The 72,089-nt window shown below is 43.4% G+C and overlaps 1 protein-coding gene across 1 annotated transcript; it reads right to left on the reverse strand.

The window, feature by feature from the left end:
* Nucleotides 1–27,320: 27,320 nt before the first annotated feature.
* OLFM4 (olfactomedin 4) lies at nt 27,321–41,812 on the reverse strand. Its single transcript, XM_057707772.1, has 4 exons — nt 41,683–41,812; nt 35,733–35,945; nt 34,591–34,750; nt 27,321–28,134 (listed from the first exon to the last, which is right to left on the reverse strand). The coding sequence occupies exons 2-4, from the start codon at nt 35,871–35,873 to the stop codon at nt 27,332–27,334; spliced, it is 1,104 nt and encodes a 367-aa protein (XP_057563755.1). The 5' UTR covers nt 35,874–35,945; nt 41,683–41,812; the 3' UTR covers nt 27,321–27,331.
* Nucleotides 41,813–72,089: the final 30,277 nt, after the last annotated feature.

Genomic DNA, 72,089 nt, shown 5'->3' on the forward strand with positions numbered 1-72,089 from the left:
CACCGCATATTTATTGAGCATATCTTAAAAATAATAGCCAACTCCATATAAACACTCCCTGTACGCATGCTGTACTAAGTTCTTTCCATCCATTCCCAACAATGCTGGAAGGGAGGTACTGATATTCTTTCCATTTTGCACTGAGGCGCAGAGAGGTAAGGTAACTTGCCACAGGTCACACGGTACATGGCAGAGCTAAAATTCCAGCAGCCTGTGCTTTCTCTCTCCTCTGCCCCTTTCATCTGTGAAATGGGGAGTCTACAAATCTCAGTTCCTTTTCTACTGGCTAATAGAAAAATCCCCAAGATTCCATCTACACAGCACACTGAAACCAGAAGGGAACAACGCTGGAATAAGCATCCCTCTTTAGCTACACAAAATCCAAGCTTCAGTTTAAACTTTGCACACAAACCCGCTCTTTCTCTGCTGTTACATTCAGACAAAACGTGTGAAGAAAGGCTTCCTTGTTTTCAAGCAATACAGATGTAATTGTGATAAAAATTCTTGGGTGTGCTTGACTTAGCCATTTATTTTTAAAAATCCGAGTAGGTATTTTGGGCTGCTTCAAGCAGACAGAAGCTTCAGAATCCTTTTTTCAGAAAAACAAAATCTTTTGTTTATTGTAATTAGCAAAGAGTATTTTGTCAACGGAACAATAACACTAGGCCCAAAGCACCGACAGTGTAATTACAGAGGATTCAAAAGGTCTTTAAAAATATTCATCCTGACATCAAGTCAAATCATGCTGCCCCACCCCCACCCCTAACACACTCACAAAGACGCCTGGCTCGGGAATTTAGCTACACAATTCCCATTCAAACTCAGTGAAAGTCACATAGCTGACACCCCATGCAGTGCTTTGAAATTTTTATTAATAAAAATCCATAGAGCAAATCTTGTGGTTAAAACCATTCTTAGTACAGAGGCTGGGGCTTGGGGCCTGTTCCTGGACCTCTGTGAACCTCGGTTTTATCATGGTTTAGATGGTACCAATTGTACTTACCTCATATGGTAATTATGAGATAAAAATATTCTTATCATAAATGATGCTGATGATGATGGAAGTGAAAGGAAACTTTGGGAGGTGATGGATATGTTTATGGCCCTGATGGCTGTGATGGTTTCACAGAAGTATATTCATCCCCAAATTCATCAAGTTTGTATACATTAAATATATCCAGCTTTTTATGTCAGTCATACCTCAATAAAGTGTTTTTTTAAAGGAAAGAAAAGTAAAATATATAAAAATACTTGATAAATGTTCACTCTATTTAAGTCTTCTTGGTTGCCTTCCCCTTCTGTGTAATTTTCCCTTCTTTTCCTAATGGAATTAAGAATTGAAATGGTTGATTAAGTAGCTTGGCAATAGTCTTTGGCAAAATTCTGAAAACGGTGAAGCTAAAAGAAGAATGGTGTACTGGCTGCAGAGAATTAAGAATTCAGCTCACCTATGGCTGTCAAAGGAGGAAAATCCACACAGGAGGAGAGAAGGCTGGGCTCTGAGGTTGGCCTTCTCCTTGGGGTTTGAGGGCTCTGTCCACTGCCTGCCCCACTGTTCTCAGGGGCCAATATTTCCCCTTTGCACTCCAGCCCAAACAAGGATCCTCCCCCAGCCCCTTGAATCAAACCAGAGACCTGGCCACAACATTTTTAGGAGATTACACTAATGGCTTAGGGATCAAAAAAGATAAATCAACAAAAAAATAACAAGCAGCCAGATCATCTGATTCACACCATGTAGTTTATCCCCCTCTGGGGACACCTCTCTCCCTGGCTGTCCTGCTCCATGTTGTGGAGGCCATGTTTAGCCCCTGCCATCCTACAGGGATCTCGTGAATTTCTACACCAGGGATGGTCAATTTGTAGCCTGCATGTGTCATGTCCTCCATATACTTTTCATGGCCGACGTCACCAATCAACCACAGCACTCTTCCTCACTGACAGCAGAGTAGACTCAATATCCTAGGTATCAACTACCAATCAGTCAAGGTTAAACCAACTTGTCATCCCTGTTTTACACTCCTCAAAGTCCTTACCTAAAAGGCCAGAGATAGGGGAAAAGCTAGAACATTCCTTTCCCTGCCTGCCTGAAGCCCACCTTCCAAGTTCTGGTTTCCTCTGAAGACCACCTTGTGTCCAAGTGAATGATCTTCAGGAAGAACTTACACCAGAGATGCTCACACCAGCCACAGAGATGCCCTTCTAACTCACCAACTCAAAACACACATTCCTCTGATAGTCAGTAAGATAAGGCTCTTCACAGGAGTCTCCTCTTGTACTTTCCACCTAACTCCCAGGTTCAGAATCAGAAACACCAGATGCCACAGATGGGCATCTTTATCATGCTATCATTATTCCTCTGTGGTTATCCTTACTGGGGACAGAGGAAAGTGCAAGCCACTAGCTGGTGAAAAGAATTACTTTGTGCCCCATACTATACCTTTTCAGGTTTCCACAAGCCAGGAGGGAAAAATTTCTTCCCTAAAACTAGGTGAGCACTTATTTAAAAATGGAGATGCTGGTTCTAGGGGTGCAGTTCCATCAGGGCCCCAGCTATTGCAGAGAACTAAGCACCTTACTTATGTCATTAAATTTTCACATTGACTCTGAGGCATGTATTCTTTAGACTTTCTCTAGTTGTAGCGAGCAGGGACTACTCTTCATTGCAATGTGCGGGCTTCTCATTGCTGTGGCTTCTCTTGCTGTGGAGCATGGGCTCTAGGTGCCTGGGATTCAGTAGCTGCAAAACTCGGGCTCAGTAGTTGTGGCGCATGGGCTTCGTTTCTCCTTGGCATGTGGGATCTTCCCGGACCAGGGATCGAACCCTCATCCCCTGCATTGACAGATGGATTCTTAACCACTGCTCCATCAGGGAAGTCCTTGAGGTATGTATTCTTAATGTCTATTTTACAGATCAGACAGATGAGGTTTGGAGAGGTTAAAAATCTTTCCCAAGGACTTCCCTGGTGGTGCAGTGGTTAAGAATCCACCTGCCAATGCAGGGGACACAGGTTCGATCCCCGGTCTGGGAAGATCCCACATACCGAGGAGCAACTAAGCCCTTGCACCACAACTACTGTGTCTGCACTCTAGCGTCTGAGAGCCACAACTACTGAGCCTGCATGCTTCAACTACTGAAGTCCTCATGCCTAGAGCCCGTGCTCTGCAACAAGAGAAGCCACCACACTGAGAAGCCAGCACACCGTAACAAAGAGTGGCTCCCACTCGCTACAACTAGAGAAAGCCCACACGCAGCAATGAAGACCCAACACAGCTGAAAAAAAGAAAAAAAAATCGGACGTGTTTAAAAATTAAAAAAATCTTTCCCACGGTTATGCTTTGAAACAGGCACTGTACATCTTCCAAACCCATGCTCGTCCTACACCATGCTGGACATCATGTCAAACCCCAAAAGGCATGGTCAGAGGCTACATACAAAGCCAGACTGGTCCGTGGCCAAGGTCCTATTGCTATTGTTACCAAGGCAAAGCTCATTCTGCTTGCCACATGACAGGCCAATAAATTGGGAGATGAGTTGTTGGAACAAGGAGTAACGATTTTAATAAGAAAGCTAGCAGACAGAGAAGACGGCAGACTAGCATCTCAAAATACCATCTTCCCTCAGTCCCAATTTGGGCCCTTTTTATACACGAGGGGAAGGGGGAGGGGCCTCCTGTGGCACTGACCAATGGCTGAGCAGGACCACTAAGGGTCGTTGGTTGACAGTGACTCACTAAGAGCCGCTTACTTGGGGGAGGGGCCACTGTGCACCACCAATGCCTGAGCGGGGCTGCTGTAGCTGGCACCTGCCTCATTATTACACCTGAGCAGAAAGGTGTGACACCAGCAAGTGGCCAGGTTTGAAGAAGTACCAGGCGACTCCAGCAACATCGTCCTCCAGCTCTAGGCAGAGCTGGGCGTGCAAGCGAGGGAGACGCGATGGCCACTTGGAGGCAGTTGACACGCCCACCACTGGGATCCTATCCAAGGTGGCAGGCGCCATGGGCTCAGCCTGCCCCTGGCTTCACCGGTCAGCTCATGAAGGATGAGGCGGCCTGGGAGCTGGTGTCCCCGGAGAGGAGCTCTCGTCCTGCCCACTTGCTCAGTGAGCGGGCGGCAGACGCGGGGCCAGTCTGGTGGGCTAGGCCCAGCCCACTGCAGAGAGGAGGGAGGGAGTGGCCCCTGCTGCAACTGTGCAGGGGCCGGTGCCAGGGAGGGAGGAGGGATGATGGCCAAGGAGTCCATCATCCTTGCCCTTAGGAGGTACAAGAAAAAGTCTGATCCTGAAAGAGGACTTTGCTAATACTGTTCACATAATAAAGTATACTGGGGTGGTCCACCGAAACAGCTGGTAAGGACCAAATTCTGAAATCTCTCGAGGACTTCAGAATCCTAACTTACGGCCTCTGTAGTCATCAACTTGATGCTGGCCAGTGAGAGCAATGGCTTATGATCATTCTTCCAGATCAGAGATTCTAACCACAACCAACCCTTTTTCTTGCCTCCACTCCCCACCACCCTGGTCCAAGCCCTATCCTGCCTCTTCAGGAAGAGGGCAGTAACTCATCTCCCTGCATCCACTTTACTGCAAACTCTTGTCCCCACAGCCATCAAACTCCCTGCTTGAAGAAGCCAATGGTTGCTCTTAGAATAAAATCTAAGCTCCCTGTGACGACCTCCAAGCCTCTGCCGGCTCTGGCCCCTGTCTGCTCACCTCATATCCTATTTATTTACTTTGTGATCTATTTTTGTGTCAGTGTAACAGTGGCCTCCCTAGATGGGACCTAATCTGAAACATGGTGGGCCCTTCCTTCCTCCCTCCCTTTTTCACAGGCCTGCATGGCAGGGGCCACTCCACTGCCCCTCTCCTAAGCGGTCTGGGCCCCGCTCTCGCCTCCCGCTCACTGCACAGCAGGCCGGTGGGAGCTCCCCTCTGGAGATACCAGCTCCCAGGCCGCCTCATCGGTCATGAGCTGCCCCGGTGAAGCCAGCAGCAGGCTAAGCCCACCGCTCCAGCCACCTTGGATAGCGATCCCAGTGGCGGGCGGTTAACCGCCTCCACGTGGACACCGTCGTCTGCATGCCTTGTGTGCCTGGCTCTGCCCAGAGCTGGAGGACAGCGTTGTTGGAGCAGCCCCACACTTCTTCCGACCTGTACGCTTTCTGCTGTCACACCTTCCTGCTTGGGGTGTGGTGGCGGTGAGGCAGGCTGCAGTCATAGCAGCCGCGCCCAGCCATTGGTCGGTGCCGCAGTGGCCCCTCCCCCAAGCAAGCGACTGTTACTGAGCAACTGTCAACCAGCGACCGTTAGAGGTCCTGCTCAGCCATTGGTCGGTGCCACAGGGGGCCCCTCCCCCTTTCCCTCTTATGCATAAAAGGAGCCCAAATTGGGACTGAGGGAAGATGGTATTTTGAGATGCTAGTCTGCCGTCTTCTCTGTCTGCTAGCTTTCTTATTAAAATCGTTATTCCTTGTTCCAACAACTCATCTCCCAATTTTTTGGCCTGTCATGCAGCAAGCAGAACGAGCTTGGGCTCAGTAACATCTGTTTCCAGTAGAAAGTTTCTGGTGGAAAAGGATATCTTTCAGTCTTGTGCTCTTCTGTAATCCCAACACCTACCACAGCACCTGCTTTAAGCTAAACACTCAAAAATACTGGTTGAATATCTGAATGAATGTTATCTGTAACATGTAGAGGAATATGAAATCTCCCCTAAAGCAGCTTGCTAGATTTGTTAGTTTCAAGGGCTGGAAAGCTGTAATAACCGAGAAACCAGAAGACTTGGGTGTTAGTCATTGCATTGCTACTTAAATTAACATGAGTCTAAGGAAACCTTTTAACTGTCATTGGCCTCAGGTTCCTCATCTGTTAGTTTTGCCTTTCCCATGAACTGATGTGATGATCCTTCTCATTCAGCAAACTTCATTGAATGACTATTTGCAAGGTCCTGTACCAATTACTGGCAAGGCCAAGGTGAGCAAGAACACAGCACTAGCTGAGAAGGAATGCACAGATGATTGGGGGGCAGAGGTGGAAGTACGTAAATAATAAGCAGCATATCTTACTATGTGCTCTAACAGAAAACCGGTGGAAATACAACGCGACACAAGGAAGCAAGTGGTCAGTTCCATTTGGTGTTCAGGGTGAAGACCACTCTTGAGCCAGGCTTCAATGGTGGGTAGAATTCCACCTGATAGGAGGGTCAGAAAGTGCACGGAGCATCCTCAAAGGCTTGATGCGGTTGTCCAGGGAACAAGAATGGTTCTAAGTGGCCGGTTAGGAAGCCTAGAGAGGGTCACAGGTGCAAAATGAGGTTGGACCAGCAGGCTCGAGCATGGAGTTTTTAATGCCAGGCTAAGGAGTTTAAAATCTTACCCTGTAGGAGAGAGGTTTTCAGCAGAGGCATGACCTAACTGTTTATTTTAGAAAGATTACTCCGAGAGCAGCCTGGAGGGTGGATTAGGAGGAAAATACAGTAAGAGGAGGGACTGCGGAGAGCAAGCTGTAATCCAGGCAAGCAAGGTGCCCTAATGCGTTGGAGAGAGCAAGAGAAGAGGTAGAACAGGCATGAGCACTGGGAGATCCGCTGAATCCCCAAAGCCCAGGAGAGTTGAAATTTCCAGTCTTGAGGAATTGATTGATGTCATTTTCCCAAACAGAGCACAGAGGAGGAGGAGCCTGTTTAGGAAGAAAGATACCAAATTCCTTTCTGGACCTGTGAGTCCGGAGCACACGAAGGCAAGGCAGCGAGGCGTTGTGGCTGCACTCCTGTTGTTTTAGGATGTCTGGGGGAGCACCTTGACCAAGTGTCTTTATTTTCACATCTTCTCTCCTCTCCGGCAGGAGAAAAGTTATGATCGCCTCTTTCCTCATGGGGGTGTAGTGAGGCTTTGTTTAGCTATTTCGAGAGCTGTGCCACATCCAGATGAAAGGAGGTCTGTTAGTGAGGAGCAGAAGGAGAGGCAGCACAAAGAAATATTTAAAAGGCTGCCTGAAGGGTAAGAGACAGGCTTGCAGGGGGTTCCTTCTGGCTTTATAATGAAATTTAAAGATCCAAAGATGAAAAACAAAAGGTACAGGCAGCAGAAGATACGGATTCGTTCTCTCTCCAGATGGATTAACATTTGGATTGTTTTTCGCAGATGTGACTGGTCAGGATTAAAAACCTACCGTGCTTCTCCCACAAGGGGACAGGCACATGGAGGCATTGGGGACCCAGGGGGCTCCGAAACAGACAGCTGTCAGCTCATCAGCCCACCCCAGGGGAGTGCTCTCTGCAGAGGTGTGGGGGCTGGGACCAGTCAGCCTCCAGGCAGGAGATGCAGCCCTTCACCAGCTCAGGGGACCATCACAGAGCCCCAGGGGGCAGCTCACCAGACATCACAGCCCAGAAGCCTGGACAAAACAGAAAGAAGTTTGCTTGGTACTAAACACCAGATACAACTTTCCAAGTGTCCACAGCCTCCTTTCTTCTCTGCTCACCCCCGAGGCAGCCCCTCCCGACTACACCTGCCTCCTACAAGCTGCTCCTCCCCAGGGGCTCTGGAAAAATGGGTCAGACCTTGCGAGTTCTGGAAAAACAACTTCTCCTCCAGCTTACCAGTTTCTTCTTCTGCCTGCCTTATTTAGCTCCTTCAAACTAACTCTTTCCCTCCGTGCCCTTCCCTGCCCCGTGTCTAGCACTTGAATCTTACACATCCTTCAAGACCCTGACACATCACACTTCCCCCACAGCCTTCCTAGATTCCCCAGTAGGACTGTGTGCGTCTCTCTCTTCTTGTCCTGTTGGGCTTTAGTTGAAATAACCCTGAGTTAAATCTACCTGCATTATAGTTGCTGTGGTTCAAAGTTTCTCTCACACTCCTGATTTTGAGCCCTTGGAGAGCAGGGCTATGAGGGACTCACCCTGTTCGCCTCTGAATCCTGCCACTTTGAAGCTGTTCAGTCTGTTCGTTGTATCCATTCGAATAGGTGAGTAGAAGCTGCATGTTGTACTGCCGCCGTGAGGAGAGGACAGTACTCTCCAAATGAGTGTTTCTGCTGGAGATGCCTGAATTTCATCACCCAGCATTATTGCAGGGGGACTTAGGGATGTCTGGCAGGAGCAGTTACAGGTCCAGGCACATCTACTGACCAGGCCCGCTGGTGGTTAGAAGAGGCTGCTTCATGCCGCTGGGAGGATTTCTGGCTCAGGCATGATGGGCTGAATCCAGACTCCCTCTACCAATCTGAAGCCCTGGAATAACAGACAAGTCTCTTCTCTTCCCATCCTCAGTTTCTTCATCTGTAAAGTGATGAGAATCATTCCTAACCTTGCAAATAATTGTAGGAAGATAATTGTAGGTGCACAGTGCCTGGCACCTAATAGGTATGGACTAAGTTCTCTGAATAATTAAGTCATCACTGTTGGAGAATATTAACTAAGAGAAAGCACAGCCTGAAGACAGGGGATCCACAGCCCATGAAAAAGTTCTTGTGATGGAGGTTAGTGAAGATGTCTAGGTGTCAATGCATCTATTATCTGGGCTCCTGAGACCTGAATTCTGTCCTGGCAACTCTGGTACCCCCAGAATTATTTTTCTGAGCCTTGACTACACCAGATCAAAGCTGTGGTTCCCACAAAGAGTTATCACAAGTAATACACCACCACAAGGCTATTGAGTCTTTTATGAAGTTCTAACATATTGCACAGCCATGTGCCCAGCCCCTAGTAAGCAAGCCATGAATAAGGGTTAGCTTTTACTATGTTCTTTTTTTTCCCGCTAGACTCTAAGCTCCATGGAGTCAGGAACTGTGTCTGTTTTCTTCCTCACTCTGTACTCAGATCCTTAATACAGAACCTAACAGATAGGAGGGTCTCAATGACTGTTTACTGAAGAAATGAATTAAGACCTGTCTGGCATATTTTAACACTAAAGCATGGAGGTTCGATGATCCCTAATGTTTATTTCATTCTATGATATTTCATGATTTCTAGTCAGATTGGAGGACCAATTCAAGTCAGGAAGTACTTCAGCTGTTGAATCTGTGATTGCATTGTATCATGAATAAAAAATAAATCAACATTTTTCTTCTCATTCTCATTCTGGTTATTATCTCTGTGCAATAATTGGGGATTGGGAGAAATCCTACGTTCCTTCTTTTTTAATGTGGACCAACAAACTTGTGGACTTGAATGCATGTTAATGATTAGTACTAATTAACTTGATTTACAAGACTGGGCAGATAACTTTATGCTGGGAATTCTGCAAATTTTCTTGACCACAGCCAAAGATAGCCAGAGAACAATCTGAATGCATGACCACTGTGAGTTTCCCCTGAACCAAAGGCCCACATGTCTGGCCCTGCCCAATCTCATGGCTCCAAGAGTGGAAAGAAAGATGGACACTACAATTTTTAATATGCCAGGCCTGTACAAGGATACAAACTAACACATATGAAATAACCAACAAGTTCCTAGTGTATAGCATTTGTGTCACAGTATTTCCTGCAGCCCACCAAATAAATATTTCATGTTCTTCTTCTGAGCACACTTCCCATCCCCGCTCAAAGTTGGGTTTAGCCATGTGAATTGCTTTGGACAGATATCACTTCTGGGATGAAGTTTTAAGCGCCAGCCTGCTATTTTGCACACTCACTTTCCCTCTGCCAGGGCAACATGTCTCCTTCATGAAGCCTTCTTCAGCCTGGGACCCAGAGTGAGGATGACCTGGAACAGAGTTCCCAGCTGATTCCCCCTAAGTGGGTGACAGTAGCAAGAAATACATCCTTGAATGAAATAATGCCATTTGCAGTAACATAGATGGACCTAGAGATTATCATACTAAGTGAAGAAAGTCAGGAAGAGAAAGACAAATACCATATAATACCCCTTATATGTGAAATCTAAAATATGACAAAAATGAAATTATTTACAAAACAGAAACAGACAGACATAGAAAACAAACTTATGGCTACCAAAGGGAAAAGGGGCTAGGGGAGGAATAAAATAGGAGTTTGGGATTAACAGATACAAACTAATATATATAAAATAACCAACAAGTTCCTACTGAATAGCACAGAAATCTATATTCAGTGTCCTGTAATAAATCATAATGGAAAAGAATATGAAGAAGAATATATATATATATAACTGAATCATTTTACTATACACCAGAAACTAACGCAACATTGTAAATTAACTATACTTCAAAAAATAAAAAAAAGAAATACATCTTTGGAGGCTTAAGGCACTGAAACTTGGGAAGTCATTTGCTACTTCAGCATGATCTGGACTTTCCTGACTGATGCAATATGATAGTTCATTTAATCCTCATTAAGAAAAAAATCTAAGAGGTTGTGTTGAGAGGTGACTCTTCTTGAGTCTCATACGTTTCTGCATGTCTTACAAGCAAAGCAATAGATCCCTTTGTTCCAGAATATGTTCTTGAAGATATTTGTATAGCAAGCAGCTCCAGAGGAAAGGGCAGGCATGCTTCCTGCCCATTTGTCCATTATAAATTCAGGATCCCTAAGCCTGGGGTTTCTTTCCTATAATACAGTTCTCTGTGTGTGCAGGCATCCATCTGAGCCTATGCTGTGGAAACTTATACAAACACAGTGGTGTTCACGGTTTGCTGTGCCACAAGTAACAAAGTCAGTATATCTGACACAGAAGTCCATGTCTTCTGCCAGCATTTTTGGAACAGTGGCAGGCTAACATGTTAGCTGAAAGTAGGATAAAATTTTAGACTTTTCACAGTTCTTGAGAGCCAGTATTAGCATCACCATTTTACACATGACTGAATTGAGCCTCAGAGGGAATAAGTTACCCGAAGTCACAGTAGTAATAACTGCAGTATAGCCTTTTCCCCATTGTTCTCCATTGCTTGCCATGAAAAAACAAAACTGTAAATATTATTCATTCATCCCTAGATTCCTGAATTCATTCACTCACTTATCCAACTGATGTTTATGTTAAAACTACTTTATTTCAAGCACTATGTTAGGATGCTATTTTCTAGAGTTCTTTAAAAACTAGCATTGGATTATCCCAACATACCCCGTTTTGATGCCTAAAGTAAGACATTTGATATTGTCTTAATCTTGGCATATACTATACCCATTCAGCTGTCTTCCCCCCATCAAGTGGATGACCTGGAGGGTATAGCAAGGGTCAGGTTTCCCATAATTTAGTGTCAAGACTACATTTCACCCACTGTTTCAGTGATAAATCTGGAAGCTCTAGAGATTTCTGGAGGAAGCACAGAGTATGTGTAGCATCAAAGATCTCTGGATCTTTATAAATTACATGCTGCTCATGAAAGGCACTCAAATCCAAGGAGGATCTTCCACTCCATTTCACTGTCCTTTCCTAGGCTCTGCAATGGAATCAAGAGGAACCAGGACCTAGTATAACTAAAATGCAATAGAAGTAAGCACTTCCCCACTGAAAAGCTTCAGGATATTAGATCTTAGGAACATTAAGCCAGAGCCTCACATCCATCCCCCAACCCTTAAGTCACCCTTTCCTGGTGGGACTTACTGGAAAGAACTTAGGCCAATAGATCTGGGTTCAACTCTTGACTCCAACTCTGATCTATACATCTCTAGGGCTTATGGTGCAGGTTTTGCTTTGTTTTTAATACATTTAATTTATTTTTTATTTTTATATTTTTTTGGCATGTGGAATCTTAGTTCCTGAACCAGGGATTCAACCCATGCCCCCTGCAGTGGAAGCGTGGAGTCTTAACCACTGGGCCTACAGGGAAGTCCCTGGGGCAGGTTTTTTAACCTCTCCGAGCTTCCATTTTCTCATCCATAAAGTAGAATAATAATAGCTAATTATAAGATTTTTATGACGATTAGTGAGATCTTATATGTAAAGGAGAGCATCTAGCACATAGTAGGCTTTTCATACATAACAGCAACGCTCATTACCATCATCATTTGACTGAGTAGACAGAACATCCCTTTAAACAAAAAGAAAATTAGAGACTAGGTGCAGAGCCACTGGCTGAAAGCCAAAGGGGGAAGATAAAGCGTTATAATTGCCTCTCCAGGGAAAAGCAATAAATCCAGGCAGCTGTGCAGCTCCCACTCTGTGGCAGCACGAGAACAGGGCTGTGTCAGAGAACATCTGTCTCAGAACAAGTGTCCACCATGTACAAAGCACATTGTGGAGTGATGCAAGGGGCAGAGGGGGCAGGCACTGTCCTGCCTTCCAGAAGTTTATTATCTACGGACGCTGGGACAAAGGGTGGATGAGATAATAAAGAGGTAGATAATAAAGGTTGGTAATCTCTATTACCAAGATTGAGACAAAGGGAAGTTAGAAATCACTGTATTATGAGAGAAACTGAGAAAAGGGAAGTAATGTGCACAGGTGTCCATGGTGGGTAAGCTTTCATGCTGGTGAAAGGGCGTTAAGACAGGCTTCAGATACAGGTATATGGGATGGGCACTCATCGATGAAATTTCAAGAGAGACATGGGAAAAGCAAGGGCAGTAAAAGCCAAGAGGAAATAATGAATCAAACTAGGGTGATGTCAGTTCAGGAACAGCGAATTATGAGGTTTGGCTGGAAAGTGTTATGGGGTAAACAGGAAATAGAGGCTACACAATGGATCGCCTTGAGAGTGTGCTTAATCTGGTCCTTAATGAAGAGTGGCAGCCTTAGAACTACTTAAGAAAGATTAATTTGGCAACTGAGGGTAGGACAGGTTGGGTGGGGGAAGAGGTTGGCAGCAGAGAGACCGATTAGGTACGGATGTAGCACCTGAAGCATGAAATGGGCACCCTGGACTGGGGGGTCAGGGAATCACCAGTGAGAACAGAATGGTTGACCCCAGGAAAGGTAACAATTCTGGATCCAAGGGAGAGAAGCTGAGCAATACCCAAGCCACGTGGCAAGCATTCCCTGTGCTGGACCCAGAGAGGTGGCAGCAAGGCACACCTGTGATGTGGTCACCACCCACACTGTGGAGAGAAGATGTGTGCTGGCAGAGCTCTGCTTAACAGGACCAAACCAGTCAAGGATTTGGGGAGTAAACTTAAGCAGTAACTTTCTAGAAAATGAGGGGCATTATCCAGAACAATAGACTAAGCAAAGGATCCATGGGCTTGTTCTGAAAGCTTTTAAAGGTGGGAATGATGGAAGATGCCATTCATTCCACTGGTCAAAAAAATGGATTACATCAGCTGAGGTTATGATGTCATCTTGGGTTTGGATACACGGGCTTCCCTAGAAGGAGATTCCAAAGGACCCCCAAACTGGACACATTTCCAACAGTCCCACATCAGCCGAGGAGCAGAAGGAGAAGGAAACCAACTCTTGATTAACCAAGCATGTTAGGTATTTGATTGCCCATCTCAAAGAATCAGCCCAGTGGGAAACGTCAACGTGGGCAGCTTTGGAGAATGAGTTTTACAAAGTAAAGCATGGCTTCTTTTCACAAAGCAACTTGACAATTTGAATCAAGATTCTGACATATGTTCATGTTTTGACCCAATAATTTTCCTTCTCAGAATCTATCCTAAGAAAATGATCAAAAGTGCAGGCAAAGATTCAAAAGCCAGGATGTTTATAAAGGAAAAAAAAAAAGGGAAAACAAACTAAATTGCAATAATAGGGAAATAGTTAAATTATGGTCTGTCTATAAAATGCTGTGTAGACATTAAAAATCATGTGTTTGAGGAATAAGGGAAGATGTTCACAAAAGAATGATAAATGAAAGAAACAGCCTACTAAATTATACATACATTACGATGGTCCACGGGGGGAGAGAAGCAAACTCTGAGGAATCCGACTGAAGCAGGATTCTTCATACTTTCAGGAACCTTGTGAATTTTTCTACAAATATGTATTAATAACAGCAAAAATAATAATTAACACATTGAAAATGTACCATGTGCCAGAACTTTACATACATATCAACCCATTTAATCCTCATAACTCTACAAAATAAGCACAATTATCAAACCCATATTATAGCTGAGGAAACAGAAGCTTAGGGACAGGCTCTCTGCTCAAAATAATCCAGCCAAGAAAGGATAGAGGCAACACAACGTCAGACACCCCTGGGCCCCATCTCCCTACACTGATTTACCACTTACCTCTCTTCTAGAAGCAGCAAATATACAGGTGTGTGTAATGCTTCTAATTAAAAATATCCTTCTTTGCCCTCTGCATTTGACTGTATAAGGGAGCATAGGGCGTTGAGTAGAGGAACATGGCCCTCAGGAACTGGACTCTGGTTTCCTGCCAAGTAATTCACCTTTCATGCCAATGTCACCAAAACACTGATAATCGGAATTTCTTTCCTGTGGGAGGAACGTGGATTATAAAAGGTCAAAGAAAACTACTTTCCCTTGTTAACAATTAGCTAATTCAGTAAATTATGTTCAGTACTTCACGCTAGCACTAGTCATTAGCGTTTATAGGTAGATTAAGAACAAATAGGAATGTGTTGTTTTCCTTTGGAATAAAATGAAATGGGAAAGAGCTGCCCATTTTTCTCCTGGGAAACCTGTCTGTTTGTTTCAGAGTTGAAGCAATGCCCTAGGATGCTCACCTGGACCCAGGGTCCAGCCCAGACACTGACCAGCTGTGTGAGGACTTGGATGTGTCATTCACCTTCTCTGGGTCTCAATTTCCATATCTATAGAACAAAGGATAAACCTATACCTGAAAAGCCAGGGAGGGGACTTCTGAGGTGGCGCAGTGGTTAAGAATCCGCCTGCCAATGCAGGAGACTCAGGTTCGATCCCTGCTCCAGGAAGATCCCACGTGCCACAGAGCAACTAAGCCCATGGGCCACAACTATTGAGCCTGTGTGCCGCAACTACTGAAGCCCATGCGCCTAGAGCCCGTGCTCCACAACAAGAGAAGCCACCAAAATGAGGAGCCGGCACACCACAATGAAGAGTAGCCCCCACTCACCACAACTAGAGAAAGTCCATGTGCAGCATCGAAGACCCAACGCAGCCAATAAATACATAAATAATAATTATTAAAAAAAGAGAAAAAAAAGATAGAGTTAAAAAAAAAAAAAAGCCAGGGAGACTACCAGGCACAAGAATCAATCCTTTTCCATGACCTTCCTCTCCTAGAAAGCAGGACCCCCTCCCCTTATCCCCAGCCTGGCAGCCCTAGCTGAGATCACAAGCCTTAACCAAAGCTTGATGTGCTTATGCAGCCAAAGTGGGGTGACACTAAGGAGAAAAAGTGGGATCAGGGTGGGTGGAGAACTCTTGGGTGCTCTAAAGATGGTCACATCACATTCCTACCCCATGCTTCCTTTTTGGAACTGCCAAGAGCATTGAGTTCTGATTTCTTTGTTTTCGGTTTCTTTTTTTCCTTCTTAAACAGCATTTATGGGAATAAGCGTTCATAATCCCAAGGATCACTGAGCTAATTTATAAAATGAGAAAGGAAGTTGTTTTCTGCGCATGTAGCGTGATTTCCCCCCTGACTCTGTACGCACTGGGCGGCAGCACCTGGCTTGCTTCTCTTCCACATCAATTGATATTCTGCTCACAGCGCAGAACACAGGAGAGTCAAGGCCAAACCCAGACAATACACAATAGAAACAGGCCAAGCACAGGCCATTTTCTGGGGAGCAGATCCCATTACGCTTAGCGTTTGGGGACAGGAGGACACAGAAAGAGCAGCAGGGCCTCAGCAGTGTCTTTAAGACACACCCTTGTTAAATCTCTACAGGATCCACCTGCAGGAACCTCAAAGCATCAAGACAGAACTCTGAGCTGCACGGCCTCAGCTACACCAAACACTCTCCCTGCTCCCTGCTGGATGTCATTCACTCAATCAGCAGCAGTAATTACACACTGAGCCAGCCAGGGGTGGGCACATAAGAGGCCCTCACAGTACATGAAGTTGGGTGATTTGGAACTAAATAACAGATTGACTGTGGGCAGCCTCCCTTCACCAGAAGAGCACATTTTCCTCTTCTGCAAGCCTCTCCTGCTCAAATTAAAGGTTCTTTTTTAAAAAATTGAAGTATAGTTGATTTACAATGTTGCATTAGTTTCAGGTGTACAGCAAAGTGATTCAGATATATATATGCACATGTATACATACATAGAATATACATACACACATATATATGTGTGTGTACATATACATATTTTTTCAGATTCTTTTCCAATATGGTTTATCACAGGATATTGAATATAGTTCCCGTGCTCTACAACTTAAAGGTTCTTAAACACTAGAGCTGGGCTGAGGAGGAGGAGAAGCTGGTGACCACCATTGATTGACTGACTGGGTCAGACCTGGAGCTAAGGGCTGGAAGATATTTTATCAGTTCGTCCTCAGAAAGGAAACTGAGACACTGAAAGCTTAAGAAAACTGACCAAGGTAACACAGCTAGTAAATCGTGGAGCTGGGAGGATTTGAACCCAAATTTGATACTCTCCGCCCCCATCAGATCTGTTACCTTTATGCCACACTCTCACCTCCCTTTCATATGTTAGCGCCTGCTATATACTAGATACCACGCATAGAAGTGTATGTGTGTGTGTGTGTGTGTGTGTGTACAGATCTCCGAACACTCTGGGATGATTTGAACACAGGTCAGTCTAGCGGAGCAAACTGCCCAAGTCCAGCTCAGCCCATCATTTCCTAATTTTAAGAATCCTTCTCCCCAGTGGAAGCAGCCAGGTCCCATTACCAACTTTCACTGCTAGAGGTAGGAGCCAAAGTGACAGTGACCTGCCCCCACTTTGAGAACCTCTGTCACAGGATACCCCTACCACATAGCCACATCTCCAGCGTATTCAACCCAAAAAAGTCCCATTCAGGCCACCAGGTCATCAGCAGATCAGCACACCAGGGCCATTTCCCTGACACTCTTCCCTGTGGCCACCAAGATAAGCATTGGTGCTAAGTGAGCCTGAGGGGCCTAAAGAGGAACCAGGACCCTATGTTCCCACCTCAGTCTGCATCACTGTAAAGCTTGATTTCTTTTAGGCTGGCCTTGGTTTTTTTCCAATCGACTCACATTTCAGCTTGTCACTTAATTGCTGTATGAAAGTAGAAGCATGTGTCTCTTTGCTGCTTCCCCCAAACAAGTAAAAAAAAATTTTAATGAAGATATTAAACAAAAGAGACAAAACAAATGACATTTTCCTATGAGATATCTACAGATAGGGTGACTATATGGTTGTTCAAACCAGAACCTTCTGAGAGTGAAAGGGGGTCCCCTATTCACAATTACAGAAGGGCAACAAGCAGTAACCGACTGGCATTGGAGGAACAAGATGTGGAGGCAGAATGTAAGTCTCAGTGAGCAGGGTCCTTATCTCCACTCTTTTCTGTGCAACTTGGAGCATATCGAAAGGTGGTCATCGTGGTGGTTGTTGATTTGAATATTATCTTTAAAAACAAGAAGAAAAAAAGCAAGAGTTTTCTCGAGGTGGGGGGTCAGCAAAGCTGAGTAAACTGTGTGCTTCCTGCCACTCTCTCTCCTTCTCCCATCCTGTAAACTGTCCGAGATTCCCTCATCTACACATAGCCGCATCTTCAATGTCTTCAAGCTCTCCGTTATTCAAACTTTTCAGGCAAGGTGTAAAGAAAAACAAACTATTCTGAATACATTCTCTTGGCCAAAATATTTGCATTTTAACTGAGAACAAATCCCTAAGGCATAGAGTGGCCTTCAGCAAACCATGACCTAAGAATCCTACACAAGGCAAGCAGGTGCTTTCTCAGGTCTCTGGTCAGGTGAGATCGGTTCAGAAAGAAAAAGCACCTCCTCTTCTTCTCTTTGCCAGAGGGCTTAAAGGGAATAACCTGGCACTCATGAGTATTGAATCTCTAGGATTAACTGGCTCCGTGTTCTGTCGATTCAGGGTTCATGGGAGCCAGACACTAGGAACACATAATGTGCAGGGCTGGCATCCTCCCCTACTCAGGAAAGGGCCAAGGGAAGAATCACCTCTGAGAAGCATCACATCTGAGATGTCCCATCAGTGTGAGGCCCACTCCAGAATCTCCTCTCTCCCATTGACAAAAATGAAGTTTCTCTCCCTGCAGGCAGTGATGACAGCCAGGCAAACCGGAGCTCTGTTGCTGGCTGGGTCTGCAGCCAAATGACAGCAGAACAGCACCAAGAGAGAGCTTCCAGGATACTTCTTAACTGGGTGTGTGGAATCCAGAATGTACTAATAGCCATTTACATACCAGCACCATTAAGCTGCATCGCTGTAGAACTACCCGCCAGATGCATAACAACCATATTTACTGGTCTGTTTGCAGCTGGTTGTACCTTCTCTGGGCTCATGCCCTACTCACTCAAATGGCCGTTTCCCCATCTGCTTAAATGAGAGCGCACGCTATAGCCCCGGGCCATGGGGTCCCATGTGCTCCCACAAGATGCCCAGGACAGGGTCAGGAGGGAAGGCAGTGTAGAGGTCAGATGACTGCAACCATCTGATTTTTCTCAAAAACAACATTTAAAAAGAACAGCCATTCTATTGCCACCAGAGTATTTTATTTTTCTGCTGGGAGAAGAAAAGCTCTCCAAATGTTTTATTCAGCAGAAACTGGAACACTGTTATTATAAACTTTCTTTCCCAAACAAATTCCCTGAGCTCCTGCTGCCAGTATCCCGCCTCTCCAGGGCAGTTCTGCCTTCACTCATCGACTTCTAAAATCCTGCTAGAAAATCTGCCGCCTTGGCTCCAGGAAGCAGCAGATGGTCTCCGGGGAGCTGTGGAACACAGCCCCTTCCAGGATGGTTCTGCAAAAATCCACAAACTGTGTGGTATCCTTAGAAGGAAAACCATGTTACCATACTCACACTTACCAGGATTCTCCTCAGAAGTAGATCAGCACCTATGGAAGGCCCTGGGGTGTCCCTATTTGCATTGTCACCTCAGAAGTTCTGGAGAAAATATCACCTCCCCAAAAGCAGCCCACCAGCCCAAGGACCCCCTAGGTCTGCTGGGGGTAACTGTCAGCCAATACTTCAGGGGTGATAAACGCAGGGCAGGGAGGGGGGAATGAGGGACATGGCTTACCCCAAATTCTGGAAGCTTCTGCGTGGTTCCACAAATAGAAGAGATTCTTATTCTTATCCTCAAAAAGAAACTGAAGAGCCTAAGCTTTTTTTAGGACACTGGTGGGCCCCCAAGATGGATTCACCATGGGTCACCATGCCAGTGTCTCTGATGGAGTCTGGCAGAGGAGCTAGAAAGTTGTAACAGCCAGGTCCCCTTCTCAAGCTCATTGAGAGTGAGCTGTTGGAGGATCTCCTACTGTGGTGGCATCAGGAAAAGCTATTGCTGGGTGTGAGTATAAAAAGAAATTAAAAATAGTGATGAATGACCAGTGAATGAAGGTTGTGTGAAAAGAAGCTGTCACCAGAGACAAAATGGGATCAGCAGAAATGATGAAAGTAGTGGTCACCGAATGAAGGCGCTGTGCAAATACTGTCTATTGGCACTGGCATCAATTTCCAAACATCTATCATCTTCCCTGTAACACAGGGGAAGGAAGAATAAACTGCATTTCCCAGTCTCTTGTGTAGATACAGTTCTGGGTTCATTTAGGGTCAGTGAATGAGATCCACTTTGGAATGTGGAAGATTTCAAGGTATACAAGTGGATAAGTGGGTCCCAGCAGAGATGAGAGTTGGCAGCAAATGGACTCCATGTTGCAATGTCTGGTACCGGTTTGAAGGGGGTGGAGATGACACCCGTGGTTTCTGTGGTTGAAGTGGTAGTAGATGTGATTTCTCAATTTCTGCATGGTTGGTAGGGGTGTGACCTCAAAGCTAAATGCTAAAATGCAGCTTCTGGTAGTCATGCCTCCAGCCTTTCCAGTGATTTTGTAAAGCACCTACATCTTTTTCTCCTTGCAATACCTAGAGTGGTGAGGCAGCCTCGCCGGCTGTTCAGCACCCATCTCTTTTTCTCCTGTGTACCCAGCTGGACCATATGCTTCCCAGCCTCCCTGGCAGTTGGGTGTGGCCCTGTGTCAATGGATGGTAAACAATCATGATCCGTCACAACCGGAGACCACTTTCAGACCTGAGCCAAACAACCTCCACCTCAGGCCTTCCATACCCTTCTGCCTTCTGCTTGTCTGATGCAGATAAGCACAGTGGCCTTGGAAGCTATGTATGAAGATGCTGGAGGCACAGGAGGGAATGAAATGAGTCTGGGTCCCTGAATTCATTGTTTGGAAGAGAGTCATCTTGGAAGAGCAGCTCTAGCCCATCACGGTGGCACCAGAAAAAACCACAGCTGGTATACTAGGGGTGGAAAATGATGTTATAGATGAGGAACATGTTATAGATGCAACAACCAAGGACAATGTGGTGAAAGCAGTGGTCACCAACATGAGGGAGGAGAAACCTGCTCTTGTGTTAAGTCCCTGGGATTGTGAGATTTATCTAATATGGCATTAGCAGCACCCGTTAAAAGAGGTTGTTTCTGCACTAAACTCTGACTGCTAACAGCCACTAGGGTGAAAGTTAGAGTAAGTCACTGGTAACACTGACATGAAAACACTATAGGCCACAACCAAAACAAAACAAAAACCAAAAAGCAAAAACACACAAACAAAAAACAACACATAAGCTGGTGGAATCCAACTAAAAAGAGAGCAAGTTGGAGGTCAGTATAAATTTCCTGGGCGGAAGCTCAGGAATGAAATTCCTTTGATGTCATATAAACCCCACCTCATCCTCCACTACCCACCACAGACACTGACCTCCAGAAAAAATACACAGAAGCCCCCAGATAAACCATAGGTCTTTCTTTAATATTCCTGAGGGGCTGAGGTCTGGGAACCATCCTCACATGGGAGCTCCTGGTTCCCAGGAGTCCAGGGAGGGTGCCCAAGAAGAAGCCTCCCCTCTGGACAGGGTGAAGGCCATCTTTCTCCGCAATGGACCTTGATTCCAAGGGCTGTTCCCTTTGACTGCATGCCAGGAGCTGAGGCAGATCTCAGAGACAAGTGGGCACATCCCAAGCTACAGATGTGAGGCCTGGCAGCCCAACTGACAACTCAAATAGCATCTCTCGTGGGTAAGCCAGGCCAGCTGGTCTGTTCCCCTGGCTGGAAGCATGCCTCAGAAATGCGCCTGCCTTTCATTTTCTGATGTGTCACAATTTACCCTTATGTTGTTCCGGAACATTCTGGAGCACAGGAGGCTAATCATTCTTCGTGGTGAGACATCTGCTGGAGGTGAATGAGGGCTCAAGCCCAGAACCTCCCGACCTCATCCCGAAGGCAGCCACATAGTCACCCTCAGCCCGTTCTCTATCATTGTCCTTTCACTGGTTCACAAATCAGGAAGAAAGGAAAACACACTCTTAAGGCCGGTAATGACAATAAACCCCAAAAGATAAATGTATTTTATTAAGAGTGAAGCACAAAATAAATACCCACGCATGTTCTGAGAAGATGGATGTGCTCATTGACTTCAGCAAAGCCAGTAGGAGAACATGTACATCTAACTTGGTCCCATCCATGGGGCTTGAGGAAAGCCAGCCCTCATTTAGGTTTTCAGTGGCTCAAAAGCCAAGGGAAGCAGCCTCAGTTTCTGTTGCTCATGTCAGTGTGTCTCTTGGAGTCAAAAGATAGAAAACATCAGCTCTGAGGATCAATCTTGGAGTTGAAGACAGAGAGGGTGTCCCAATGGACGGAACTCTTCCAGGCCAAAATGCCACCTGCTGAAAGAGTTACTATTTGTCACAAGTCTGACAGGGGAGAGGATGTAAACTCTGATCCCAATAAGCTTTATGTCTTGTCAACCCAACGACCACTTTGAACCTAAAATTCAAGATGAGAAATGGGGATAATAACTTTTTATTGAGGGCAGAGCATGTGCCAAACACTGAATGAACACTTTGCATACTTAGTATCATTTAATTCACCCAACAGGACTCGGAGGTAGGTGGTTTTATCCCATTATACAGAAAATGACATTGAGTGTCAGGAAAAACTAAGGAACTTGCCCAAAGCCATACCACTTGTGAGCAGCAGAGCCAAGAGTCAAGTCCAGTTCTGCTTGACTCCAAATTCTGTCCTCTTACCAACTACGCATCGTTCTTCACTTTCAGGATCTACCTGGGTAGAGATGCTGGTGCCACAGGGGTAGAGATTACACAACAAACGTTGAATAAGGCTGGTGGCCAGGGAACTTCCAATTTTGGAGAGTGATGCCAGGTAGGCCTGACTGACGCCCAGAGCTACACCCCTCCCCATGGCAATTTCAGGTCACGAGGGAACACTCACAAAGGCAGGAACCCACCATAGTCTCCACAACCCCCTGTGTAACCTCCTCCCAGATAATAAAATATAAGGAACCCGGAGAGCCACTGATAATGTCCAGTGACCCTCTGGGGCAATTTGAGCCCACTAGTTCTCTTTTTCAAGAGGCAACTGAAGAAACCAGACTCAAAAGGCTTCCTATGGTATGATTCAACAGAGATAGAAAGCAGATCTGTGGTTGCCAAAGGCTAGGAGCTGAGGCAAGGAGTTGACTACAAAAGGGCACAAGAGAAATTTGGGGGGGGGGGGTGATGGAAATGTTTTGTATGGTAATATCATAGCCTTTTCACAACTGTATACACTTGTCAAAACTCATTTAATCGTACACTTAACACTGACAGATTTTGCTGTATGTAAATTGCATCTCAATAAACCTGATTTAAATATATATACACATTTATTTTCAAAAAGGGTGCTGGCTGATGAATCTTGAGCTAAAATTTCCATTGTGTAACTGCATTGTGATAAACCCTCAAAGGAGAATCCCTTGGTTGTTCAACCTTCCCAGCGGGGAGATTTCCTGCAGGCAGCCACTGCAGGCTGGTACACCAGGGCCAGTGGCAAGAAGCTTTTGAGAGGAATTTTCATGCAAATGCTTCCATAGCAGTTTAAATAAGGAGCTGATTGCTAGGGTTACCTTGGCTTCCTGCCTCCTTTCCTGAATCTTCAGAGGTCATACTGCGTATTTGGTAGAAACAGTCATCTGGAAAATTGCCTAGAGCCAGATTAAATGTAACATCACTGTTTTTAACTTCTATCTCACATGACATACCTGTCTTTATCTTCATATCTTGTTGCATTTTGAAGGCCATACCTGTCCCTATGCTCAGCCCTGAAAGAAAAAAATCTTGCTAAAAATACTCAAAAAGCTTGGCATGGATTAAAAATAAGCCTTTCGGTAAGACTCACTCCACTATCCTAGCCTATATGTCCTTTCAGCTCTAGGTCACTTGTGCCCCCAACACATTCTTTTTGGTGAAGACATTTCTCTCCCTAGTGTGGCCAGTTAGTCTCTCTGCTTTCTATCTAAGACCTCCTGTTTGGGGAAGATCTGGGAGCTTCTGACCCATGTTAATAGCTCAATTGGAAAAGGAACATAAGCCACACAAATATAGTCTAACATTGGAAATAATCAGATCAGTCATGCAAATTAATAAGTACATAAGGTCATATCCCAAAAGAAAAGAGTGCAGGCTCATACAACAAAAGCTGTCAGAGAGCATGGATTTTAAAGGGAAATGAAAATTAAAGAGCCAGCCCTGACTTTGGAGTCTTAAAAGCTATTGATGTTCTCTGCTCTTAGGTGTCCTGGTGTTTGGGAGGTCGCCATTCTTTGAACTTCACAGCAAAGTGTGGACTGGTAAGAGGGTATTTTTATTATAAAATAAAAGAATGAAAAAACACAAAAGACAACACTTTTTCAAACCACATTTCAATCATCTATTAAAAGAGGAAGAGTTAGAGCATTTAACGAGCCAGTCCTCTCAACAAGGACCTCTGAACATCAGATGAAAATAGACCAGGGACTTCCCTGGTGGCACAGAGGTTAAGAATCCGCCTGCCACATCTCTAACTTCCAACATCAGGAGTGGAATAGGAGGCAAGGCTATAGATCCTGCAGACACCAAAAAATCACCAGCAACATAATGGTCAACATTAGACCAATAAATTTCACAACTTAGAGGATATGCACGAATTCCTTGAAACATGTAATTCAAGAAATGTATAAAAAAGGAAAGATTACTTGGGATGTGAATCATTCCAGCCAAGGTTACAGAGCTTAGAAATAAGTCCAGCAGCTTCAGGGGAAAGATAGGAAGAGACCAAAGAGTGACCCTAGATAGAAAAGAAATAGCTCATGTCTTAAAATTGTGTTTGGTGTAGTTTCCAGAATCAACAACGTATGGGCAGTGGGCTGTGTTAACTATGTTAGATTTGGGGAGATTTGTCTTTGATCAAATCAAAGTGGGGAATATTGCATCTGACTTTCATGCTTTGAAGACTAAAAATGGTCTGTTTGGGTATGTGAACGTTAGTGGGGAGGGACAGTGTGGGACGTGGTAAGAAGCAGAAAGCCCTGGTCCTGAGACAGAGGGGAGCAGAGGATGCAGGGCACCCCTACCCTCTCTGAAGCACTGAGATGCCTGATGGTCTCAAGTCCAACAGATTCTGGTGGTCACAACCTTCCCAACTCCCCACTCCCCAAAATGACAAAAGGCATTTACATCTTCTATATTCTTTATAATTACTCTCCCAAACCAGTCACATTTATATATGTTTTGTATAACAGTTTCAAAAATAAACTTTTATTTATTCCTTAAAAAAAAAAGAATCCGCCTGCCAATGCAGGGGACATGGGTTTGAGCCCTGGTCCGGGAAGATCCCACATGCCGAGGAGCAACCAAGCCCATGGGCCACAACTACTGAGTTCACGTGCCACAACTACTGAAGCCTGAGTGCCTAGAGCACATGCTCCACAGCAAGTGATTCCACTGCAATGAGAAGCCGGTGCACCGCAGAGTAGCCCCTACTTGCCGCAACTAGAGAAAGCCCACGCAGTAACGAAGACCCAACACAGCCAAAAATTAATTAATCAATTAATTTTTTTAAGATGTGGAAATTCTCATAATAAAAAAATAAGAAAAAAGAAAATAGACCAAGACTGGAAGATAAAGCCATTTAAAAGCACAAAATTACATATACCTGCAAGATTTTCAAATTGCACCGATTTACTACATACTTTCAATGGTTTTTTTTTTTTCACATTTCTTCCTCAAAAAAATTAAAATTTTATTTTCTTACAGGTTTCAGGCTTAAAGACAAAGGTTGCACGAAGCCATTAATATGACTTAATACAAGTCTAACATATGCTCTAAGGGCTTTATTATAGAATCAGATAGGCTATCATTTTATCACTGCCATTTGCTTTTCTTATGGTCTTAAAGTAGTGAAAGTTAAAGCTCACGATGAAACAAAGCAAAATTACTCTTGTTTATCTTATATCTGTTCCATTAAAAACCGGTTAATTTTTTTTTTTTTTTTAAATTGCAGTTATTTATTTGAAATATAGTTGGCATGATTTTTAATGTTCCATTTTTAATGCATATATGAGTAAGTTCTTTCTCTTTGTTCTTTTTTTTTTTTTTTTTTTTTATTTTATTTTTTTGGGGGGTACACCAGGTTCAATCAACTGTTTTTATACACATATCCCCATATTCCCTCCCTTCCTTGACGCCCCCCCCTCGATTCCCCCCCACCCTCCCTGCCCCAGTCCTCTAAGGCATCTTCCATCCTCGAGTTGGACTCCCTTTGTTATACAACAACTTCCCACTGACTATTTTACAGTTGGTAGTATATATATGTCTGTACTACTCTCCCGCTTCTTCTCAGTTTCCCCTTCACCCCCCGCCCCCTCCCATACCTCGAGTTCTCCAGTCCATTCCCTGTATCTGCTTCCCTGTTCTTGTCACTGAGTTCACCAGTACCATTTTTAGATTCCGTATATGTGAGTTAGCATACAATATTTGTCTTTCTCTTTCTGACTTACTTCACTCTGTATGACAGATTGTAGTTCTATCCACCTCATTACATATAGCTCCATCTCATCCCTTTTTATAGCTGAGTAATATTCCATTGTATATATATGCCACATCTTCTGTATCCATTCATTTGTTGATGGGCATTTAGGTTGCTTCCATGTCCTGGCTATTGTAAAGAGTGCTTAGATGCTGAAAATCTTAAAGTAGTGAAAGTTAAAGTTCACGATGAAACAAAGCAAAATTACTCTTGTTTATCTTATATCTGTTCCATTAAAAACCGGTTAATTTTTTTTTTTAAGTAAGAGTTTTGGAGGGGGTGAGAGGAATTGATTTGTAAGTCTGGTTCTAATCTTCTGAACTGCTTTTGAAATGAAGTTATGAGGTAGGAGTCTTCTACTGACTCTTATGAAGGTCAAAAAAGAAAATAAAAAACCAAGTGCATCCTTTGCAGACCCACCTGGGACTGATTAAACAATTTAATGCCTAAAAGGTCTTTTCCCCAGAAAACTCAGAGCATTTCACAGATATAATACAAGCACGCTAAATTTACTTGTCTGCTACATACAAAACATCGTTCCAGGTGCTGCTAAGAAAAACAAAGTTGGAGATTTGGACCCCCAAGGAGTTTCAGATATTAATCTGCCTAATTAAGCCCCAGATTTCTTTCAGGTATGGAAGAATTAACCAGGATATGTGGAGGGGAACTGGTCCTTGAGCCCTCTCTTTTGTACAAAGAATCCCCAAGGCCATACAGAGTTCTTGCCTTTTTAAAAAAATAATAATAATTATTATTATTATTATTATTTATTTATTTATTTATTTTCCGCTGTGTTGGGTCTTCATTGCTGGAGGCAGACTTTCTCTAGTTGTGGCAAGTGGGGGCTACTCTTCGTTGCCGTGCGCAGGCTTCTCATTGTGGTGGCTTCTCTTGTTGCAGAGCATGGGCTCCAGATGCATGGGCTTCAGTAGTTGTGGCACAGGGGCTCAGTAGTTGTGGCTTGAGGACTCCAGAGCACAGGCTCAGTAGTTGTGGCACACAGGCTTTGTTGCTCCTCGGCACGTGGGATCTTCCTGGACCAGGACTTGAACCTGTGTCCCCTGCATTGGCAGGCAGATTCTTAACCTCTGCGCCACCAGGGAAGCCCCAGAGTTTTCTTTAAGTTCCTTAATTTCCAGATGTCACCTCACCGAAGGCTTTCTTAGAATCATAATGCCCTGAGACCCCTGACAATCCCACCCACCCTGGAATGACCTTATTTCAGTAGAGAAATGCATCCCAGGAAGCAGATGGCTTCCAAGAAAACTCATCTAATCAGGGCAATTTCCTAAGTCTCTAGTGTGGTAGAACTCTGCTCCCAAACCTTACACCTAAGCAGTTACACTTTTGAATTGAGAGCCTCGCCCACCTCCCCACCCTCCACCCTTCACCCCTGCCACAGATAGCTAAATAAGTGAAGACCAGTTTTTTCAACAAAAATTTTATTTCTCTCCACCCTAACACATAAAAGTTTAGTGGGGTATCTGTTGGAAGGCAAGATCATAATTGAGAAGGTACCCATCATTATAGACATAAAGTTTCTGCTCAAAAGGGTGATAGTTAACACTCTGCAGGTTTTCCTGCATCTTCTGCATTATAATGTTAAGTTTACCCTCTTGCCCTGTGTTTGTATCATAGTAGTAGAAAATCTCTTCTGTTCTGGTGTTCATAGTACGGGTGGCATACAGAACCCCACACACCATGAATGTGTTACTAACAGATGGTTTATACTGCTTGGTATGCCAAGTGTTTAGCACTGCAAGTGTGGTGTCATTGAGTTTACTAATCACCATGTTACCAGTGCTGGTTTCAGTTGCATATACCACCCACAACCCATTCTCATCCACAGCAAAATCAATATCTTGCCAACCAACATTAGCATATGAAAAACGGTTATTATAGGCAGCATCAGGGAGAGTTTGAGTCAAATCAACATTGTTGGTGGTCAGGTTAATTTTGGCAATGTTTTGGGTATTGTACCAGTTGACATACATGTTGTTCTTATAAACTACTGTACCACCGCCTTGGCCATAGTAAATCCGATTCTCTCGAGCATTTGTGTACAACAGCAAATCATCCAGTGTACTGTAGAGTCTATAATATTCCAAAACTCTCGCATCTGTATTTAAAGGTGCCACCCAGTACAGCCCTTTGCCTGGTTGCTGGGGAGAATAATCCCGACCCCAGGCGCCGTACTTATAGGCAAACCCTCTCCAGTTGAGCTGAACTATTGCCGGTTTGCTGATGTTCACCACACCGCCGTGAGCACAGCTCCCTAGAGGAACAAGCAAATAAAAGGGCATTCTTAGAGAAGATGAATGACAAGATACAAACAGCTTAATATCCTAAGAACCAAAGGAATCCGTAAATGTTTTTCTTATCAATGTTCAATGACAACCATGGTTCTGATGCAGAAGAGGTAAAACCTACCTACTCTTGGTCTCTATGCAAACCCGCTGCCAGTTACAGAGAGAACTACCTTCTGTTTATATGGACGGGCTTTCAACCTGGAGAATGGGGATAATGAAACTGCCAAGAGTCATATTAAAAGGTTTGAGGGCCCAGAAAGAGGAAAGGAGGCCTTGGTGCATTTAATATATTTTCTTCTATGAGAAAGCATTTCACCAATATTATTTTATTTCATTTTTCTTATAGAGAAATCAAGAAAGCAAGATCATGGGAGAAGGTTACCCTATTTCCATAAAGGCAGAAGGTGCTATTCACCAGGGTCAGGGAGAATTGGGATGAAGGAGAAGTTGGTCACAGGCAAGTCTTTCTTCCCTTCACCCACTGCCCTTCCCTGGGACCCCAAGGGCATAACCACACCAGATACCAATGCTGCCCCAAGCTACTCTCAGAAGAGGAAGTTTTTATTATGGCATTTTAAAAGATACAGAAAGATGGTCCTCTAATGGTGGGATTTCAGCCTTAAGAAGCCATGGAAGTTATTTTAGGGCAACATTGCCTGCTCTGTGCCAAAGTGTGACCAATTATGTAGATCACTTGGTGACCACGTCGCTGCACAGTTACAAGCTGGGCCTTACTGTTGATAGGCCATAGTTTACTGTGCCATAGAATGACAGGCAAGCACTTCATCATTCCCATTCTGACGCTGTCATTGTCACAGCGTGTACCATCAAGTGGGACCAGCCTCACGCGTCCACAGAACCTACATTCCCTGTAACACTTGGGTGAATGACAGGCTGGGCAATTTGGCCCTCCCTCTGAAGTGCCTGCCAACCCAGACCATTTATGAGCTATAAAAAATAAGATAAAATTCCTCCAGTATTTTTACAATAGCTATCTAAAGATTTGAACACATATTTTCTGGAATGTTAATAAATACCCTTAAAAAACTGGTCAGAAATTTTATTGGAATTACAGAGAAAAGTCAGCTTCAAGTACATCTGAGGTCATTTTCCCTCATCCTGCTGCCTGGAGCAGGGCAGGTGAGGGAGGAGGGGACAGAACCTGGCTTTAAACGCTTGGAGGGAATCAGGGAGCCATGGAGAGCACGTGAGGTGAGCTCAAGCCAGAAGCAGAGCGCCAAGGAACTACCTGAGATTAACACTGCGAGGAGCAAGGGGGTACAAAGCTTTTGCCTCTGAGTCCCTGCCTCTGACACATGTGGAAAGACCCATTCCTTTTCTTGCTAAATCCTTCCCCTTTCTCCCCTCCTCATTCAAGGACTGTTTAGAGGTGAAACCATTACTAGAAATCCTGCTTTTATTTTTGCAATCTGCTGGGGCTTTCTCGTCCCAGAATTAAATACGTGCTCCTTAAATGTTCCCATAAATCCGCAGTTGGTGGGAAAGCCAGCCAACCATACAACAGGTAGAGAAATGAAACCGCTCTGTACCCAACCTCAAATAATTTTGCATATCATTAAGCAGAACACAGTTGCAGGTTTCTTTTAATAATGCATGCACCATTTCATAAATAAAAAAGCAACGTGTGTTCAGCCAAGAGACTGCTCTCCACTAAAGAAATAATAAATAAAATTATAAATTACTATTTCCTCGTCTAAAAGTGATCTCTCAGATGAATGCTTGTTTGCTTTTGTTTATGAAACAATGCATGAATTATTAAAATAAAGTTAGCGGTGTGTTCAGTTTAACGATAACAAAAACTGTTTGAGTTTCCATATGCTACAAACTGGATTTTCTAGGTAAAATATCTTCCCAAGAACTTATTTATGCAACTACATTTTACACTGAGGAAATGAAAGACAGTCACTTTTTTCTTGCAGGTTAGAAGCCTTAGGCACTGTTTGCTTAATTGAATGTTGCCCTCCTGGAAAGGAAATATCCCAAACCAACAGCAACAAATATTTAAGGAAAACTTATGATGCGTATAACATATTCAAACGTTTTATCGTGGGATTAAACATAATACACTATTCTGTCCTAGAGGTGGAAATGGTTAGATATGAAGGAACCCAAATAACTTCTCTCAAAATCACTCCTACTACTGCTGCTACTAACAGTGTCTCATTATCTTCCAAGCTGACCAGGAGATTAAAACTGTACCTGGTATAAATATGAAAACCCTATGAAATTTAAATCCCTTTTCCTCACCCTACAACCACTCTAAACATCTCCTCTCCTTTTTGTCATCCTCTCTTTATCCTCTATCTCCTTTAGACCATTTTTAGAGCTCTGGTTCTTGTCAAAGGACAGAAGAAGAAAACTAAGTATTGTTGTCGATGCTACAGATGGGGCTACAGCAGTGGCAGACCAGTGACAAGGCTATGGTGGACTTCCTCAACTCCTGGCAACAAACCACCTTAGAAACAAGAGTGAAACTGACAGCCAGCCTGGTGCCCACTGCCCATCTAGCCCAACCAGAGACCCCCATCCTCCCACCCCTTCTACACCAAGCTTCTTCCCGCCCTTTCTAATCTCATACACCTTCCCAGCCCCTTTCTGCACTTCAAGGTCTTAGAGATACTCCATTCCTTTCTTTCTTTATGCCAACTCTATCCTACCACTGGAACAACAAACCAATGCCCAACCATGACCCAAGAGTTATGGAAAACCAATGAATCCTTTTGCATTTCCTGATGGAAAAGAACACACCATAGAAGTGAGAGCAAAAGTACACTTTCGGCTACTCCACAAGCAAGAAAGCCAAGATAATTTGGTGTTAATCAGGTTGGTGAGTTGCTGGAACTTTGTCACTCCAGGAATCACAGGTGCACCTCTCTCTCCAGTAGAGCATCTACGGAAGGCAGCCTGATACAGCGAACACATTGCCAGATTCCAGTTCGAATCCTGACTCCAACACTTATGAGCTGCGTATCCTTGAGCAAGTTACCTAACCTCCTGAGCCTCAGTTTCCTTATGTTAAAAGACGGATAATAATACCTGCTCTGCAGCACTGTAAGGAAGAGTAGACAGAAGACACGTACATTTAACTCAACAAAGGAAAACAGTCAGCAGTATAATCACATCAGGTTACCACTGAAGGTCTACATGACTGTTTCCCTTCCAAAATAAGGGTTTCTGGAGGTTTCTGTACCCACCCTGCTAACCCCAGTGCCCAGAACAGGACCAGCCACTCAGTGGTGCCAAATTATATTTGTGGAATAAAGGAATGAAAAACTGATTAAATCTCCCAAACTCACCTTAGCCTTCTTTATAAAACACTAGTTCTTTACCCTGGTACATAGCTGAATGTTTCCAAGAGGCTGGCATTCACTCCACAGAATATAATGCAAGGAACCCTCTACACCAGATATCCTTGGTTGGCAATCTCTTCTTCGTCATGCAATTTGTTAGATATTGCCATGGTATTCTGAAAATATTCTGGGAGGCCACATGGTGAGACTTTAAAATACTCTAACTTGGCTTTTTTAAAGTCTCATGGTTAGTAGCATTTTTTCTTTAAGCTAAAGATTACGTACCAGCAGAGGAAACATCCTCAGATCTACCAATGCCCTCTCTTACCTGGGCACCTGAACTTTGTTTGAGCAAAGAGGAGAATACAATTGACTTGTGAGAATTAGGCAATTAAAATCGTCACAATCATAAAATGATTAAGATGAAACTGATGAAATGGATATATGCTACCTAACTCTCTGCTCCTCCCTAGGCTTGGAATTTTGGCTGGTCACCCTACATCTTTCATGGACCATTTGCTGCGCACCTAATGTGCCAGTACAGAACCTTGCAACTCTGGGCACAACAGTGATGACCCCTGGGCATTCACATCCCATTTTCCTATCTGCAGTCCTTTAGATTCAGAGGGACAACAGAGAGAAACTGAAGTCAGTTGTTTTCAGGAAAAACAGTTAATGAGCACAAGGCCAGTTATTTTAGATTAGAAAGTGCTATGAAATGAAGCGGAAAAGGATGCCATTTGCAGCATAAGCCATCTATAAGGTGCATTTTATCAAACCCTAACACTGTGTACTGGTTCTCAGATCAAGCTGACCGCAGGGGTAGCAAAGTGCAGTTGCCCAGAGGGGCCAAGAGAGCACAGAATTACTTTATAGCTGGAACTTGCATAGAGTCTTTTTTGTTCCGTGCGACTCTGCAGTGAAAAAAGCAGACAGGCCAGATTTTAAAGTCCCATAATAGTGAGTAACTTTAATTAAAGTCTCCACAGGCTCACAACTTTGTGGTGCCTGGGGATTTTCCAATTCTGCATTATCAACCAATCCAAATAGAAAGAGAGCAAGTGAAAGAAATTGATTTCAAAACATGACAAAAAAGTCAGTTTAATATAAACATCATAAATATAATATGAACAGAGCTGGAGGAGGGCCAAGCGGCTTGGCAGGGATCCAACTACAGCCAAGGTTGTGGGAAAGTGAGAGGAAATCTGTGTCCAATTTGTTTAAACAACACAGCTGGGCTGAGATGGCTCACAAACGTCTAAGTGTTAGGACCTGGGGGAAAGTTCTAGAAAAAAAAACTCTAAGAAAACAGACTCACTGTTTTCTTCCTTAGATACTAAGCTGCGTACTTTCTCCCACAACACCGGCCTTGAGTTACCGACGCCTGGCCCTCGAGGTCCTGAGATGACAGGGAATAAGGGGCCTTGCACTTCGGCCTCAGCTCTGTCACCGGCTGCCTGTGTGGCCTCAGGAAAAGTAGCATCCTCACCACTAAGTCCCCTCCTCCGAGACATGACAGCCCTGAATGTTCTTTCCTGCTCTAAAATGTCCTCATTCCAAGGGAGGCATAGAAAATTGTGGAGGAAAAAGCTATTTCGTGAGGATGATTTGCTAAGGTTTAAAAAGAGAGAGAGAGAAAGAAAAAAGGAAGGGAGGGGTGGAGGGAGGAAAGAAGGACTTGCTCAGGAAGTATCAGGAGTGGTCCCTGCTTGATTCCTGCCCTTGAGGAGCCCTTCACGGCCCAGCAGAATGAGCTTCCATTTCCAACGACCACGTCGACACCGCTGACCCCAGACCACATTTAGCCTAGTTTGTTACAGAGGACAGAGCATGGCCTTTGTCCCAAACCTCCTCTGTGTGTCAAACGGTGACAGATTCCCAACTGCAGAGGGAGGGAAGATGGGGCTCTGAACAACACCAAGAGGCTTATAACTGTGGCAGTATTTAATTAAAGCCTTAAAGAAATCAGCGGCACTGACAAGGATCCAGAAACGCAAGGCCTGAAAGGAAGCAGGCTGTGACAATAGGAGTGAATGAAAACAAAAAGTGCTGTATGATCTGATGAACAGATACAGTCCCCATTCAGGCTGAGATGCTCAGGCTGTGCAAAGAGAGCATCCCTGTATCCCAGCTCCAGGGCTGGACCCTGCGGCTTTAGTTCACCTAGAGGGATGTGCTAAAATGCACATGGATCTAGCACTGCTTTTGTTGGCAGCAAGGTGTTCACTTCAATTATCTTCATGAATAACAATAACAATCACCAGCGTATAAGTGCTGATCACAGACCTCTGAGCTTCCCATCACGTGTTTTGTGAATCCTCACAGCAACCCTGCAAGGTCGGTATTACTGTTCGACCATTTTACCAAGGAGGAGATCAGGGATCTTTCTGCTGTGGCCACATAGCTGGGAAGCTCAGGCTTCGGGATCCCAACTCCATGCCCCTGATCCCTACACTCCACCACCCCATTCAAGTAGGTAATTATGGGCACCCACCCCTATGCTACACCTAACCGCCTCCAAGGATGATTCCTTAGAGAGGGACAAACCATCCCTGCCTTCCAAGAACTCACAGTCCAGGAGGGACAGCAGGACACACCCACACATACTGGACATGTGGGGCCATCCATTAAATCCTCACTGAATCCTAGGATGCACTACACAGGACGTGCATTTAAAGAAAGCACGAAGGAGAAATAAAGAGGTGGAAGGAGGAAGGGAAGCAGGGATGGAGGGGTGGAGGATTCAAGGCCTATCCCAGCTTACCAGATAAATGAGCCAATCAGACCTTACAATCCACAGGACAGCCCTGAGGGGATGCCACACAGAGTGAAGAGGCTTTCACCCAGCCCCTGATAACCAGTCAATCACCAGAGAGATGTTTCTTCTGTTAGTAAAGGCAGAGAGGTTATGTGTAACTTGTGGATTTTGTTTTAAATCAGCCTGTGTTTTTCCACTGTGCACCCTAGAACGTGATAGTATGTAGAGCTGGTAGAGAAGAGTCAACTCAGGGCTGCAAAAATCCCGTCCTTTCTTTACCTCCACAATCCCAGAGCCCTTCTCCACCCACCCTTAGCTCCTTATGGGGCCTTGTAAAAATGGGGCACCCTTACCTGGCGCAGGGGGAGGGGGTACAGCCGGGACACTTTCGACTTTAGAGGCCTCACATTTCTTGAGCCTGTCCTTCAGAGCCAGGATTTGTCGGCGAATGGCAAGAACATTGTTTTTGTCTAGTGTCTCGAGCGTCTCCACCAGGAGAGTCATATTCTTTATCTAAGGAAATCAAAATTCAGAGTGACTTTATATTATTGTGCAATTTCTTTCATAAACATTCCAGGGCTGAATTTGTCACTTAGGGAAACATTGCCGGAGAATACACCTGAGATTCTTCTGAATGGTTTCATTTGGAAGAATACATTTCATGGTTTAGTGTGAACGCCTGTCAGATCGCAGGCCGATGTGTGTGACAAGAAGTAAATGGCAAAGATTTTAACAGCTTTAGTAACAGAGAACCGGCTCCGTCTAAGCATCCACACATGTCCATTAAAGTTCATCTCTAATAACTTTCCCCTATAAACTCGTGTTTACTCATATCGTATTATAATTAAGTTTCTAATGAATGGTGAGGGCCAGAAAAAACCTAAATTCTAAAATATGGAACTGGGATTCTCAATGATAGCCCATGTCATGTCTGTGCTAGTAAATTCTCGTTGATATAAATTACCCAAGCATAACGTTAATGGGATGGTCTTTATCCACAGAGCTTAAAAGCCTTCACAAAAACATCCTCACAAGAAACTCCTTTAAAGAGGCTTGTAGAGTATGTGGGAAAGCGTTCCAAGAGGGTTTGGGACTACGTGATCATTCAAAAGGAGAAACAGACCTAGCAAATCCAAACTTGTGGCTTTCTAGTCCCATGAGGATAAATCCGGAACAGAGAAGACCCCTGATCTAGCTTGGCCATGGAGTTGTTCACACTTATATCATCTCCTTTCTAGAGACACTGAAAAGCCATTTGGTTCTGGGGCAGGACTCTGACCATTAGACAACACCTACTCCTCAATCAGCATTTTCCCAATATGTGTAATTTACTGTTCAAAGCCAGGCATCCATCTAAAGCAGAACACAGGACTTGCCAGGTGGTCATGAGAGAGGACAGAATTAGACATCAGAAGAGAGATTCCTATCCTGGTCCTACCACTTGCTCACTGAAGAGACTTTATTATTAATACACGAGAAGTGATTTCATCCTTACCTCCACTTCCAGCTGGTTGACAATCACTGAGCTTCCACCAAAACCGACCTTCAGCTGTTTGATCAGTTTCTCCATCTCCTTCACTTCTATCTTGATCAGCTCAAAGTCCAGTTCCGTGTAAGTAATGGTATCTTTTTCCATGATCTCTATTCGGACAGTTAGGTTTGAGAGTTTCTTTTCATACACGCTGATTAATTGTACGTACTCCCTCACCTAGAGGGGAATCAAACAGCTCAAGTCAATTTTCAGAGTGATGTCATGCAGCCTTCCTCCACTAACCAAGTCCTCAGGGACTATTTGATTGCTGTCAATCTTTTTTAAGTAAAGAAATGGATCAAAAATATATTTAGCTTATATTTTTTAAAATCTATCCAAATACAAAAAATTTATTATTACAATGGGAAAGGGGGTGGATTTTGCACTTGCCTAGACTAAAAATAATTGTGCTTCAGAATCATTTGCAAGTACATTTTAATCTCTATTTTAATGTTTGAAAATATTAGCTCTCCTAACTGAATTGGTTTGACTCAGTCTTTTGCCCGCCCTCCTCCACTCAATACACATGCTCTAAATCTGGGTGTCCCAACCTCCGCACTATTGACATTTGCGGATAGATCGTTCTTTCTTGTGGGGGGCCTTCTTGTGTATTACAGGATGTTTAGTAGCATCCCTGGCCTCTAGATGCCAATAGCACCTACCCACACCCCAGCTGTGACAATCAAAAATGTCCCAGACATTGTTAAATGATCCCCAGGGGCAAAATCATCACCACCACCCCCTCCCTGCATTTAGAAACACTGCTCTAAATCTAAGTATTTTCTAGAAGAGGGAGAAATGCTCTAAGAAGAATTTCTTCTTTAATTGCCATGTGCAGTGAGTTTTGAGCTCCTATGCCTTCTACAGAGTGGCATAAAGACTCAACTTACAAATTATGGTCTTCAGGAGTGGGCTTGCCGGATCATATGGTAGCTCTACTTTTAGTTTTTTAAGAAATCTCCATACTGTTCTCCATAGTGTCTGTACCAATTTACATTCCCACCAACAGTGTAGGAGGGTTCCTTTTTCTCCACGCCCTCTCCAGCATTTATTATTTGTAGACTTTTTGATGATGGTCATTCTGACCGGTGTGAGGTATTGAAGTTTTAATTTGCATTTATCTAACAATTAGCAATGTTGAGTATCTTTTCATGTGCTTTTGGCCATCTGGATGTCTTCTTTGGAGAAATGTCGATTTAGTAACCAACAAGGACCTACTCTATAGCACAGGGAACTATACTCAATATTTTGAAACAACCTATAAGGGAAAAGAATCTGAAAAAAATAGATATGTATGTACATGTAACTGAATCACTTTGCTGTACACCTGAAACTAACACAACATTGTAAATCAACTATACTTCAATTAAAAAAAAAAAAAAGACCCAACTTACTCCACAGTATGTGAGGGTATGTGCAACTGTAAAGTGCACATTTCATTAAGTGCACCCACATATTTATCCCAAGTTTATTCCAAGAACTGATTATTGCAATCAGACCTTTAAATTACACATTTGTTGCATATATTTGAATGTCTGATCATTAAGTTAAAATACTTCCAAAAATTCCCAGGGTGGTTTAGTGTATAATTGGAATCTCCAAATGGATATTTCAATAAACACAGTTGGTGGTTCTTTCCATATCTGATCTCTAAAAGAAATGCCACGGCTTTTTTAAGGACCTGCTCATTAAAAGTTGCTGGCTTTACATTCTTTTTAAAAATATGAAGAGAAGTGATACTTTTCCCCCAAACTGCACCAATGTCAAGTAGCTGATCCACAGAGCCTAGATGAATTCAGAGCCAGATGTCGGCTTCTAATCTTTCTAATACCAAAGGCAGCCCTAACTTCTGTCATTTTAGCCCTTCCACTTAACCCCACTGTACAAATTAGAGTAGACGCATAGGCCACGGACCTAAAGGGCTAGGGCTTCAGGCAAAGAGGATTTTAATGAAAGTTGAAAACGCAGCCCTTGGCACTGCTAGTGTATCTCCTCGGGCCACCGATGCTCATTGCCATCAGATGAGGCTGATGAGGCTGGTGACACTTTGGTGGATGAGGAGGTTAAACATATATATAAACCTAGCAAGTCCCACTCAAAAGTACAAACACATATATGCGGCAGCCAGGTTTCAATGTCTCCAAAAATCAGGCATAAAACCTTGTCTGTGAGAAAAATAATAACAGTAGTGAAGTGCCAACCCACGGCAGAAATGGAAATTTGCAAAATGAATATTCTTGTCGGCATTTGGCCTTGCCAACGCCTGGAACAAACGAAACACCCTCAGCTTTCCTGGAACATGTTGGTGGCATATCACAGCTGTTGTTCTATAAAAAATGAGTGATTCAACTGTCATTTCTGCTAAATAAAATGTGGCTCTCCCAGATTCTCACTGCAAACCAAGACATACCCTGGAGTTTGCTACCTCGGAGAATGTGAGCTGGGCTTGCCCTGGTTCTGCCGCAAAGTGAAGGGTTTCTAAAGGTCTGTTCTGGGGAAAATCTTGAGGTTCTTTCAACTGATATTTCAAGACTCGCTCCAGGATGTTCAGGAAAATTGGAATCATCCATGGAATTATAGAAGGCAGGAATTTGAGAATGGGCCAGAAAAACTGCACGGTGCGAACATTACTAATTTAAATAGATTGTGAGTCTAAACCCTTCACGTGTATGGATCTCTAGTGTTGAGATGGAACGGACAATTCTGGAAACATCCCAACTCTCCCTGGGAAGTGCAGCCTCAGCAGAGGCAATCCAACTTGCCCGGGGATGTGTAGCAAGAATTTGGGTCTAGCCCTACAGGGAAGCTCCCCATCTCTACAAGTTTGAGCTTTAGATGACTCATCATGCCCTCAAACCCTCAGCCCTTCATTCAGAGCTCCCAGTCTTCTGTTTGTTTTGCACGTATCATGTCATTGATGGGTTCTGAGCATCAAAGTCTGTTTGGGGGTTTGTAGTTGTTCTGTACGGTCATCGTGGTCTTGTAATAAATAAGGATGTAGCCCAGCTGGCTATTAAGCTAAAAATTAGTCTGGCTCGTGTTTCTGCCAGTTCCTCAAAAACCTGTGATTGTCACCATAGCCAGATTAATTGAAATAAATAAAGGTACTTTGCCACACATTGTCATTTTCATATATTTTTAACAACAAGATGAATTGAGCTCGAATTGGCCATCAAGATATATGAAGCACCTTGGAGCTAGACCCATCTAAGCTCAAACATAGCATCAGTTCTTCGTGGGCAAATCACTTATTTCTCTAAGCCTTCACTTCCTCCTATACACTGGGGGTAATGGTATCGAGTTTACAAGATGATTGTAAATACTAGAGATAATGTATATTAAGTGCCTAGTGTAATGGATGCCCTATAAACTACAGCAATTATTAGAGAGACAGTGATTTCAGTTCTTTTTTCAATCTGACCTTTTAATTTATTATATTTCACTGCACAAAACATCGCTCAATCGATGTTGTTTGTTTATGGGTTGCCTAAATGTCTCCCAGGCTGCCTCAGCCCTCTCATGCATGAGGAACTATTAGCAAAAGTGTCATATTAAATAACTGCCCCAAAGACCATCATCCTCTAAAGAAAAAAAATTCTGAGCTGCCTTTTGTGTTGTCTCTTTTCTAAGTACAGTCACAAGCGGACATCTCATAACAACAGAAAGTATGAAATGCTTTCAGCATCTTATGCAGAGGCCGCCCCTGTCTTCTCCGTGTCTTGACAGATAATGAATCAACGTAAGACAGTCCAAATCTTTTTCTATCGGGCTGCCCAAACGGGCGGGCGTTCCCCAGGCTACTAGATAAATGGTGATTTCCAAGGCAACCTAGGGACAGCTATAATAATTCACCTGGAAACTCAAAAGCCCTCAGCTGAAGAGATAATTTTGGATGGAAAGCATTACTGACCTAGTGCATCTCTTCTTAGAGGATGATAACAGCATGGCCAAGAGCAAAGATAACAATTGAAAGAGAATGATTCCTAAGACCCAGATTCCTGACCTGGCTTAACCAGCCAAGAGACCTTTACACTTATGTGTCTTTACCGTTATGAACCTCAGTTTTTCCATCCCTGCAATGGGGAAAAGAACCCTGGTTTATCTGCCTTAAAGGGTTGCTTGAGAGTAGAATCGGAAGCATTTAGAAAAGCACAAAGGGAAGCTGTTGCTGTCGTTCTTATCCTCACCTGTCACACCCTGAGTCCGTTATGCAAATCTCAGGGGCAGGTCAATTCCTTTCTTAGGCCTCAATCATGAATTTTTTTTAGGACCAGCTACTGACATTTTCAGAACTGAAAGTTTTCCCACCAACTCCACACTTCTTCCCTGCCAATTATTAGCAAGGCAGAAGCCACCTGCCCCCCTTACAGGACTGGAATTAAATGTCCCAGACTCACAAACCTCTCCCTGGAGCAGACTGGGGTTTCAAACTGCCCTTCACATCCCTGCCAGCCAAGAAGACATGCAAATCAGTAGCTTCCACTATTTCAAAGCAAATGACTCTAACTGAAAAGATCTTTACCTAGGATTTTCCTCCACTTGTTATGTTTTTATGCATAACTTCTTATCTGTACTTGATTATGCTGGAATAAGACTATGAATATTAATGACTGGAATTTATAATTTAGTGCTGTGCCTTTTCTGCTGATTAATTCAAGGACATTTTATTTCTTAAGAAGCTAGGTTCCTATAGTCGTCAAACACATTTTCTTGGACACTGATTTAAACTTAGAATATTTACCTACCAATTCAGGTTGAAAGCAGAGGCTCAGCCTCATCAGAATTTTTGTCTTAAAAGATAACGAGGCTGGATGTTGAGGTAGCTGAGCTGAAATTTCTTGGGAAAACTTATTTTGAATCTTGGGGGAAAGTCAGAGCTCCTTGTAAATTAATGGAATGGTATTAAATAATGCATAATGTGATTATAGCCTAGCTTGGACTTCACCTGTACAGAAAATGGGAGCCCCTTTTAATTGATTTTTAACTTGGCTGAAAAGGTTAAAGGGGTCAAAACTGGAATGCCAAGTTTATTGCTCTGGCCAGCTCAGAGAAGGGCTAACTCCATGAGATGACTTCCTCTGGCTGGAGAAAGCAGTAATCAGGGGGTCAAGTGGAGGTTTTTACCAAGGCTGAGGGACCTGCTAGTCTTGATTCAAATTCCCAGAGAAGCCTTCAGTTTGGGGCTAATGCTAGATGCATCCGATGTAAGGTCCCTGCTTAGACAACAGAGACTAACCCCAAGAAAGAGAGGGAGAGAAGGAAGAGAGTGAATTAAGAAGAGAAAATAGGAAAAGAGAGAGGAAAGAAGGAAGGTGAGAGGGAGATTTAGGGGAGAGGAGGAAGAGAAGGAAGAGGAAAGACCAAAAGCAAGAGAACGCCAAAAAGAGTAAAAAACAAAAACAAAATAAGAAGGAAAGGGAAAGGAAGGACTGAGGCAAGAAGAGAAATAGAAATGAAAGGAAGGAGGAATGGAATAGAATAGGAGGAGAAAAATACAAGGGCAGGAAGATAGAACATAAAGAGGGCAGAGGGGAGGAAAGGAAAAAAGGCAAAACTGGAGGAACCACCAAGAAGAAGACCAAAAGGAAGAGGAAACCACAAAACCAACCAAAGATTGCAGACTTGCAATTTACAGTGAGAGCTCAGGCTTCTTTCCAGCAGCACGCACACCATGATTTTGAAGGGAGTTTATCCCGTGGTATGAATCATCTCCATTCCATCTTCTTCCTGTGCTCTCACTATTCCTGATATAAAGAACTCCATAGGTTACTCTGAAATAAATGCTAACGGTTCCATTGGACTCAAACACGCTCTTTGATACAGTGAAGAATGGCTGCTTATAAAGTCCTGAAAAAAAAGTAGTTTGTTCTTAACAAGATATTGTTCGAAGAGGAAAAAAGAATAAAATGCTTACTATGGAAAGCTCTTTCTCGAACTTCTTGGAGATAGTTTGAGCTATGATTTCCAAGCGTTCCACTCTCTCCACGGGAAAGGTGGTGTCTGGCAGGATAACGGAGCACTGGCAGGTCCCACTGTCATCCTTGGAGCCGGTGAAATTGGAAAACGACTGGAAATAAAAAAAATTCCATATCAGTAATAAGCCAGGAAATGAGCCTTTTGGCAAGGGGAGTGACAGAAACTGGCTTGTCAAAAGAGTGCTTAAAGGCAAGCAAGTGGAGTTCAATACATAAATGCATGGAATCACAGAAACATCCCAAAGCTGCTGCCATGTCTCACAGGAGTAACTCAGTGTTCAGCCATATAATTGGGCCAACCATATGATTCACCTTTCTGGAAGAGTCCTGAAGGAACTTACTACTGCCCCCATGTAAGGAAAAAGAAATAAACAAGTGGTGAGAGTCCTAAGTTTGCAATTCTACCATTTACTGGACCTGAATTCTCTTTAAGTCTCAGTTTCCTCATCTGTCAAATAGAGATAACCTACTTCACAAGGCTGTTCCCAAGAGGAACCAAGTAATATAAACCAAGTCCCTGGCATATGGTAAGTGATCAGCAAATGCCACTTTCCTTTTCCTTCTCCATACTCATTTTCTTTTCCACATCTCTACCCCAGCTCCAACCCAATGTCTTTCAGGAAAGTGAGAAAAACATCAAGGATGTGGGTTACAGTGAAGCTATACAATGCAAATCCACATCCTCTCTTCACCTGAGAGAGTGTATCATTAACACCCTTCAAAATGGCAACAAACCAGCCATTTGCTAAAAACTGAACAGTGCATGAGTTTGAAGGTTTTGTGCAAGTTGTTTAAAGTTTTCCAGCTTACCACTTGCAGAAAAGTCATTTTAAAATATTTGATGTTTCTTTAATATATTCAGGCTCACACATTGGTGCCACTGCATATTTTAAAATGACAGGTTTGAAAGATCCTGTTTTTCTTTTGTCCCCTTTGAACTTCCCCAAGGGGATCCCGGCACAATTAACATTTTTTTATTACTACGATTGCCTTACAAAGTAACTTTTGGCAGACGACTGGCTGTGCCTTTAAATGATCTCTGACCAAAGCTCACCTGTGGAACATCAGCCCAAAGGGTCTCTTTCTGAAACTACCAAGGGGAGAGCAATGGTTTTCAGAGTTTGAAGAAATGCAGGCTACACTTCTCAAAGTTTCAGAGGTCAGCTGGCTATGGCTAAGGTTGTGTGCTCTGTGATTTAATGTCTACCAACTTCCCTGATTCCTGAACAAGCTGGACCTGGATGCCTCTATAGTCGAGATCTAGTCCATCAGTGACCTCTGAACCAAGTAATTCAGGTTTTTGCAGCCAAGTTGCTTGTTCTTTTAACCTAATCTTCCTTAAGATGACCATATGTATATATATACCTAAAGCTCTGTATGCCACATTAATTCTTGACATTGGCCTCAACTTTCTTTGCCAGTCACACCCCACACCTGCAAAAACTGGGAAGTAAGGAGGAAGGACAAGCAGGTTTATGCTAAACACTGGGGCTGGGAGGAGAGTCAGGGAAGGGTTTTAGGGACAAACAAAGACTAGACAAGCCACACCAGGAACCTGTCAGAGAGGACAGCTTCCCTGGAAACCAGCTTTATCATTCCCATGGAAGGTAGAATGACTCCAGCTCAACATGCCAAGCCTTTTACAGGAGGACCAATATATCGTGGACTTTTGAAGACATAGCTTATTATAATAACTGTCTACACACAAAAAAAGGCCTTACATTGCATTTTGACAAGGGGAGGTCAATTAACTGCGTTGGACCATTCTAAGAGTTCTTGAAAAAGCTCTGTCAACTCCGAAAACAGTAGAGACCATCAAGCAGTCTCTAGACAATCCACTAGAAACTGCTAGCTCACAACTTTTTGTCCTGAAGTTCACCTGAAAGACAGGTGAATAATGATGAGCCCTGCTGACAGCCATTCCGCTGTCTTGTATTGAACATCTCTGTCCTAGCACGGTGGACTCCCCAGCTTCCACCCTGCTTATCATCAGCCCAGCGTGCTCAGCTGACATCAAAATGGTCCATAAGTCTGATCAGTGTTTCCCATTGGAGATATTTCTGCTCCTCGCATTCAAAGATGGTGAAACTAATGGTGATGGGTCTCTCTCTGCGGCGAATGTTTAATCTCCATGTGAGGGTAACGTGGGGGATGGGAGACAAAAAGAAGTGCTTGTCCCCTTGGCCTTTGGAAGGGTATGTGATCCCCCTGTGGACCCCACAGACACCGTACACTGATGGATTCTTGCTCAGCTTGTGTTCAAGTCACACTTCCTTGTGTCTACAACTTGCCAGGCTCTGGTCTTAGGGAGACAAATAAGACCCACTTCCTGTCGAGTGAATCAGGCCCATTGTCATTATGAAAGCCTTGGTGTCTTCTTTTTCAGCAAGCCCCTTAGCCTGATGACAAAAGCACGTGACTTGTGGTTCTGACTCTGCCAGTTGCTGTGTGGGGCGCAGCATGGAGCCTTTCCTTGCCTGTGAGTTGAGGACCATGATAGCAGCGCCCACCCTTTGCAGGGCGACACCTGAGGCTGGTGGAGTGCTCTGAGCACTCCAGCGAAGGTGCGACTCACATTTGTGATTTCAGGTTGCAATTGGCTCTAATTAGCAGCCAAGTCTAAGTGCCTGTAAAGATTCAAGGCATAAAATAATGGCACTCAACATTTTCAAAGTACAGAAAATGATATGTTTGGAACTTGCTCAATGACAGCTATAGAGGGGTTTTCCACCACTTTCCAAAGAGCTCATCAAGCTGACAGCAGCCCTAGAAAATTGGATTTAAAGTGGAAGTGACACCTAGCCTGCCATAAAGAAGAAGTTGGAGTCGTGATACTAACTCACCCAGAGGGAGATAAGTAAACCGGGAAGGAAATTAAAACCTCTAAGTATAATTTAACTACCATTCCTTATGTACTTTTAAATATTTATCTTCTTACCAAACAACAGACACTTTAGACTTCTCTATTTCCTGACCTATATTTTCTTTTCTATTATTTTAGCTGATCATCTCACCCAAAAGCTGGTTTCTGATTGGTGATAAAACTTCAAAGTATATTATTATTTTTAACCTCATTTTCTAAACAAATGCTAACCATTTCTCATTATCCCCCGAAATCATTTAGTATCATGGAGTAAAATGATATATCTGATTTCTGGCTACAAAGAATCTTGGTGCATATTCATGATTCCAAAACCATTCTTCTTTTCAAAATAAGCACTTTTCATCTATACTCTCCGAAAATATAGAAAGCTGCATGGAGAGAGATGGTGAAGAGCACAGACAACTAATTTTGAGCTGTTTCACTGGCTAGTTTAGTGACTTTATGCCAATGACTTCATCTCACTAAACCTGTTTTCGCATCTCTAAAATGGGACCATTAATATTACTTACCTCTGTGGGTTAAATAAGATAATATATATTATGTACTTAATGTAGTCCTGACATTTATAAGGCACTCAGTGGACATTGTTGCTGCCATTTCTGAGCCCTAGCCAAACCATTTGATAATCGACAAATTTTCATTGCCTTTGAAGTTCTGATGGTGAAATGAAAACAAAAACCTTTTCCTCCTCTTTTCCCATTGGCCCTTCCATTCAGAAGATCACATAAGCAGTGACCTGACCTCTGAGTAAAGATCATAGAAGTGCAAAGGAGCGGCTCTGGGGGGAGTTAAGATTCCCCAACCCCAAATCACACCTTAGCAGGAAAGCCTAGATTTTGCAGAGCAGGACTCCTACAGAAAGGCCCAGAGCTGATGTGGGCAGAGGTGGAGGCAGGAACTGCTTCCTATGCTCTAACTTCTCACCCCGCCATGCCTCCTCCCATTTCCTCAAAGGAGATCCCTAAAGGACTAGGCTCCCTGCATGCTCTAGTGATGTGGACTAGCTGGACCAGTCCCTTTCTAGTGCATGCTTTGTTTTTCATTTGTTTGTTTGTTTGTCTTGTTTGCCGCTATTGCTACTGTCATTTTGAGCTGAAAATGGCTCTTAAGATTCCTTATAAGAAAAAAAAAAAAAAGATTCCTTATAAGAAAGATCGAAAAGAGTTAACACTCCTCTGGGGAAATATCCATGTGTAACAGCACTTTCCCGAAGACCAGTGACTCCTCCTCCTACTTCTGTCACCCATCTCCCTTACAAACAGGCTCCAAGAAACTGTCAGGGCTCCAACCGAAGCATCGTGGGTCGCTGATGGCAGCAAACCAACTAGACAAACTTTTCTGGAGCTTCTACTGGCAGGGCTCATCCCCTAACCATTCATATCTGGGATAGAACCCGGCCATCGTCATTTTTTTAGAGTCCCCTCCACTCGGCCCCGATTCGAAAGTACAGCCAGGTTTGAGAACCTCTTGAAAGCTTAGATTCTTTCCCTAAAGCCCTACCTGGAGAACCAAAATGCCGTCTCTCTTGCTAACAATTTAATTATTTTACCCAGGTTTTAATTCACTTTCAGGACACCTGCAGTTAACAAGGGAGTCATAAATCTTTTAGTGTTCAGGCCTAGCCATCTGTGAAATTCTATTCAGTTCCCCAAAAAGCCAGAGGAAGGGAAGGATCACAGGTCTTTCTTAGACTCTGGGGTCTCCTCACCTGGGACGTGGAGCTGGAGCTGGACCAATCTGAGCCAGGGGTGGAACCAGACCTGGACAAGCTGGAGCCAGAGGTGGAGTTGGAGCTGAAGTCAGAGGCGAGGAAGGAGGCGGAGGCAGTGGGGGGGAAGGAGGCGGAGACGGGGCTGAGGATGCGGATGGAGGTCGCAGCGAGCCCCCAGTCACTCACAGCATCTGAGTGGAGGAGGCACAGAAGGGCGAGCAGGCAGAGGGGGCCCGGCTTCATCTTGCGCTCTAGGCTGAAGACACTGGCTTCTGTAGGAGCCCCAGGGCTTCTTATAGTACCCAGTGGGGATTTCCCCTGGGCCAGTTTGCAGGGAAAGAGGAAGCTGCCAGAAAGTACATGACCACCCAGGAAGGTGAGGACACCCAGGAACTTGAGTCACCTGCACGTCAGGTCCTGAGCCTAACGCTGCCAGATGCCCTCAGATCTGGGTGTCTCCTGCCAAATATTAACTCAAATGAGCTTTTTCAAACCCAGTAGCTGGTTTCTGACTTGACGCTTCCTTGAAACAGACGGGATGAAAGTCGTCTTTGTGGATGAAGCAGAGCGTGGGGGCCTGAGGAAGGAAAAGCAAGCCTCAGTCCTTGGCCCAGAAGCCACCTCTAGTTGTCCCCTGTGCCCCATTGTCCTGAATGCTGCCTTCCCAGGGAAAGCCGGGGACCTCCATCCAGAGTCTGTGACTCTCCCCTGGGGGATTCCCTCTTCACTAGCTACTGCCCAGGCTCTCTCTGACCTCACCCTTGCAGTGTGTGCTTCCAGACAGAGTTCTCTCAACAGCCCCACGCGGAAGGAGACACCAGCAGTGTGCCCACCCTGGGAACCCAGGCAGGGCTCTGCAATATGAAGCACTCGCCCCTGTGAGCTTGACAGAGGAGAAGGAACTCTAGCAGGAGGCTGCCTCAGACCCGGTCCGGATGGATCACGTTAAACAGTTTCTTTCTCCAGAAGGTTCTCTCTTGACTGCCTTATCCCAGACCCTGTAGTGAGCTGGTTAGGCATTCAAGCGCTCAAGGTGCATCCCTGAAACTGAGAAATAGGGGGGGTCTTCGGGCCCAAGTACACCTCTCCACCATTCCACACACCTCTGTGACCTCTGCCTTCCTCCCTGCAAGGGAAAAAGCCTGAATATTCAAAACCAGCTCTCTCATTAGTCAGTGGCCTTAGGCAAATTACTGAGCCCCCCCAGTGTTGTAACAATTCCTAAATGATTAGAAATAAATGAAATATTGTAGAAGAAGTTGCCTATAAGTTTTGAAGTGCTATACAAATGTCAGATTTGTGTGTGTGTGCTTTTTTGGTTTATTTTTAATTTCCTAAAGGCTGGCTCAATATGAAATGTTGTTGGGTTCCAAACAGAGAAAGAAGGCCCCTGCTCCACTCCATCCCCACCTCCATCCCAGGAATGCTTTGGAAGACCTGATCTGAAGGGGGTCTTTCACTTCACTGGCTTCACAAGCTCTCAAAATAAACACTGTGCTCATGCGAGAAACAGGGTCTTAAACCCTCAGCACATCATTCACATACATGGGAGGGGACTGGGAGGAAAAATGCAATTGAATGAAGAGTGAGGGAAGGAAAAGTGACAAGAGAGGGAGAGGGTACACTCAAGGCATCGTAGGGCTGCATCCCTGGTCCAGCGCCCCATGCAGCCCCCTGACCCAGAGCACTGAGTGGACACCTCACCTACACCAGCACCCCCGCCACACACCACCCCTGCCATCCGGCCTGTCATTGCTGCCTCTCCATTGAAACACACCTGTCCAGCCACACAGGGTGCCCTCTCAGGCCAACCTGATACCCACATTCACATGAACGTCGTGATCAAAGGCAGTTAAAGCGGACCCAGGAAGGTCAGGAGCATTTTCCCAGAAGCTTTCTGGAAGCAACAGGGTTTGCTTACATCACCTGCTCTAAGACAATCTGCAATGAAGGTTGAGGTCAGGGACAGGAAATCCATGGCCAGCTGTTAGGGAGTAGGAGTGGTTTTTTTCTCTTTTTTCTTTTTCTATTGAAGTATCATTGATTTACAATGTTGTGTTAGTTTCAGGTGTACAGCAGAGTGGTTCAGATTTTTATATATATATGTATACTTATATACATGTGTGCTTTCATATATATATACTCATATTCTTTTTCAGCTTGTGTTCCATTATAGGTTATTACAAGATATTGAATATAGCTCCCTGTGCTACACAGTAGGTCCTTGTTGTTTATCTATTTTATGTATAGTAGTGTATATACGTTAGCCCCAAACTCTTAATTTATAAAATTAGGAGGAGTATTTTGAAGCCCCTCCCCTCATATTCTGCCCTATGATGGGTTGTCAGATTTAGTACACAAAAATGCTGGACACCCAGTCCAACTGGATTTTAGACAAATGACAAATCATTTTTTTAGTATACGTGTGTCCCATACCATATTTGGGGCATACATATACTAAAATAATTATGCTATTTATTTAACATTTGAATTGAACTGGATGTCCTGTGCTTTGTCTGGGAAACCAACCGCTGAAGGCTGTTTTCTCCACCTGCCCACCTGGGCAGGTGTCCCGAGTAAGGATGTGAGTTGTAAAACCCACTGTTCCCTGTGGGAAGCAGTTCAGCCTTGGCCTCTTTGGTGGAATGTTCTAGCCACTTAGATGGCTGGCTCAAGTCAGGGAAAGCAGAGGGCATTTGTGAGAGTGGAAATTGTGCACTGAATCTGTTAGGGGAACCACTGACTGAAACCACCCGCCCTGGCCAGGCAAAATAGTAACCACTTGCATGAGTTATCTTAACAGGAGGTCTGGTAAGGAACGTGGAACTAACGCGCTACCACCAAACAGAAGAATTCAGGAGAGGTCAAAAGGAGAGAGGAGACATCAATCCAAATATCCTACCAACCTCCCAGAATCCTTCTCGCTGGAATCTACCTTGGTTGAGCAATGCGAGCTCCACCAGGAAGGACCTTGAGTCAGAATGATTGGCCAGAAGCAACCCCGAAACTAACCCCATCACCACAAACCCTGAGACTGCGAGCCTCCTGGGTTCCCTCACCCTGCTGCTCTCTCCCCAGGCGCCCCTTTCCGATAAAGTCTTTTGCTTTGTCAGCACGTTTCTCCTCGGACAATTCATTTCCAAGTGTTAGACAAGAGCCCACTCTCAGGCCCTGGGAGGGGTCCCCCTTTCCTGCAACAAATCCATTATCCTGAGATTGAATGCTATGGACAGGGATAAAGGGACAAGAGCTTTTCTCTACCTCCCATCACAATTTCCCTCTTCCTCCTGCTTCCCACCAAAGTAAAGGGCAAAATCTCTTCTCATTTACTAGTAGCCTCTGTCTGGGGCTATAATGAGCTTTCCTTGTTCCTTTTTTCAAGGAGCATGTCAGTGCCCTTGTCAAAAAAAAAAAAAAAAATCTCATTAACAATGGTAGCCTGTAGTCATGACTACCTTTAGGGCCCTCTGTGACCAATCCTTTAGGAGACCCCATTCCAGAAGGGTTGCATTCCTGCAGGAATGAGGAGGCAATTCTCTCAAACACAAGCATGCCCTGGGCAGGAAAGACACCCCCCCGCCACTGTGCTCACAAGCTGCTTTGTTCCTGTGTGCCTCCGTAGCTTTCAGATTCTGTACTATTTGGTAACAGCAAATGCACAAAAGCATCGGTGATGACTCAGTAATGAGATTGTTAATGATAAGAATCTGATGAGTTCTTCTGCAAATACCTTTGTCCTAAGAAACAACAAGCCTCCTGGTTATTTGACAGCCTGAGAGACAGGAAGAAATTATCAGCACTGCAAAGCAAACAGTATATTATTTCTAAAAATTTGTTCTGACACTGGGCTCCCTCTAGAGTAAGAGGTCACTGAAATTCACTTGAGTAACACTGCATTCTTCACTGACAGCTTGAAGGAAAGTTACTGTGTGTGCATTTCATTAGGGGAATTCCCTAAAGCTGTACTTCTTGAACAGTTGCAACACACAGGAAAGGTACGTATATAGATAAAGTCTTAATTCAATTCCCCATCATTAAAAAGCAATGCCAAACAAACCACGGTACTTTCAGAAGACAATGTCTTTAGTGTATCCGGTCTAGAAAAGGACAATAGAGGCCACGTTTGGTCAACACACTGACTGTAGAGGTTGCGTTGGGGTGACCCTCTCCAGGTCTGTTGACCCCACCCCCAACAACCCTCGAATCACTATTTGCAATATTAGAAACAATGTGTAAAAATGATAATCAACTGACATCATTCATGTACCCTGGAAAGAAGGTTAACAATGTGTATTAGGCCATCATTAACAGTGTGTATTAGGCTTCACTCTGTACAAAGTATCAGGCCCTGTGAAGACTTATAAAGAAGGAAGAAAGCATAATTATTGCTAATGAAAATGTCTGGTCACTCAGGGGAGGCAGGCCACTTCAGAGAATATCCTAGGAATGAAAACAACAAATTGCTCCCAAAGCCAATTACATGAATACTGAGGAATGACTGGATGGATGAGGAGGACCCAGTCCGAGTGAGTCGATGTGGAAAGAACTCGCCAGGTGTTGAGCTTCTTAAGGATGGAGACGAAGGCCTTGTTGGTTTTGAATCTCCAGCACCTAGCCCAGTGCTTGGTACTTGGTGCCCAATAGACATTTGCACACTGAAGGGACGTATTTAATAAATATATAAGTGAATGAATGAATGAACAAATGGGTTGATTCGATAAGAACTGTGAAGAATTGTGAGTTTTTAAAATTATTGGAGAAAAGGGAGTGAGTTCCCAGCAAGAGAAATTACCTTAGTACAAGAACTCAGGCAACCTGAATTCTCTCCAAGGTCACAGTGCTGGCCACGCCCCTGTAATCTCATGCCGCCACCCAAGCAATTCCTCTTCAGGTCAGATTTCTTAAGGTTGTTCCTCAGCTGGACCCAAACTCCCAAACATTCTAATTCCCTAAGTATATCCTGTATCAGGAACTACACAGATTTAGCCATCCAATCATAGTTTAGAAAATTCCACCTCCAAAGCACAAAATTTTCAACCAAATACTTATGTTTTTAATCTGCAGCAAAATCATCAACACTGACTAAATGCAGAACCAAGCTAGTCAAAAGCACAACTGATGGAAACCAGTGCAAAGGGTCCGTGCAAATGCGGAAAAGCAAAAACAACAACCAAGTACATGTGTTGAAAGTTAACATATGCTAATTTTTTAGGAAAAAGAGAAACTCTACATCCTCTAAAACAAAGCTTGGACTAACGAGCCACAAGCATGCTCAGAACTGTTTCCCTGAGGGTTGTTGGTGTACAGTCAGGAAACATCTGTCACCATCAGGGCCAATGGACTCAGGAAGCACCAGACCCCAAGCTTATCTCTGGACCTCTCCAGAGAGACTCTGCCCAGAGACTTGGGACCAAGGACTGCCCCATAAATTCTTCTTGCTGTTTCCTGACCACTGCCTTCACTTTACCCCACAGCAACACCTGAGTTTCCCACACCAGTTGAATATTGTAAATCACCCAGTCATCCTCAAATGGCCAGATGAGTTGTTTTCCCCAATCAGAGCTGAAGGTTCTTCCTCCTCTTACTTATCTGTCCCACTGCAGAAGCTCTGCTTGCCTCACATCCAAACCACCTGAGTTATAAACCAGCCATCTCAGCAACACCCATTTTCCCCAGCGTCACTTGCACATGTTCAGCCTCATACACCTCTCATGGTGAGAAATAGGTAAACTTTCTGAACCTACGAGAAGTTGTCCCTGGAATTTCTATATGTGACCCCTGCTACTCGTGCAGCATTTTCAGATTTAGTCTCGTCTTTCATTTTTCTCTTTCCATTACTTCCCTGCCTGAATTTTCTCAAAACTTACAAATGCCAAGCCCAAGCTAGGTGTCAGAATTCTGCACTCAGAGACAAGTCCATGTGGAGGAAAAGGCAAACAGTCTAAAATACTGAGCAAAACTACTGGACTTATGAACTTCCTAGCTGAGTGACTTTGGACATGTAAGCACAGCAGGACATGTCAAATCTGAGCTTTCCAATATGGTAGCCACTAGACATTTGTCTACTGAGCAGCTAAAATGTGACTGATCCAGATCTAAGTGTGTTATAAGAATAAAATACATGCTGGATTTCAAAGGCTAGTATAAAAGAAAAGAATGTAAAATACCTCATTAGTAATTGTTATGTTGATCATTTGTTGTTAATGGTAATATTTTAGATTTACTGAATTTACTAAAATATCTTATTATAATTAATTTTACCTGTCTCATTTTTATTTTTTTAATGTAACTCCTAGAAAAAATTTGATAACTTGTGGGACTTACATTACATTTCTATTGCTGGTGATGGAGAAGCTTCTAGAAGTTACGGAAACATCGGAAGTTGTACCAAATGGCCCTTCTCACTGACAGGAGGTTAGCTAAGCAGGTGGGTTACTGTCATTAGATTTCAAATTTAACATTTCTTCATAAGTGTCAAATGTTACAGATGTTCTCTCTGGAGAGCCTAAAAAGGAAATTATAGATTTTTTTTCTTTATCTTAAAAGGCTTACTATTTCAGAGCTATTTGGGACAAAGTGAAGGAATCATGTTAAGAATTACCTCTACAAGAACAGTCATGTGGTATTTTATTTGCACCCACATTTTTTTTCCAGATCTTTAAATTGGAGTATAATTGCTTTACAATGTTGTGCCAGTTTCTACTGTACAACAAAGTGAATCAGCTGTATTTATACCTATATCCCCATATGAGCCCACATTTTTAAAAACCCAGAGATTTCACATAAATTCTTATGTTTGGAGTTCCTTTGGGGACAAAAGACAGTTCTGGTGGCAGCCGACCTACATTCCCCATATCAGCAAGCTGGAGCTGGGAAGCAGCTGCCCCTTTAAACCACACGCCTGTTCTCCAGTTGGCCACATTCCTATCATTCACACCCCGTCTATTTCTTTTCCATGCATGACCTATCCAGCCTTTATAGACCTTTTGGATATGCAATTATTGCTCTAATGATTTCAGATTTGAAAAACCAGCTTTTCAGAGGCAAAGAAAATTTCCCAAAAAAAAAAAAAAAAAAAAGAATGTGGCAATTTGGAGATTGCATTTCCCCTATTTCATCAGAAGAACAGCATCATGTTAGAATGTATTACCAAGGATTACATGCCATATCACTAAACTTAGATTTATGAGTTTTGGAAAACTATCAGAACACAATGAAACAAATTTTGAAACTGCAATTTAAATAGAACAAAATTTAATGAATCATAAAATGAAGCCATAGCCAAACATGTGCAGAAAATTTATGCAAATATGATCACAAACTATCAAATAACCCAACCTCATCTATGATCATTTAAACATAATTGAAGTTGGCTCTTGCCTTGTCCCTCTTGAGCCTCACTTAACACTCCCCACCTAGCTCAGCTCTGGCTTAGCCCATGTGGGGCCCAGTGCAAAATGAAAATGTGGGCCGCTTGTTCAAAAATGATTAAGAATTTTAAGACAGTGATAGCAAAGCATAAAACCAAGTGTGAAACCTTCCAAGTAGGGGGCTCCATGGGACAGCAGAGGTGGCATGCCCGTGAAGCCAGGCCTGACTACAGCAAGAGACATCTAACCAACGCTGGGGGGTTAAGAAAGTCTTCCTACAGGAGTTAAAATCCCCAAACGAGACTTGAAACCTTATTTTCTAATCTTCATCATCTAAAAATGGACTTTGCAGCATCAGGATGGAAGAGGTACTCTTTGAACTCCCCCTGTTCCCATAAAGCGCCCATGGGCAACCAGCAACTAGAACTTAAAGGCACCGGCAATACTCTGATGAGAGGAACTGAGCCTTCTCTAATTTAATCTCGCTTTTCAGAACTTCCCATTCTGGTTGCTATATAATGACATTCTACAGTTTCAACTTTTCTTATAGGATGTAAAGCTCAGAGACAGAACGATGGTGACTTTGATGTCTTCATGGAAATTAATATTTAATGAAAAGCTTCCAAGATTATTTGAAAAATAAGTAACATGTATAAAACATTAACCTGAATTTTTTTTCAGTTTATTGCTTAGCTACAACTCTCTGGTGACCAGACCAACCATTACCAAATACAAGTCCTCTCTACATAATCTTGACCCTGCGCCCCACCTGACCCCCTTCCTTGGGTCAAACACGTTGGTAATGCCATGCTTGTGTTTAGGTAAGTTTCTATTTGTTTTGTATGTATAGATATAGGTGTGCATGCATGTTTGGTGTCACTTTGGGTCCTTGTTGAGTTCCCAATTCTTTTACTCATAAAAGGGAGGAAAGAATAATAATAATACTTAGTTAATAAAATCATTCATTTATTTACAAATCTTTAATGAGTGTGTCCTAGTGTCAGGCACTGTTCTAGATGTCAGTTGATATAGTAATTAAATTCAAAATGCCTTCCTTCATGGATCTACAATGTAATACAAGACAGACAATAAATAATATAAATAAGTAAAATATATACTATGTTAGATGGTGTGAAGTGCCATGGAGAAAAAGTATAGGAGGAAAAGGAAATAGGGAGATTAGAGGTTGCATGTTGAAGTAGGATGGTCAGGGAAGGCCTCCATGGGAAGGAGAGAGTTGAGTGAGGTGTAAAGGAAGTAGGGGAGGAAGACATCAGGCTGCTTGAGGGGAAAGCATTCCAGGCAAAAGCAAATGCAAAACCGCAGGGCAAGCAGGTCACCTGGAATTGAATGACACAGCATGGAAGCCAGGCTGGCTGGCATGGAATGAGGTCGAAGGGACCTGTCAGTGGTGTCAGAGGGAGTGCCACGTTGCACTGGGCTTTTAAGATCGTTACAAAGATGTTGGCTTTGTCTCTGGATAAGTAGGGGCCATTTGAGGAGAGGGATGACATGATCTGATTTCTATTTGAGCAGAATCACTCTGGTTACTTCGTTGAGATCAGACTGTCCTGAACCCATTGTGAGACTTCTGAGATAATCCAGGCAGGAGATGATGGTGTACAGACCAGATTGACAGCAGAGGAGATGGTGAGCTGTGGTCACATGCTGGATGAGACCTGATGTTAGCGATGAAAATATTTGCTGTGGGCTACAAACGAAAGAGAGGAGGTTGACCCTGAGGTCTCTGATTTTAGCAAATGGAAGAATGACGTTGGCATTAACTGGAATGGAGGAGACTACTTAAGGAGCATGTCTATAGGGGAAGTTCAGGGGCTCACTTTGAGAATGTAAAGTTGGAGGTGTTTTCCAGACATGCAAGTTGCAATGTTGTATAGGTAGTTGGATATATAAGTCTGAAATTAAGAGTAGAGGTCCAGGCTCATAGAATTGTTGGCATGTTGATGACATTTAAAACCATGGTACTTGGTGAAATCAACAATGAAGTGATTATAGATTATTTTTTTAAACATCTGAGATCTAAGATCTAGAAGACTCCAAGTTTGAAAGTCAGGGAGATGTGGAGGTAACAGTCAAAGAGATGGAAAAGGAGCTGCCTGTGAGGTCAAAAGAAAGCCAGGCAAGTGTGACATTCTTGAAGCCAAATGAAGAAAGAATTTCAAGACGGAAAGAGCAACCAACTGTGTCAAATGACTCAAACGGGTCAAGTAAAATGAGAAGACTGAGAATCGATGATCGGACTTAGCAATGTGTGGGTCAGGGTGACCCTTGACAGAGCAGTTTTAGCAGAGTGGTGGGCCTTGAAAGCATGATTGAGGATGTTTAACAGAGAGTGAGAAGGAAGAAACTGAAGCCACTGAGTGCAGACAATTCAATCAAAAAGATTTGTTTAAGAGGGCACCAATAAAATATAAGGACCAAATGAAATACTGTGTGTGAAAGGGCTTCGAAATTATAAATGTACTATGTAAACACTGGCTATGGTTGTAAGAACCTGAGCCTTCTGTGTTCTAAGAATATGGCTTTCAAAATGGAAATTCAGCCAGACTGTAGCATTTCTGTGCCCAGCTAGAGCTTTAGCACCTCAGAAGATTGCGTTCTCACTATATCCACGGCTGTACCAAGCAATCACTAAATCCTCAAAAAATCAAAGTTCAAAGACTCCTGACAGTGATAAGCATGGTCTACTCAATTCCTCTTCCCAATCTGGTTTTACAATCAACCCACAAAGTACAGCGTGAGGAAAAAGCCAAAGTGCTGTACACAAAAGAAAAGAGGTCTTTGTGCTTCAAGGCTACAGAGCCTGGGAAAATTCCCAACGCAATCAACACATCTTGATTATGACATCAAGATATTATAAAATGAGAAGTTTCCAGGAAGAGAAGTGTCCTCACCCACTGCTAACGAGAGCAAATGCCCCTGATGGTTATTGAAGGGTGTTGCGATTGTTCAAAATGAACATCTATCCTGTTCCCAATACAGGATGTCAAGTTAATATTTTATTCCTGAAGATACAGGCAAGGTGCACCATGTGCCTGCAGGACTGGACCCATAGACTCCAGGCAGCGTGTTTTATCCCAATTTTCTCCATCCCTTGGGGACCCAGGCCCACTGCAAGACTGCCCAGCTCAGAGCACTCAGCGAGAGAGGGCCACGGGGTCACACCTGAAACAGGTCTTAAAGTAACATGAGCTGAGGCTGAGGGGAGAAGACAGTCACTTACTCTTTCCCTTTCCTATAGATCTATCTGCCAACTCATTCACTCAACAGATGTGCCAGGCTATATACTCTAGGCCAGTGCAGTTCAATAGAGATATGATACAAGCTACAGGTGCAAAGCCTCATATATGATTTTAAATTTTCTAGTAGCCAAAAGAGTAAAAAAAAATGAGTGAAATTACTATTAGTAATATATTTTATTTAACCCAGTACATCCTAAGCCTTATCATTCCAACAAGTAATCAATATTAAAAAAAAATTATGAACACAGGTATAAAATTATTTTGCATTTTTTGTACTAAATCTTTGAAATCCAGTGTGTATTTTATATTTCCAGCACATCTCAATTCAGAGTAGCCATATTTCAAGCACGCAGTAGCCGCAAGTGGCCAGTGGCTACCATATCGGCTAGGACAGATCTAGCCACTGGGGATTCCACAGGAAACAAATCACAGATCTTGCCTTGGAGAAGCCTACAGACTAGTAGGGGTGGACAGGACTCAGAAAAGTAAACAGGCTACTAGAATTGTGCCAAAATAGAGACAAAGGCAGCATGTTAGTGGCCTGCAGGAAAATGGATCCTAATTGGATCTGAGTGGGCGGGGTCGGAAAGACTACTTCAGGAAGTGAAGTCTTAGCTGAGCCCCCCAAAGTATGGAAGAGAGAGAGAGGCAAGAGAGGGCACAAGAAATGCCCTGAAGACAGAGGAACATCATCTGCAAAGTTCTGGGAATAAGAGAGAAGATGGCATAGTCTGGAAACTGCGAGGCATTCATTACTGTCAGTAGTTGGAATCTGAAAAGGAGAATAAGAAAAAGCCATCCACGTAAGGAGGGACCAGACCACAAAAGGCTTTGTGAGCCATAGTGAGAAGGTTGGGCTTCCTCCTGATGGGGATGGGAGTCCTTAAAGAATTCTGAATGGGGCTTCTTTGTTGCCCCATTTTCCAACTCCAGCTACCCCAAGCCCATCTTTTTAATTGAGGAACGGTTAGCCCGTAGAGGGGAGGTGAGCTGCTTAGAGTTCCCAGCTGGTTGATGGGAGAAGTGAGACCAGACCCCCAGTTGCGACCTCAATACCACAAGGTCCTTCCACCGCCCCACCCACAGGACACAGGTGTGTCTGAGCAGAAATGGAAGTGTCATTGCTCCACACAGCAGATGAGGTAACAGAGCATCAGGCAGTGAGGCAAGAGGGTCAGGAACTAACCCCGGGGGAGAAAAGGGGGGAAATGTGATTGTCTAGGAGGGGCACTATCTCATCTGTGAAATTTCTGGGTGGCCAGTCTGGGTCCTGTTCACCTGGCTGAGCCCAGGCTTGGGGTAAAAGGAAAGTGTAAACGCGATCAGAGCCAGTAGCCTGGACCCCTGCTGGCTGTTCCTCCAGGGTGAGTGAGAGCTGGCCGTGCCCAGAAATTCAGCAGGTGAGACAATGGGTCTGGAATGTGCCCATGTTTATTTTAATATAAAAACAGCATTTAAAATGGACACAAGGTAGCCAAACTAAACACCTAGACTGCAGTATTCTTACCCTCAACGTGGCAGGAGTGTAGAAAGCCACGGGATAAATGTGTGTCTTCCAATTGTGTCCATTTTAAATGTTATTTTTATATTAAAACAAACAAAGGTATGTTCTCGACTCACTATTTCATTTGCTGAATTTCTGGGCAAGGTCGGCCCTCACCCCATTTCTTGAGGTGGCCTGGCGTTACAGCCTGTGACGGGGGAGAGCTCATAAACCTGTTCTCAGGGTCAGGAAGGTTAAGTGATTCCTCTAAAGACACCCAGGAAGTTAGCGAAGAAGCCAAGCTTAGGACCCATGTCTTCTGGTTCCTTGTCCATCAGAATAGAAATAGGCAAGGAGGGCTTCCCTGGTGGCCTACCAATGTAGGGTACATGGGTTCGAGCCCTGGTCTGGGACGATCCCACATGCCATGAAGCAACTAAGCCCGTGCACCACAACTACTAAGTCTGCACTCTAGAGCCCATGAAGCACAACTATGGAGCCCAAGTGCCACAACTACTGAAGCTTGTGCGCCTAGAGCGTGTGCTCCGCAACAAGAGAAGCCACCACAATGAGAAGCCAATGCACCACAACGAAGAGTGCCCTCCACTCGCCACAACTAGAAAGAAGCCAGTGCACAGCAACGGAGATCCAATGCAGCCAAAGATAAATAAAATAAATAAATTTAAAAAATAAATAAAGTGATTCTTGTTTAAAAAAAAAATAGGCAAGGAGAACTAACAACCCCATAGGAAGCTGGTTCAAGACCATGGACATCACCCCTTAACCTACTTGTTCCACCATATAGCTTAATGCCTTTGGGTGTGGGTGTGTTTATAGCTCTAGGGCTACCCTTTTCTGTGCAAATATTCCCATGAAGGGTCTAATCTTAAAATATTATCCATTAACAGAAATTACATAAGATCAGGAATGGGACAGAGAAAAGATTGTTGATGAGGGACCAGGATGAGAGCCCAGGAGGGCATAACTGACTCTGAGTGGGTGATGGAAGGCACAAAGGCTGACTTTGCCCCCTTCCGTTTCCTGGAACCAGTCTGCAGCCATAGAACGTTTACTGAGCACCTAATGTATACAAGGCACTATGCTACACTCTGTGGGACACACAAAGAAGTATAAGGAATGTCTTCTGCCCTCCATGTGCTCAAAATTTAGCTGGGAGTGTGTTAGTTTTCTATTGCTGCTATTAAAAATTACCACAAAATTGGTTAAAAACAGCACAAATTTATTGTCTTGTAATTCTAGGACAGATCTCACTGTGCTAAAATCAAAGGTGTCATCAGGGCTGCATTCCCTTCTGGAGTATCCGTGTTCTTACCTTTTCCAGCTTCTAGAGCCTGCCTGCATTCCCTGGTTCATGGCCACCTCCTGTGTCTCTGGCCAGCAATGTCTGGTCAAGTCTTGCCCACTTCACATTACTCTGACACTGACTCTTTTGTTTGCCTCTCTCTTCTACTTTTAAGGACCGTTGTGATTACATTCGGTCCATGTGGATAACCCAGGATCATCTCATCTCAAGGTCAGCTGGTGAGGAATCTGAATTCCATCTGCAACCCTTATTCCCCTTTGCCTTATAACAGTCACAGTGCCCAGGGATTAGGACGTGGACGTCTTTGGTGGGTGTGGGAAGAATTACTTTGTCAACCACAGGGAAGTTAAACACTCAGGTATAAAATTAGTTCTAAATAAAGTAAGAACTGTGCAGATCATAGGTGCCACGAGTTCAAAAAGGGAAAGATCACTTCCTGCTGGGATCATCAGGAAAGGCTTCCCAAGCCAAGGGGCTGTGTGATGTGCAGGAGGTACCAGGATACTCCATGAGATAAAGGGCTTGATCTCTGTGTTCCCACTCATCTGTCCAGTGCTAAAGCATTTTGTCCCACAGAAGCAGCAGCTGCAAAAGCAGCAGGAGAGGGGAAGGCCAAGCTGTGGCTGAGGGTGCCTGGGGAAATCACAGGATCTCCACTGAGATGAGTTTCTGGGGACAAGTCACAGAGGGTTTGGATGCCCGGCCAATGAGTGAAGCTCTGTCCCATAGGCTCTGAGCAGCAATTGAAGGCTGACTAAATAATGCATCCAGCGATGATGCAGGGAATATGGGGATGGAGAGTGATGAGGTGAGAAGGGCAGCATCTTCAACAATCCAGACAATGGTGAAAAGGGAGAGGATGAGGGTGGTGGCAGGGGGACTGGAAAAAAGGCACAGACACGTGGGCATCTAGCAGGTAGAATGAAGAGATAGGTGGGTTGTGGAGAGGTGGGCAAGGAGAGCGGCATGGTGGTGATGGCGGAGGAAAAGAGAACGTTTCAGGAGCAGGAATCTAAGACGTAGACAAGATCCCAGGAGGAAATAGTCTTCTGGCTGTGGAAATGCAGGAGTCAGGAGTACTTAGAGGTATGGAAGAAACTAAAATCTATGATCAAGAGTGATGTAATAAAGAGAGGGGAACAAAGATTCAACCTTGGGTAATATCCTATTTAGGGGTCTGGAGGAGGAAAGAGGCCACTGAAGGAGATGGAAGCAAACAGCCCCCACAGGTCACCCCCTCCGGTCCCCCCGGAGCAGGGCTGCCCTGTGGCTTATGATGTTATTAAGGTACAAGCACCTTATTAGAAGGGTGGTGCAGAAAATTGCTACCAATCACGGTGCTTCTCAGCAAGTATCCTATTCAGAAACAGACAGACAACCAGGAGGGCCCTGAGAGATGAGAACAGTGGGTCAGGAGTGACAGAAGGTCCCAGCCTGGGGCGGCCAGGAAAGGAAAGTTCGAGAGAACACTTCCAGCTCCCTTTCTCCACCAGGCAAATCAAGAGTGCTGCTCTCGCTTGGAGGGGACTTCTGAGAGCACACACTAGGGGCTGAAGCCAGGTGTGAGACAGTGGAGGCAGGGCCCCTTTCCGATGTCCCCACCAGGTGCTGTTTGTAACATCCTTTAGGCAACCGTGTGTGTCCACAGTCTCTGGCACAACGTCCCATGTGTAACAGACCTGCCGTGTTTGCTGTTTGCAAGGAGAAATGAAGGCAAGGACAGGGGCAATCAGAGCATTTCCCATCATGGTATTTCTCCACACAAAACTAGGCTATGGTGCAAGCAGGCTTACTGTGTGGTCCCCTTGTATTGAACTCAAAATAAAGGTAAAATCAGTGTGTTTTGCTACAGGTCAGCATGTGTTTTGCTAGAGGTCACCCTTAAGGGTCAGGAGTAGTGACCGAGGTGGCACACAAAGAGGGGCTTCTTGGGGTGGGAATGCTCTGTTTCTTGGCCTGGGGCTGGTTACATGAGGAGGCTCGCTTGGTGAAAATTCATCAAGCCGTGCTCCTGAGGTTTGTGCATTTTTCTGGATGTATACTACACATAGATGAAAGAGTTTGCTTTTCAAAAACCCTTTCCTGGTGGCACAGCAGTTAAGAACCCATCTGCCAATGCAGGGGACACAGGTTCAAGACCTGGTCTGGGAAGATCCCACATGCCGTGGAGCAACTAAGCCAGTGCGCCACAACTACTGAGCCTGTGCTCTAGAGCCTGTGAGCCACAGCTATTGAGCCCACATGCCACAACTACTGAAGCCTGCATGCCCAGAGCCTGTGTTCTGCAACAAGAGAAGCCACGCACCACAAGGAAAATAGCCCCCACTCACCACAACTAGAGAAAGCCCACATGCAGTAAGGAAGACCCAACACAGCCAATAAATAAATACATACATAAATAAATAAATAAATAAATAAATAAATAAATAAAATTAATTAATTAAAAAAAAATCCTATTGTGGAAATGCCCTGTGTCCCTGGGTGGGAGGTCAGGAATGCTGGCCTAGGAAGAGGGGAAGTGATGCCAAAGAGAGGAAGAGATGCACAGAAAGAAACCTTGGCCATCCTGCAAGGACCACACTGAGCTTCTCTCCAAAGGAGGCAAACTGGTTGATGGAGGAAACTGCCAACTGGGCAAGCTCACGAGGCACCGTCAGGGTAACAGGCAGCTTTGGTGTTCCCTGCTTGTCACGTGAAGAAGGCACTACGGACTCCACAGTCAGCAAGATGTTTGGCCTCAGTGCTGGTCAGTTTTATGTGCCAACCTGGCTAGGTTATGATGCTTAGTTGTTTCATCAAATGCTCATCTGGTGTTACTGGAAAGACTTTTTATTTTTTAAGATATTAACATTTACAATCAGTTGATTTTTATTGCTTCTCAGCCTTTTGCCTGAGATCATTTGTAGCAATTAATTTACATTAGGGATAGTATATTATCCTCTATAATGTGGGTGGGCCGCATCCAATCAGTTGAAGGGCTTAAGAGCAAAGACTTGAGGTTTCCCCCTCAAGAAGAAATTCTACCTCTAGACTGAAACATAGAAATTCTGCTTAGAGTTGCCAAACTTCAGACTCAAACCTGCAACATCAATTCTTACTTGAATGCCCAGCCTGCCCTACAGATTTTGGATTCAACAGCTCCCACAGTGGTGTAAGCCAATTTATATAAATAGTGGTTTATATGGTTCCTATTTATATTGATTTACCCTATAGATTCTGTTTCTCTGGAAGTCCCTAACTAGCACAATTTCCAATAGGCTGTTCACCAGGGGTCTCAACGCATCTTTCTCAGGCTTCATCTGAAGGCAGACAGGGTGGGGGCAGCACTTCCATTTGGGGGGCTACAGCCTAAAGCGAGGGTCTTTTTTCTAGGGAAAAAGAAAGCGACAGTCCGTCCAAGGATCTAAATGCCGGCTTTGCCCTCTTTACTCTTAACTCAGCAAATGTCATAGGCATATTCTGTTAACAATGAAAAAGAGGAAGTACTAGGAGAAGACAATATTGAGAGAAACCTACATGTTCCCAGTTTTTCCTGCTGGGGTTACTTATGTGACTTTTTCAGAGGGTCTCCAGAAACCCCAAATAAACAACAACATTCCTGCAGGTATATCCAAACCCACCTAAACCCTGACCCAGTTAGATACAGCAGAGGAACTGGGTGAAACAAACACAATAGTTGCAGGGCTTTCATTTTCTCCAAACCCTGAAATACTGTTGAGATGTTTTATCTTCCACTGCACACGGAGGAGATTAAAAAGCCATGATAAATGGTATGCTCTCTGGGAGGGAATGCCACATATAGGGCAATACATAATTTCCTGCTTCTGGTACCGTTCGGGATAATTGTCCTGGTAACGTGAAAACGGGAGGAATATTAATTTAAGATTAAAGCACAATTATAAGCCCTGTCATACTGTTAATTTCTTTTAAATGTTCCTCTGAATAATTCCACCTTTGCAAGATGGAATAAGCACACAATTAAAAACTGCATTAAATAAATGAATAACTAATTAATGAATAAAAGAACTCAAAATAAAATAGGCCATGCAAATTCTAAACAGTCATTTTAACAGCAGTCCAGATCTTAATCCTTCAGATCTTTGAAGGAATTGCACTTGGATGCAGATAGATAGCATCTCCCTCTAGATTTAGCTCTAAAAGAGCTGTGTTCTTTGTTCACACACTGCCCTGAAGACAGATTTAGGTGCAGACACTGCAGGTGATGAGGTTGCATAATTGACCAAGCTCAACACATTTCCAATCTTAACACCACTGCCTGAAATTCTATACTTTTCTCTGTCCTCCAGCCAGAAAATCTACCAAGGCGATTCTGCCATTGGTTAGGAATTCCATTAGAAAATGCAAATATAATCCCATAAAGCTTAAAGGTGGATCTCCTTAGCATGTTGATATGAGTCAGTTTAATCAGATTGCTTTCTTCCCAACACCTCATGGAGGCCAACTTCTTGGGAGCGTGGGACAATGGAGAGAGGAGTGGTCATTTTCCCACAAAGGGTTATAGTTTGAGAAAGGGAGAACCGCCCAGTGTGGAAGCGTTCTGGGAGCCCAGGAAAGGTGAGAGAATACGACGCCATGATAAGCCTTCATTGCGTGTCCACAGGGAGCTAAGACTTGAAGGAGACATATGAGTGAGGAAGAAAGGGAGGGTGCTGTCACCCAAGTTTGTCTTCTATGCACCAAATGAAGGTCAGCACGATTATATGCATTTTACTGGTTGAGGAAACCGAGACTCTCAAAAAGTTGTAAATAACAAAAGACCATACAATAATGTGGTAAACGGGAGAGAAGAAATTACAGCCTTTGTCCATCTGACTCTGAAATCCATTCTCTTTTAACCATACCACACTCCTTCAAAGCAACTCCATCAGTTAGATATGATTGTCCCCATTTTTAAAATGAGCAGATCTAGGCTTTTAGAGTTTAAAGAAGAAGAGTGGTTCCGTAGCTCCTGGTATGAAAACATTGGGCTTGTGTAGTAACTGCAAATACTCTGACTTCTTGTCTTGAGGGTTGGAATGGCAGGAGAGGAGGCTGAAACGTTGTCGGTGAGATTGCAGGAACCAGGAAAAACCAATAAAGCTGCCCACAGATATGAATCAAGTTCAGATCCTCACTTCCAGGATCTAACAGAATGTCCTGACCTTAAACTAAGTCAAGGTGCCAAACCTGGGAGAGAGTCCAAGTCACACCGGGAAACACTGTTTTCACCTCCGACTATTCTGCTCTAAGGGCCGTTGATAAGAGCTGCAATTAACAACTCTGTTATCAGTGGTGAATAACCAACATAAAACCCTGAAGTTATTAAAATTATCACCTAAGTCTGGGAGAGGACTGGGAGATAACCCTTTTCTCCAGCTACCAGGAAGCAGGAAACACTGAGTTGAGAAATGTCTCTAACTCCTACACAAGGAACATTCTCATGAGGCCAACGGCAGACATCGTGGAGTCCAGGGCCGCCTGGGACCCCAGGTCTCTGTGGCTCTCCACTTGCCTAGTAGGACCTCGTGGGAAGCCTTCACAGGCTAGGAGCCTGCTAGCAGCCTGACCTGTGTGCCCATCTAGCAGAGCCTTCTCAGTTGACCAGCACCAGCCCCACCCTGTCCCTAGAGCATCCTGCCACCAGCTCTGCCCCAGCTAGGTCCCAATTCCAGCTCTTCCCCAGGTCCTCCTGCTCACTGACATCCTCCTTTCCTGGAGTCTTCACCACCCAAGCTTCCCAGACCTGCTGGGGAAAAGGGATTCCCAGTAGGATCACCTTTCTTCGTCAGTCCCCCAACCCCTCACTCTCCCCACACCTGTATCCATCTCCTCCGTTTCCTCTTCCTCCTGGAGCTTTTCTGATAAACTCACTTACTGTGCCTGCTACCCCTCACTTTTGGCATTTGTCATGCATGTCACAAGGCTGTGGTGGTGCATACCTCCCACCCATTTCTCAAGTTCCTGCTATGTTCCAGGCACTATGGGGTGCCAGGTATCCAGTTACGAACAGCAAAGCACTACCTTGGCCCTTGTCAAAAGCCTCTGAAGGCAGGACAAAGCTGTATTCATGTACGTAATCCCAGGCCCTAGTAGGGTACCTCACACCCAGTAGGTAATCAAACAGCAATATTAAAGCTAAAGGGTATAATTACAGTTTACAGAGGTTTTTGATTACTGTCTTAAAATGCTTAAGTGTTAACAGCCGAAAGAGAATAGGTTTTCCATTATAGATAACATATTTACATTTTAATGAGAATCATTAATCCCTTAATTATCACTGTTCCCCCTCCCCCCAAGCCCCCACACCCTAATAGTTAGGATTTCGGTTCCTGAAAGAGGGAGATTTGAAGGAGAAGCCCCTCCAAACTACACTAATTATCAGTCTTCTAGGCTAGGCACAGAAAAACATAAAAATTAGGCCTTGGTTGTCCCATCTAGACCCCCCACCACCCACACACACACATCAGTTGACAGAGTGCCCTACGTTACATTTTTCAGAAATCTAAAACTTGCAGCCCAAAGTCAAATTCAGCCCACAGATGTTTCATAAGGTTCCATGTTGTTTCATAAACTTCGAATTCACACAATGCACGTCTCCGTGTGCTGTAGACCTCACCCTTCTCTATTATTTACATCCGACCCTAATCAACAGAGTTATGTTACTTGACTGGCCCCTATCGCCACCCATAGAGGCATTTAGATTTTTCACTCCATTAATATGCAACTGTTTAAAAATTATTTGATGACCACAATAACCCCTTGGGCTAAGTAAGGGGTATTGTTATTTTCCCCATTTTGTGGTTGAGGAACCTGAAGGTCAGAGAAGAAGTGAATGACTTTCTCATTTTCAAGCACTGTTTTCTAGGGTCTACGTCAGTCTGGTTTGTGGAGTTTTGATAGGCTAGATTAGTATTAATCACCAGAGACTGCCTCCAAGGCTGTGATGGCCTGTAGGGTCCAGCTTCCTTCAGAGATTTTTTTTTTAAGAACTTTTATTGAGATACAGTTAACATACAATAAACTGCATATATTTAGAGTGTACAATTTGGTATTTTTTTCTTATTAGTAATGTATATATGGTAATCCCAATCTCCCAATTCATTCCTTCAGGGATTTTTTTTTTTTTTTCTTTTTTTTTTTCCACACGGGCTTAGTTGCTCCGTGGCATGTGGAATCTTCCCAGGGCAGGGCTTGAACCCGTGTCCCCCCCGTGTCCCCTGCATTGGCAGGCAGATTCTTTACCACTGCGCCACCTAGGAAGTCCATCCTTCAGGGATTTTTAACTTGGCCTCCATGCACACTTAGAGGTTTTAGAGATGGGATTTCAGGGGTTCCATTGGTCTCTTAAAACAGAACCAATTTTTGTGGGCACACATACACTGGGGAAAATGTCTATAGCTCACATCAGCTCTCATGGAACATGTTAACAGCAGTGTGAGGTGACCACGTGATTGGCAATCATTTCCTGGAGAAGGCTTCTCTCCAACCCACAATGTGCAAAGCCACCTGGCAAAGCTGAGGGGGTTGCTGGTGGTGTACAATTAGCCAAGTAAAAGAACCATGATCTGCTCTTGCCAGATCTTGTAGCCCCATGGATTATCCCTGAAATAGAGTAAGAGAGTAGCAGGGTGGAGGGATCTAGCTGGCCTTTATGAATGTCTCACCTGAAAGGAGACTGAGGCCTTTTTGCATGGTCTGCCACTAAGAGAAACATAAAATATTTCCCAGGAGCAGAGATAAAAGGATACAGTGCCTTAGCAAAATTTATCAAAACCAACAGGAAGTTAAGGCACTGAAAATTTCCTAAAGATGGTGTGAGGAGGGGCAAATCTAGAAGGCAAAAATGACCACACAATACAAATTTAATAGGCCTTACTGAGACTACCATACAAAGCCCTCTCCTCTTGCTGGAACTTCTCTCTAGACCTTGCCCCATTTCTCACACACATAATCTTCATGATCCAGCTCTCTCTCCTCTACCCATCAAAACTGACTCCAAAGGAAAAATGTGAATTTGGCTCCACTAAAGTCTTAAGAACTAGTGAGGCTTAATAATGTCCTACTGTGCTTTTTCCCCATGGGCTTTGTTTTTTATGGGTAATGAAATATTAAATCAAAGCAATGGATCTCTATCTGAGCAATTTCTGATATCAGTCCACCAGTGGGTTGGAGTAAGACATATTTGTTGCCTTGTAAGCATATCTGGACAGGCATGAAAATGTGCAGCCAAATATAGAAGATCTCGATTTGCAGTCAGGAGAACAATTACCTTATATGTCAGGCTTTTTATAAGTTTCCACTTAAAGAAAAGACAACTTGTCTTTTAAAAGCAGAGAGAGGAAGTTAAGCCCTTTGGTTTAAAAGTCCCTGAAGAATTTCTAAGATCCTTTAGGGTCTAAATATAAAAAATTCTAAGAAAAGATCAATGAAACTGGAAGCTTTAAAAAAAAAAAAAAAAGGAGACAAACAAAATAGACAAAATTTTAGCTAAACCTACCAACAATAGAAGAGAAAGAATTCAAATGAATAAAAGTATAAATGAAAGAGGAGACATTACAACTGATACTACACAAATACAAAGGATCATAAGAGATTATTATGAACAAGTATACTCCCCAAATTTGACAACCTAGAAGAAATGGATAAATTCCTAGAAACATACAACTTACCAAGACTGAATCATGAAGAAATAGAAAATCTAAACAGATGAATTACTCATAAAGAGATTGAATCAGTAATCAAAAACCTCTCAACAAAGGAAAGTTCAGAACTAGATGGATTATCAAACATTTAAAGAAGAATTAATACTAATACTTCACAAATTCTTTCAAAAATAGGAGGGAATATTTCCAAACTCGTTTTATAAGGCCAGCATTATTCTAATGACCAGATAAGGACATTGCAAGAAAAGAAAGTGACAGTCCAATATCATTGATGAATATAGATGCAAAAAATCCTCAGCAAAATATTAGCAAGATGAATTCAACAGTACATTAAAAGAATCATATACAATGATCAAGTAGGATGCAAGGATGGTTCAACATCTGCAAATCAATAATGTGATAAACCACACTAACAAAATAAAGGATAAAAACTATGTGAGCATCTCAACAGATGCAGAAAGAGCATCTAACAAAATTCAAAATTCATTAATAAAAGCTCTAAACAAACTGGGTATAGAGGGAATGTACTTCAGCATAATAAAGCCCATATGTGACAAACCCACAGCTATAATCATGCTCAATGGTAAAAAGCTGAAAGCTTTTCTTTTAAAATCAGGAACAAGACAAGGTGCCCACTCTCACAGCTCTTGTTCAACATAGTAATGGAATGTCTAGCTAGAGCAATTAAATAAGAAAAACAAATAATAGGCATCCAAACTGAAAAGGAAGAAGTAAAATTGTCTCTATTTGATGATGGCCTAGTATTATACATAGAAAGATCTAAAGACTTCACAAAAAAATTGTTAGAACTAGTAAATGAAAGCAGTGAAGTTGCATGACACCAAATTAATATTCAAAAATCGGTTGCATTTCTATATGGTAATAATGAACTATCAGAGAAAATTAGGAGACAATCTCACTTACAATGGCATCAAAAGAATAAAGTTAGGAATAACTTTAACCAAGGAAGTGAAAGATCTTACTGTAAACTGTAAGACATTGATGAAAGAAATTAAAGATGACACAAATAAATGGAAAGATAGTCTATGCTCATGGATTGGGAGAATTAACATTGTTAAAATATCCATAACATGCAAAGCAATCTGCAAATTCATGGCAATCCCTATCAAAATTCTAACAGCATTTTTCACAGAAAGAGAAAAAACGATCTTAAAATTTGTATGGATCCACAGAAAACCCTAACAGCCAAAGCAATCTTGAGAAAAAAGAATAAAGCTGAAAGCATCTCACTTTTTGATTTCAAACTATATTACAAAATTACCGTAATCATAACAGTATGAAATTGGCCTAAAAACAGATATGTACACCAATGGAATAGATAGAGAGCCTGGAAATAAACTCGTACATTTATAGTCAATCAATTTATGGCAAAGGAGGCAAGAATATATAATGGGGGAAGAGAAGTCTCTTCAATAAATGATTTTGGGAAAAATAGACAGTCATATACAAAAGAAAGAAACTGGACTCGTACCTTATACCATACACAAAACTCAACTCAAAATGGATTAAAGACTTGAATGTCAGACCTGAAACCATAAAACTCCTAGAAGAAAACATATGAAGTAAGTTCCTTGACATTGATCTTGGCAGTGATTTTTTTTTTTTTTTTTTTTTTGCATTTGACATCAAAAGCAAAGGCAACTTAAGCAAAAACCAACAAGTGGGACTACATCAAACTAAAAGTTTCTGGACAGCAAACGAAACCATCAACAAATAAAAAGGCAGCCTACGGAATGGGAAAAAAATATTTGCAAATCATATATCTGATAAGGAGTTAATGTCTAAAATATACAAAGAACTCATACAACTCAATAGCAAAAAAAAAAAAATCCAATTAAAAAATGAGCAGAAGAACTGAATAGACATTTTTTCCCAAGAAGATATTCAAATGGCAGATAGGTAATGAAAAGTTGCTCAACATCAGTAACCATCAGGGAAATGCAAACCAAAACCACCATGTGATATCACCTCACACCTATTAGAATGACTGTCAGTAAAAAGACAAGAAATAACACATGCTGGCAAGAATGTGGAGAAAAGGGGACCCTTGTGCATTATTGATGGCAAAGTAAATTGGTGCAGCCACTGTGGAAAACAGTATGAAGATTCCACAAAAAATAAAAATTGAACTACCATATTATCCAGAAATCCCACTTGTGGGAATCTATCCAAAGGAAATGGAAACAGAATCTCAAAGAAATATTTACACTGCCATGTTCACTGCAGGATTATTCGAAACAGCCAAGATATAGAAATAACCTAAGATTTATGTGTATATATATACATTTGTGTATAACAGAATATAATGCAACCATGAGAAAAAAGGAAATTCTGTCATGTGTAACAACATGGAATGAACTTGAAGACATTATGCTAAGTGAATTAAGCCAAAGACAAATACCGCATGGTAGCATGTACATGTGAAATTTAAATTAAAAAGTCAAACTATAGAAACAAAGATTAGAAAAGTGGTTGCCAGGGGTCAGGGGGTGGGAAAAATAGGGAGAAGTCAGTAAAAGGGTATAAACTTTCACCTATAAGATAAATAAAGTCTGAGGATCTAATGGAAAACATGGGGACTATGATTAATAACACTGTATTGTATAATTGAAATCTGCTAAAAGTAGAACTTAACTCTTCTCACAAGAATAAATTAACAGATAAATAAGGTGAAAATGTGTCAATTAATACATGGGAGGAACCTTTCACAACTTATACAGATATTAACTCATCACAGTATATACTTTAAATATCTTACAATTTTATTCATCAATTATACCGCAACCAAGCTGAAAAAAAAAAAGTATTTGATTCCAAAGTTTAGATATTACTCAGCCCTGTAATGTGCAAACCCAACTCTTCCCCAGCAACTTCTCCACAAGTCTGGCCAAACTCTCTCAGGTGCTCAATACACAGCCCAGAAGAGCTAACTTTAGGGGTTTCCCACACTCACCCTGCCCAATCTCATCCACCTCTGGGGCCAGCATTCCAGAAGCCTCCACATTCACCCCTTAGGTAGGGCACCATCATCTATTTACTGACAGAGGTAAAACCCCCAGAGTCATCTTTGACTCTTCTCTTTGCCTAGTCCACACACTCAGTCCATCAACAAATCCCACTGGTTCTACCTCCAAAACACATCTGGACGCTGACTGCTTCCCACCACATCCCCAGCTATCTGCCTAGGGCAAGCCATCACCACCTCTGGTCCACACCACCACAACAGCCTTCTAACTGGTTTCCCTGCCTCCATTCTCTCCCCCTTCCTGTCCATTCTCCACCAGCACTCAGAAGCTCTTTTCAAACTGTAAACTAAAATTCGTATTTCCTGTGCTTAAAACCCACTGCTCTCGGTTAGAATGAAGATTTGTGGTTGCCAGGAGCTGTGAGAAGGGGAAGACGGGAAGTGACTGCTAGTAGGTATGCATTTGTTTTGGGGGGTGCTAAAAATGTTCTGTTATTAGATTGTGGTGACAACTCTGTGAATATACTAAAAAACACTGAATTGTATATGATAAAGGAGTGAATTGTATGTTATGTGAATTTTATCTCAATAAAGCTGTTATCTAAAAAAAAAAAAACAAACCCACTGCTCTTACACAAACTCTTACCAAAGCCTGCAAGACC

This window comes from Hippopotamus amphibius, chromosome 14, assembly GCF_030028045.1.
Source record: "Hippopotamus amphibius kiboko isolate mHipAmp2 chromosome 14, mHipAmp2.hap2, whole genome shotgun sequence".
Lineage (NCBI taxonomy): Eukaryota > Metazoa > Chordata > Mammalia > Artiodactyla > Hippopotamidae > Hippopotamus > Hippopotamus amphibius.

Bases quoted from the DNA above. Each gene is read 5' to 3' on its own strand.
- OLFM4 (XM_057707772.1), bottom strand. From the start codon at position 35,873: ATGGAAAAAGATACCATTACTTACACGGAACTGGACTTTGAGCTGATC. The intron at 34,751-35,732 runs GTAAGGATGAAA...TGATTTCCTTAG, and splicing joins TCAACCAGCTGGAAGTGGAG to ATAAAGAATATGACTCTCCT. The intron at 28,135-34,590 runs GTAAGGGTGCCC...TTGTTCCTCTAG, and splicing joins ACCCCCTCCCCCTGCGCCAG to GGAGCTGTGCTCACGGCGGT.